Source organism: Lissotriton vulgaris, chromosome 1_1 (genome assembly GCF_964263255.1).
Source record: "Lissotriton vulgaris chromosome 1_1, aLisVul1.2, whole genome shotgun sequence".
Taxonomy (NCBI): Eukaryota; Metazoa; Chordata; class Amphibia; order Caudata; family Salamandridae; genus Lissotriton; species Lissotriton vulgaris.
The window spans coordinates 100,322,781-100,394,869 of record NC_141685.1 but is presented as its reverse complement, the minus strand read 5'-3'; the positions used below and the strand labels follow the sequence as shown (position 1 = coordinate 100,394,869).

Genomic DNA, 72,089 nt, shown 5'->3' with positions numbered 1-72,089 from the left:
AACGCTGAGTAATGAATGCTATGTGCAATGATTGATGATTGGTATGAGCGATGATTGATGATTGGTATGAGCGCTGAGTGAGGATTGGTCCGAGCGATGAGTGTTGATTGGTCTGAGCGATGAGTGATGATTGGTATGAGTGATTAGTGATGATTGGTATGAGCGCTGAGTGATGAATGGTATGAGTGATGATTGATATGAGTGATGAGTGAGGATTGGTCTGAGCGATGAGTGATGACTGGTATGAGCGATAATTGATGATTGGTATGAGCGCTGAGTGATGAATGGTATGTGTGATGATTGATATGAGCGATGAGTGATGATTGGTCTGAGCGATGAGTGATGATTGAAATGTGGAATGAGTGATGATTGGTCTGAGCGATGAGTGATGATTGGTATGAGCGATGAGTGAGGATTGGTATGAGTGATGATTGGTATAAGTGATGAGTGATGATTGGAATGAGCGATGAGTGATGATTAGTATGAGCGATGATTGGTCTGAGCCATGAGTGATGATTGGAATTGATTTGATTTGATTTGATAAAAATTTATAATGCGCAAAACAATAACCCGCAGGTATCAAGGTGCCTAACAATAACATCTAAAAAATGGAAACATCATCCTTACACATAGGCTTGCAGGAAGAGGCGAGTTTTAAGGGCACTTCGGAATTTCTGTAGGGAGGGTAGGGACCTGAGATCCAGAGGGAGATCATTCCACCATTTAGGGGCCAGGGTGGAGAAAGCCCTGCCACCCCACTTGGCTCTTCGTATGCGGGGGACTGTCAGGAGCAGTTTCCTGGAGGAGCGCAAGTCCCTTCCAGGAGTGTAATGGGAGATGATGGAACCAATTCCTGTGTCGCTGTTCTTTGCAATGGCTCTATAGGTCATGCATAGGACTTTAAACCGTACTCGGTGCTCTACCGGTAGCCAATGCAGCGCTTTCCTGGCCAACGTGGCCGAGGAGCGTCTGGGAACATCCAGAACAAATCTGGCTGCGGCATTCTGGACTACCTGCAAGCGCTTCAGCAGGCTCCTGTTTAGCCCCGCATACAGCGCATTACAGTAGTCCAGTCGTGAGCCGATAAGTGCGACAGCTATTTGCTTTCTGGATTGCTGAGAGAGATATTTCCTGATTCTTCGCAGGGTGTGGATTAAGCCCCAACAGGTGGAGATGGTTCTACTAACCTCAATCAATCAATCAATCAAAGACATTTATAGAGCGTACTACCTACCCGTAGGGTCTCGAGGCGCTTGGGGGGGGGGGGGCACTACTGCTCAAACAGCCAGGTCTTGAGCTTCTTCCTGAAGGAGAGGTGGTCTTGGGTTAGGCGCAGGTCGGCCGGGAGGGAGTTCCAGGTCTTGGCGGCCAGGTAGGAGAAGGACCTTCCTCCTGTGGTGGCTCTGCGGATGCGTGGGACGGCGGCGAGGGCGTGGCTGGCAGATCGGAGGCGGCGTTTGGGAGCGTAGAAGTTGATGCGGTTGTTGAGGTAGCTCGGGCCTTGATCGTGGAGAGCTTTGTGTGTGTGTGCGTGGGTAAGGAGGCGGAAGGTGATTCTCTTGTTGACCGGGAGCCAGTGTAGGTCTCTTAGGTGTCCGGAGATGTGGCTGTGTCGTGGGATGTCGAGGATGAGTCTAGCTGAGGCGTTCTGGATGCGCTGGAGTCTCTTCTGGATCTTGGCGGTGGTTCCGGCGTAGAGTGCGTTGCCGTAGTCCAGTCGGCTGGTGACGAGGGCCTGGCTGACGGTCTTCCTGGTCTCTGTGGGGATCCACCAGAAGATCTTCCGCAGCATACGCAGGATGTTGAAGCACGACGAGGAGACAGCGTTGACTTGCCTGGTCATGGAGAGGGAGGAGTCCAGGATGAAACCCAGGTTGCGTGCGTGGTCCGTTGGTTTGGGTGCGGTGCCCAGGGCCGGGGGCCACCAGGAGTCGTCCCAGGCGGAGGGCGAGGAGCCCAGGATGAGGACCTCCGTCTTATCTGAGTTCAGTTTCAGGCGGCTCGTCGTCATCCACTCGGCTACCTCTTTCATCCCTTCGTGCAGGTTGGCTCTGGCGGCGGCTGGGTCGTTGGTCAGGGAGAGGATCAGCTGGGTGTCGTCGGCGTAGGAGATTATGTTGAGGTTGTGTTGGCGTGCGATGGCCGCGAGGGGGCTCATGTAGACGTTGAAGAGAGTAGGGCTCAGCGAGGATCCTTGAGGGACGCCACAGATGACTTCGGTGGCCTCTGACTTGTACGGTGGTAGGCGGACTCTTTGTGTTCTTCCGTCGAGGAAGGAGACGATCCATTCCAGTGCCTTCTCCTGGATTCCGACGTTGCTGAGGCGCTGCACTAGGGTGCGGTGGCAGACCGTGTCGAAAGCCGCGGAGAGGTCTAGGAGGATGAGGGCCGCTGTTTCTCCGTTGTCCATCAGGGCTCGGATGTCGTCAGTGGCGGCGATGAGGGCGGTCTCGGTGCTGTGGTTGGCACGGAATCCGGACTGCGATGGGTCGAGGGATCCATTCGTCTCGAGGAAGGCGGCCAGCTGTTTGTTGACGGTCTTTTCGATGACTTTTGCTGGAAACGGGAGAAGAGAGATGGGGCGGTAATTCTTGAGTTCGGTGGGGTCTGCTGTAGGTTTCTTGAGTAGAGCGCTGAGTTCGGCGTGCTTCCAGCTCTCGGGGAAGGTGGCGGTGTCGAATGAGGTGTTGATGATGTCCCGCAGGTGGGGTGCGATGACAGCGTCGGCTTTGTTGAAGACGTGGTGAGGGCAGGGGTCGGTCGGAGATCCGGAGTGGACGGAGTTCATCATGTGGACGGTGTCTTCGGTGTTGACCGGGGTCCAGGCGCGGAGGGTGGTGGTGGGTGGCGTTGCTGCGGTCGTGGCGTGCGTTGGTTGGGTGCTGAAGCTGTTGTGTATGTCCGCGATCTTGTTGTGGAAGTAGGAGGCGAGGGAGTTGCAGAGGTCTTGCGATGGGGTGATGTCGTTGTTTCCGGCGTTGGGGTTGGAGAGCTCTTTCACGATGTTGAAGAGTTCCTTGCAGTTGTGTGCGTTGTCGTCCAGTCGGTTCTTGAAAGCCGTTTTCTTGGCGGTGCGGATCAGTTGGTGGTGTTTCCGGGTGGCGAGCTTGAGGGTGGTCCTGTTGTCCGGCGTGGGTTCCTTTCTCCAGACTTTCTCGAGGGCTCGGCAGTTCTTCTTGGAGCTCTTGAGTTCGTCGGTGAACCATGGGGCTCTCTTATTGCCGGGTCTGCTGGGCGGGATCCTCAGAGGGGCGAGTTCGTCTGCGCATTTGCTGATCCACTTCGAGAGGTTGTCGGCGGCCTGGCTGGGGTTCGCTGAGCTGGCCGGAGGGTGCTGGCTCAGGGAAGCGGCAAGCTGGTCTGCTGTGATCTTGTTCCAGCTTCTTCGGGCAACCTGTTGCTGGTGGTGGTGGATCGTCGTTCTTCTGAAGGTGAAGTTGATGCATCTGTGGTCCGTCCAGTGGAGTTCTGTGGCGTGGCTGAAGGTGATGTCTTTGCTGGATAAGAAGATGGCGTCGAGTGTGTGTCCGGCGAGGTGGGTGGGGGTGGACACCAGCTGCTTGAGTCCAAGGTTGGCGAGGTTGTCGAGTAGGGTGCTGGTGTTGTAGTCGTTGTTGTTCTCCAGGTGGAAGTTGAAGTCCCCCAGGAGGATGTAGTCCGCAGAGGGGAGGGCGTGCGGGCTGACGAAGTCGGCGATGTCCTCGCTGAATTGAGTGCGTGGTCCCGGAGGTCGGTAGATCAGGGTGCCTCTGAGGGTGTTCTTCGGGTCGGTGTGGATCTGGAAATGCAGGTGTTCGGCGGAGGGTGGGGTGTTGTCGGTGCTGGTCGTGATGCGGATGGTGTTCTTGTGGATGATGGCGATGCCTCCTCCCACCTGGTTGGCGTTGTGGTCCCTCCGGGTGATCTTGTAGCCTTCTGGGATGGCGATGGCGATGTCGGGCGCTGAGGAGGCGTTTATCCAGGTCTCCGTGATGAAGGCAACGTCAGGGGCTGTGGCGTCTAGGAGGTTCCAGAGTTCGATGGCGTGTCTGTGGACGGAGCGGGTGTTGAGCAGGATGCACTTGAGGTGGTTGCTGCTGGTGTTCGGCTTGGCGGGTGCTGGTGTCGGGCAGGTCCGGATGCAGGTGAATTTGCAGGTGTTGCAGCTGAAGGGTCCGTGGACGCGTCGTGGGGTGGCTCTGCAGCATCCCGGCAGTCGTCCGGTGTTGAGTGCGGTGAGGGTGGCGGCTGTGTAGGTCAGGCGGGTCGCTTGGGGTCCTCGTGGGCCAGGGGTCCTGGCACTGGGCGCAGTCCAGGCGCGGACGGGCGTAGACGGGCTTACCTTTGGTAACGCTGCGCGTTCGCACGGTCGCCATATAAGGCCAAGTGCACGGGTGGGCGGAGCAGCTGGGGGGCGGGAGCGGGGAGGGTACAGAAGGGAAAAAAGGGGCAGGGTTAGCGGCGGTGGCGGGAAGCGGGGAGGGAGAGCGGAGGGCGGCGAGACAGCGGGCAAACAGGAAGGAAACCACAAAAACGGGCACAAAAACAAAAAATACAGGCACAAAGTAAGGATAAAACAAAACAATAAAATAACAGTCAGGAGAAACCGGCAGGCGCTCACGGACCACGCCGCTTGAAGGAGGGGGCGTGGTCAGCGGCAGCGAGGCAGGCAGCGAGCGAGGCAGTCGAGGCAAGGGGGCACACGCAGCAGCTGGTGGCCGTGCGGCGCGGGGGTGTCCTACAAGTAGGTCACCTGTCTGCCCATATCCAGGGCAGGGTCTATCATCACCCCAAGATTCTTAGCAGATGTCGTGGGGGAAGGGCACACTCCTAACGAGTCAGGCCACCAGCTGGCTGACCAGATGTTCTCTTTCCATCCAAACACCATTACCTCAGTCTTCTCCCCATTCAGTTTGAGTGAGTTCTGGATCATCCACAGACCAACCGCCTCCATGCAAGATCTAAAGTTGGAGGCAGTTGGTACATCTGAATGGGAAAGAGAGACGAGGATTTGCATAAGAAACTACCTCCATCCCGAAAGTTCTAATTAGTCTGGCTAGTGGGGTCACGTAGATGTTAAATAGGGTCGGACTAAGAGCCGACCCTTGCGGGACCCCACAAAGCAACGGTTGGGATGGAGATAGGAACTCCCCCAGCTTGACTCTTTGTTCCCTTCCGTCAAGGAAAGAGGTCAGTAGATCTAGAGCTACGTCCTTCACCCCCACTTCCCTCAGACGAGATGTGAGTACTGAGGGGGAGAGGGTATCAAAGGCCGCAGTTAGATCTAACAGGACCAGGAGGGTGGTCTGGCCCCCATCCACTTTCGTGCGGATCTTATCAAGCACAATAGTGAGGGCCGACTCAGTGCTGTGTTCCCTCCTGAATCCGTGCTGGGAAAAGTCCAGACAGCCCGAGTCTTCCACAAAGGCAGCGAGATGCTTGTTTAGATGTGCCTCAAGCATCTTCGCAGGGGCTGGGAGCAGTGAGATCGGACGGAAGTTTTTTAGGACCTCCGGATCAAGGGAGGCCTTCTTTAGCAGGGGTTTCACTACTGCACTCTTCCACTCCGAGGGGAAGACACCGTCTCTCATAGCTAGATTCATGATTTCTAGCAGAGGCGGTAGGAAGGTTTCCCTACACTGCTTAATGATTTTCAGTGGGCAAATATCTAGGGGGGAGCCAGATTTGGTCTTATTAAGCAAGATCTCCAGATCTTGTAAAACCAGCGGGGGAAAGGAGTCCAGGGTGCTCAATAGGGAGATATCTGTGGTGGTCATGTTCATCTCAACCCGAGCAGGGGGCCCACTGATATATGCTCTTTGTTCCTCAAGAGTCAGGTAGATATCCTGTATTTTGGTGTGAAAGAAGGAAGCAATTTTATCACATAGATCTTGCGAGGATACAACAGGGTCAGGTGTTTGTAGGTTGACTAAGGAGTCAACGATTCTGAAAAGCTCCTTCGGCGAGGAGAGCGAGGTTGTCATGGCCACAAAGTGATCTTGTTTGGCCTGCACAATCTCAGCCTTGTATTTCCTGACCAGGAGTTTGTGAGCTTCCTTGTTCTTGAGGTTCCAGCCTGAGTTCCAGAGCCTCTCCATCCTCCTCACTTCTTGCCTGAGGAGTCTGAGGGGTTCAGAAAACCATGGGGCAGATGGTCTTTTTCTGGCTCGGCGGCGGGTCTGTACTGGGGCCAGTTCATTGAGGGCCTCAGTAATAACCTGTTCAAAATGACCAACCGCGGTCTGAACACTGTCCATGCCAGTAGTAGAAAGGCTGACAGCCCATGGCGCAAAGGAGTCATTGCTGATATTTCTAAAATTTCTGGCAGTTTCCACTGAGTGTTTCCCTATTTTACTTCTATCCATCCTATGGCATTCCAAAAGAAAAGGGACCGCAAGGTGATCGGACCAAGACAGATACACCGGATCCTTGATGGTCAAACGATGGTCGTTAGAGAAAATACCATCTAGTGTGTGGCCCGCATGATGGGTAACCCCGCTAACTCGCTGCATGAGTCCACAGGACGCCAAGGCCTCAGTAAGACATGAAGTATCAGATAAATCATGCCGTTCTAAATGGTAATTAAAATCACCTAGAATGGAAAAATTTTCTCGACCAAAGTAGGGTTCCAAGGACTGGAGGAAGTTGTGCGTGAAGTCGGTCCTCGGGCCAGGAGGTCGATACAGCAGAATTCCATTGAAAAAAGGGCATTGCACTTCCTTTATGGTGAAATAGAAAGCTTGAAAGCTATCCGGTAAGTCGGGTATAGGTACTGTGTGGCATTGCAGGTGGTCTTTATAGAGGATCGCTATACCCGCGACGAGCGACGAGTGATGAATGGTATGAGTGATGATTGATATGAGCGATGAGTGATGATTGGTCTGAGCGATGAGTGATGATTGGAATGTGGAATGAGTGTTGATTAGTCTGAGCGATGAGTGATGATTGGAATGAGCGATGAGTGATGATTGGTATGAGCGATGAGTGATGATTGGTATGAGTGATGATTGGTATGAGTGATGAGTGATGATTGGAATGAGCGATGAGTGATGATTGGTCTGAGCGATTAGTGATGATTGTTCTGAACGATGAGTGATGATTGGTATGAGTGATGAGTGAGGATTGGTCTGAGTGATGAGTGATGATTGATATGAGCAATGATTGATGATTGGTCTGAGCGATGAGTGATGATTGCTATGAGCGATGAGTGAGGATTGGCCTGAGTGATGAGTGATGATTGGTATGAGTGATGAGTGGTCTGAGTGATTTTTTTTAACGGTATTTTATTGATTTTCAACCCATACATAACCCCCATACAAGGTTCATCATCAGCAGGGGCACTTTACTTGATACATTATATATAGAGCCAACTTCCACTGTGGAGCTTTGCAGTCGTTTCAGAGTCAGTATCACAATAAGCTTCCCAGCCTTAACTCCTTTTACCAGTATCAACACCATTGCAAGTATCCAGAATACCCAACAATATGAAGGGAGCTCAACTTGGTGCTCCCGCAGTCATTTGCCTCTCCCCCCCACAACCACTTCTACCGGTGTGCTCCAAGTATTCAAAACCAGGATTTTCAATCATCAGCATCATGCCAGGGTATGCCAGTGTCCTATTGCATGTGTGGTGTTTCCCAATTCCTGCCAAGCTCGACCTTGCTTCCTTTCCCCAACAGCCACCCCAAGCTTATCTATATTCGGTGTGCTCTGACATTTTCCTGCGTAGCCTCCACAGAGTCAGAGTCCGAGTCCAGTTCTGGCAATGTCAACAGTGCCACCAGGGCCTCCCATGCCTATGCAGTTTCCATCGCCTTTTTGTTGTTCGCTCTTCTGGCCTGTTGGATCCTGACCATAATCTCACTGGCCGCCCAGCTCATGAATTCTACTTTCCATCGCTCCACACTAGGGCCCTGCTTGGATTTCCACTTTCTCGTTAGTTTCCGTTTGGCCAGCAGCAACCCCTGATCTATGAATTTGCATGTTACCTTAGTTCGCACTGTATGAGGAAACCAGTGCAGTATGCATGCCCCCAGGGTGGGTTCCATCTGCCTATCCGTCAACCCGCAGAGGACCTCAACCACCTCTTCCCAGTAGGTTCCAAGCTGCGGACTCCTCCACATCATATGCTGGAAGTCTGCTGCAACATGGCAAATCCACATTAAAGTATTTATTTATCTGCTCTGTATGCCCTTTATATGATATAGAAATGGATAAGCTGGAATCTAGCATTCCGCGTACTCTTCCACGCCCTTTCCACCAGTTTAGCCCAAGTCGATTCAGGTATATCTTTACCCAGGTCCACCTCTGAGTCAGCGGCTGAAGTCCCTCCTCTACCATTCGCCTCCACAGGCACGTTACTGCCTTTATCGTCCCTGCAGTCATTATTACATATTGGCATGTCAGGGATGTTTGTAGTTCCAGCAGCCCTTCCCCCCAGTATTTCTGAATCGCTGACCCCAGGGAGGCATGCTGCAGGAAGTCACCCCTGGGCAAGCAGTATCTGTCTTGCAGTGTCTGATAAGGCAAGAGAGCTCCCTCCTTGTACAGGTCCCCGACCATCTGCAACCCCAGTCCTTCCCACTCTGCCAGTGCCGACCAGTGTCCTCCGTGCAGGAAGGCCGTGCACATTGCAAGAGGTATCTCCGGTACATACAGGCAAATACCACCAACCCTACGCCTGCTTCTATTCCAGCTTACCCTCATCGCTTTCTCCTCATAGGTCAATGAATCGACCCACAACTGCTGACCCAAGATCACAAAGGATAAAACATGTCTTGGAAACTATTGGTCCTCTGGGCCGTCTGGCCCCCTGAACTCTCGAGCAACCTCCTGCGTGAGCCACTGTAGCTGGGCCGCCAGATTGTACAGTTCGAAGTCTGGGACTGCCAATCCCCCCTCTGCTCTAGGCCTCATCATCGTGGTCAAAGCCACCCACCTCCTGCCGCTCTCCCATAGAAATCCCACTATCATAGTTCTAATCGTCTTGAACATCAAGCCTGGGATCCAAATCGGCAGCGTCCGGAAATAATATAATAGTCGGGGTAGAGCCACCATTTTCAGAAGCGCTACTCTTCCTGCCACTGAGAGTGGCAGAGTACTCCAGAACGCCATGCTCCCTTTGATCCCTCTCACTGCCCTATTCACATTACCCTCCAAAAGGTCCGCCTGCTCGTGATAAATGTTAGTTCCCAGATACGGCAGACAGCTGGGTTCCCATCTTATTCTGTTCAGTCTATCAGGAGCTCCCACAGCTCGCCGCACCGGGAACAGGTTAGTCTTCTCCCAGTTCACGCACAGCTCCGATGCTGCCCCAAACACATGTAACAGTGCTATTGCCCCCGTTAAGTCCTCACTAGGGGCTGCCAGAAATATCAACAGGTCATCTGCGTAGAGCGATATAATGCATGTCTCCCCGCATCTACAGCCCGGTATAATGCCTCCCGATTTAGCTTGCACCGCCAGGGGCTCAACCACCAATGCGAACAGCAGCGGAGAAAGCGAACAACCCTGCTGCGTCCCCGTCCCACTGAACATGGCGCCAATACCGTCCTCCACGTTCGCATCTGGGGCGTCGCTGAGTTATATAGTATTTAAGTCCATCTCACGAACTCAGCTCCCAGTCCCATCTTGCGCATAACCTAGAAGAGTAACTACCATTCCAGACTAACAAATTCTTTCTCTATCTCTACCGAGCGAATCAAGGCCGAGAGCGCCAAATCTTGGCAGTTCTCCAGAATTCGCAATAAGCGACTCACATTAATAGCCTTATTGCGCCATTGGAGAGGGTTGCAGGGAGTAAGGAGAGTATCGATGACGGTGGTGGACATGGCACGAAGAGCAGGCCGGGTGTTGCAGATGGTCGGACTGGAGCTTTGCGTTAGTGGTCTTCCAGATCGATTGATGCTTGCTGTGCAAGGAGATAGGCGGCAGGGGCTCACGCTGAAGCTCCGTGCGAGCAGTGGGATTCCAGTGCGAATAGGCTCATTTGCAGTCATGAAGAGTTCAAAAGCTTGTTTTAGGAGCCCACTGAACCACATCAAGGATCTAGGGTCTGAGAATCATCATTTGGGAGCAAGGAACGCGCTGAAGACTGGTCCAGGATTTGCTTTGGAGCTTGTTTTGTCCCTGAGGCTCAGATCAGGAGGCCAAAAGACTAGCCCACTGAGTCACTCGGGGGTCCTGGGTTTATTTATTTATTTGTTTAGTTTGTATAGCGCAAACAGCTACCCAACAAAGGGTTTCCCGGCGCTTGTGATTCAGTGAAGGGAGTTTGGACAGCTGACTTAGATGTTGAACAGCCAGGTTTTTATGGCTTTTCTGAATCTGGTGTAGTTAACCTCTGAGCGCAGAACTTGTGGCATGGAGTTCCACAGGGAGGGGCCAAGGTAGGCAAAGGATCTGCCTCCCATGCGTGATAGTCTTATTTTAGGAACAGCAAATTTATTCGCTGTTGCAGATCTCAGCGTCCTGGATGGGTGGTAACGTTGCACCAGATTTAGCAGATATTTAGGAGCTTTGTTTGCTGAGATTTTATGCATGAAGCATAATGATTTGAATTTGATTCTGCTCTCAATTTTTAACCAGTGTAATTCTCGTATGAGTTTGGTGGTGGGTGCATGGATAGGAATTTTACCTAACAGTCTTGCAGCAGCATTCTGCACAGTTTGTAGTTTGCGGACTGTGGCTTTGTTGGCCCCTAAGTATAGTACATTGGCATAGTCCAATCTAGATGTTATAAGGGCGTTGATGACAGTTCTTTTAGTGTGAACTGGTAGCATCCAGCATAATTTCTTTAGCCACTTCAAGATGACAAAGCAGGTGGCTGATGTTTTGATGGCCTGCTGGTGCATACTAAGAGTGTCATCAACCACAAAGCCAAGGTTACGGGCCTGGTTAGTTGGAGTAGGAGGAGAGCCCATTTCTGGGGGCCAGTGTTGGGGTCCCCAGAGTTCTTTATTTTTTCCTAGGATTATGAGTTCGTTTTTTCACCGTTTAATTTTAAGAAATTATTTTTCATCCATCCAGCAATTTTTGTAAGCCCTGTTCTCAAGATAGAAGGATCATTATTGTCTGTTGGTGGAAGGGAAAAGAGAAGCTGAGAATCATCAGCATATGAGAACATTATCAACCCAGAGTCCTTGGCTATTTGTGCAAGAGGGCTCATATATAAATTAAAAAGTAGTGGGCTTAAGTTAGAGTTGCAGACCTAGATATTCTTCCCCAGACAAGAGTGCAGCAGGTCAGTAAAGCAGGGCGCAGTTACTTATAGAGCATCAGTCCAGCATAGTGGCACTCCTTGTAGCAGCACAGTAGTCCTTCTTCCTGGCAGGGTCCCCAGGTCCAGAAGTGTACTGAAGTGGTGGCGTCCAATGTCCTTCTTTCATACACAGTTGTGCCTTTGAAGTGGAAGAAACTTCTAGAGGCATAACTTTGAAGTGTACAGATGCCCTACCTTCCCTGCCCTTGTTCCGGACTAACTACCATCTCACATAAACCCAAGCAATCTGCCTCCAGGATTGTTAAGGCCGGCCATAGGTGTGACTTATAGGTGTATATGTGTCCAGATATAAGGTTAGACAGAGGTATACTATATCTAAGCAAGGGGTGATTACACAACCTTGCCCCAGCTGAGTGATCATCCAGTTGTGTCAGTTTGGATGGCCAGCCAGGGGTGGCAAAAGATATGCTGCAGCCCCTGGCAGGCCTTTGATGCACCTATGCCCTGGGTATCTATAGTACTCTGTACAGGAGCTGAGGTTCCGTGACAATTTGAACCCGTGTTTTCAAGTTTGTCGGAAATACATAATATTAGTATCAGCGAACCGCAAATGATCCATTTAGCATATCCTGGTGTTTTCGCTACGATACGAGCAAGAGCACTCCTGTTATGAACACATTTCTGATCTACCCACGGCATCCATCTTAGATCATGTCCGCCATTTTGTGTTTCTTGCCCTCACATATGCAATAACCTCTGATCACTTTATTTCGATTAAGGACACGTAGCCTTAGCCGGAGATTCACCTCTTTTCATGACACGTGTGCCTTAAACCAGATCACGCTGTAGCTGCATGAATCGACAAAGGCTGCCTCCTCTGCCCGAGGCCAGCCCACCTGAACTGGTTCTCGTGTCCATTGTTCCGATCATGATTAGGCGGCCGAAGCCGGTAGCCTTGCCCATTTACAACCCACAAACATCTCTTATCCCGCTTTTCTATCTCCTGCACCTGGCTCTGCTCCTTTCCTCCTGGGCCTTTATTAGGGGGAGGTAACGAACTTTACGATGAGGCGGTCCGGCTCTTGAATGCAATATTGACAAGGGATTGTGATGGACTAGTGGGAACCCCTCTTCGTGATGTTTGGCATCAGATATTATCGACAGTTCCTGTGTAACGCCAAATATTTATTGTTTAAGACACAAAGGTTTAGGAATGTACTAGCATGTGAAATATTTGCCTGAAGCACAATTTTTAGTATATAAGGAGCAACCCTCAATGTACAAATCGAACAGGCTCCTAGTCTCTGCCCGTGTGTAGATTCTGTGACTTCTGTGTCCCTGCAGTAATAAACCTTTGGTCTTTGACGCCACCATCGAGAAGCCCGTGTTTCTGTTCATTTGCGCACCAAGGCAGGTGGAACTCCGGGGTCTTTGGGTGTTGTTCCCTGACACCTCTGGACGGAACCAAAAAGTCCAGAACTCCCATTGGCGCCCCACGTGGGGCGTCGTCATTCGGTACCGGTCCAAAAGCCTGAAGAGTTCGAGGAGCTTCGTGTGAAGATTCCTGAGGGAGGCGCCCCACTTCATCGATCCCGGCATATCGCAAAAGTGGCCCTGAAGTTCTCTTCCACGAGGGTTCCCGTTCAGGACGGCTGCAGTGGGCCGTTGCCTTGACCGTCGCCCTGTCTTGGACCCGAGGTGCAGCCCTTAGTACAGCGAAACGTGACGGGTTTCTCCTTGGTGACGTCTTCAGTGCCTCAGTTAAGTATTTAGTGATAGCTAGCTGGTTACTTTGTGAGGGTTGTTAAAATCCTTGATCGGTTCTTGGTTTGGTTTGGTTTCGTAAGATTATCACTAGTTGTTCTGGTTTCGATAATCTATTTGGTTCAGTTTGGGTATCGATACATTAGTTTGGTTTTGGTAGGCCTAAGTTCTTGGTTCAAGTGCACATATTTGTTTCGTGTTTTGTTTGTTTTGTGTTCCAGACTGAAAATGGTAAGTCGGAAAATGTTGTCTTGTTTTGGTTGCAACCATGACTCACGATTGGAGGATTCTTGTCTGGTTCCTCCGATTGGGACTCCCCTTTATGACCTATATTGCAAATTTGGAGTGGGTCCTATATCTTATAACGAGGTATGGGCCCGTTACTGTAAGAAGGATGGTGTCCTTAGTTGGCCACTACATGGTAGTTTTGAACCCGAGATCCTTGATAATTTAGAAGCGAAATTGTTTAGTAAGAAAGCCCGGCCGGCAATGTTTGATTCTTTCCGTTATTGGCGAAAAGAATCCAAACAGAGAGAAATGAAAAGGTTGAAGAAAGAACAAAAAGAGCAAGAAGAGCTAACTCTAGAGCAAGCAACTAAACAATTGCAAGATAATGAGTGCGAAAAGGCCATAGATGTGGCCATTAGAGAGCATAATTTAGCGATTGACAAGTGCTACCCTGCCTTGCCATCGAAAACAGCTAAGATACTGGAGGATCCCGAAAACGATCCACTGTTGTCTTATCTGTTACGGTCACCTCCACCGTATGCACAAGGTGCTACGGCCCAACTTGTACCGAATGTCCAATTGCCGGTTGCTGGACAACCTGGTGTTCTTGTTCCTCAGAATCTAGTTCCTGTACCTCCTGTGGTTAATGTGAATATTCCTACGGCTCCTCCTCTTCCTGGGTTGCCGACTTCTATACCTGTATCTGTCTCGCTTACACCTACTACATCACAAACTATTTTCATCGATACTCCTACTGCTTCGCAATCTGTTCCTACCTCTACTGTGTTCTCTACGTCTGCAAGTGTATTAACTCCACTTTCTGTACGTCGAAAAATAACTGATTCTGTTGCTAATATACTGTCTCCTTTATATAAATCTTTAATTAAGACTCCTACTTCTGATTCAGTTCAGAGACGTAGTCAGCTACCAAGTACTGAAGAACGGGGAGTTTTAGATTCCACGGCTCTCAGATGGATTACGAAAGTTAGAAGATATAGTACGAGAGATGTACTAGACACGTTTATGCAGTGGAAGGAACCAACGCAACGATACGTCTTTGATGAGATGTGCTCGTTGTTACGTGAGGAAATAGAGGAAGATGATGTTGAATCAGACTTGGAGGATTTAATTAAAATTCAGAAAGAGTTTGCTGCAGGAATGATAGTGGGTGACAATATCGAAGAAGCGATGGAACTTATTTTGAGTTTTAGGAATGATCCATCTCTTCGTTCGCCGAGAGATTTAGAGAAAGGTAAAATGAAGCCAAGTCGCCAATATCCTATGAGGGAGGTTCCTCCAATCTGGCGCGAAGCAATACAACGTGATGATAATGCAGGTATTGCAGCTGCTCCAGCACAGTTCCAACGAGTGTGGATACACATTCCATGGAAGCGAGCTGAAGTGCTAGCGGTGAAACAGGCCTTGCCAGATCCGCGTAAAAATCCAGCCGGATATTACAAGGAATTAACACAGACAGTTGAGGCTTGTATAATGAACTTAGCGGACATCGACATGTTATTTGGCAATGTAGTTCCACAACCAGTGTGGGCTAAAATTCGTAGAGAGGATCATCAAGCAGCCTTAGGTGGTGATTGGGCAGCTATCACTGCAGCGGATGGTCAGCAAACGGGTGGTGCAAAACCCGAACCACTAATTGCTAATCTTCCAGGTAGAATAATTGACTTAATGAAGACTCTGATGCCCGCATTGCGTGTTAATTGGGACAAGTTATCAGCATGCAAGCAGAAGAAAGATGAAAGTGTCTCCGACTTCTTCACAAGGTTCGAAGAGACTTTTGTAGATCATAGTGGTCAGGATATGAGCACTGAAGGAGGACAGAGATTGTTTGTCGATTAATTTGTGCATAATTTGTTACCTGAATTATGCAATAAATTAAAGGATTCAGAAAGCGCGTGGGCTGTTTCCACAACTGCGCAAATACTTGCGACTGCACAATACTACGAAAATAGGGATAAAGAGGAAAAGGAAAAATCAGAGAAGAAAACGAAAGATTTAAAGACTAAAGTTCTTTTACAGCAGGCGTATCCGCCTCGCACGAATCAGACTAATATGCAACAGAATTCGTATCAGAGGACAGATTATAGTTCAACCAGACCTCAATACCAGTGGAACCAGTGTGCGTACTGTAAGAAAGAGGGTCACTACAAGAATGAATGTCCGATCTTAGCGCAAAATAATGCAGCAGCAGCTCAGAGAGGTCGTGGTGGTTTTGCGCAGAATTCTAGAGGTCGAGGGCGAGGTGCTATGCCTCCGCAAACGAATGATCGTCCCTCCAATCATTTTGATCAACGAAACGTACAGTCAGCTCAACAGAATAGATCTCAGCAATATCTTGTTGAAGATTATTGTGAAGTGGATGAGGGATTTCAGCAAAATGGGTACTAGGACAGCCATGGACAGAGAGAGGGAGTAGTATCAGTTCCAGTGGATCAGAGTGGGCCTTATGTCGCAGTAGCAACATCAGGTGTAGTCGAACCGTTTCTGTTGGATACTGGTGCCGCAAAAAGTTCTATCATTCATGCGAAACTCCCTGGCGCACCTTTGTCTGGCTCAACAAATGTTTCTGTAGGTTTTTCAGGCGCCCCTGTTTACAACCCGATATCTGGTCCTTTGTCTATTTCTGTTGGACCGTGTCAATTAAAAGCACCCCTGATTTTGACGACAGGTTGTAATGAAAATCTGCTTGGTTTAGATTTGTTAAAACGACTATATGCGACATTGTACTGTTCTCCGGAAGGGGTACAGCTTACTCTGGGTAAAAGAATGAGTTCTCCGATGTACTTGTCAATGGACGCACTCCCGCCAGAGCTGCGCTCACTCCCTGATTCTCTTTGGGCGACTGGTCCTAATGATGTAGGCCTTTTAGAAATACCACCGTATGTAGTAACTTTGAAACCAAATGTAAAATTTCCAAGAATTCCCCAATATAAAATATCGAGTGAGGGAGAACGTGCACTTTTATTGATTGTGCAAGATTTGATTAAGAAAGGTGTGGTTGAAGAAACTCGAGGAAATGTTTGTAATAGTCCTGTGTTACCGATTCTGAAACGAACTGATCCTACGAAACCTCCAGTATATAGGTTTGTCATAGACCTTAGAGAAGTTAATAAAATTGTAGTCCCGCAGTTTCCTGTGGTTCCAGACATTACTGCCTTGTTAACATTGATTCCTGCTACAGCAACTTGGTTCTCAGTCATCGACTTGAAGAATGCCTTTTTCAGCATTCCGATAGCCGAAGAAAGCAGGGATATTTTTGGCTTCTGTCTAGGAGGTCGAAGTTTCAGATTTAAACGCGCTCCACAGGGCTACTGTGAAAGTCCATCTATTTATAGTCAAGCATTAAAAAGCCAGCTAGATTCTTTTGTCCTTCCTCCAGGTTCTGCCCTAGTACAGTACGTAGACGATCTTCTAGTGGCTGCCGATGACAAGGAAACTTGCAAAGCAGCTACGGTTTCGTTATTGCATCATTTGTCTGATTTGAATCACAAGGTGTCACCTTCCAAGATGCAATACTGCTGCCAAGAAGTGACCTACCTAGGTCATCTCTTGTCAAAGGAGGGAAGGAAGTTGACCCCAGAAAGAATAAAAGCAATTACGCAAATGAGTGTTCCACGCACACAGAGGGAAGTACGTGCCTTTTTAGGTATTACCTCCTACTGTAGGCAGTGGATTCCAAATTTTTCTCTTTTAGCGAAACCATTGGTAGCTTTGACTGGGAAAAATGTTCCGAGTCCGGTGCCATGGTCTGATGAATGTCAAGAGAGTTTTACTGAATTACGAAAAGCCTTGTGTTCAGCTCCTGTATTGGGTACACCTGATTACAGTAAGCCATTCACGCTCTACGTTCATGAGAGAGAAGGTTGCGCGTTGAGTGTCCTGACACAGAAGTTTGGTGATAAACAACGCCCTTGTGCGTATTTCTCATCAACATTAGATCCGGTAGCTAGAGCGTTGCCTAGTTGTTTGAGAGCTACAGCGGCAGCTGCGGCTTCCATTCGGCAATCTGCTGGTTTGGTGATGAACAACATGCTAGTGGTCATGGTTCCTCATGCAGTGGATACACTCATGAACCGAACGAAGACACAACACCTTACTAGTGCGAGATTATCTGGTTACGAGCTGACATTACTAGCGAGTCATATTCAGATCAAAAGGTGTAATGTATTGAATCCAGCAACGCTGTTGCCGACTGATCAAGAGTCGAGTGATTCTGAGCCACATGACTGCTGTTTTAAAACGGAGGAAGAGACAAAAGGACGCATCGATTTGAAAGATACTCCGTTACCCGATCCGGATGGTACGCTGTATGTGGATGGGTCATGTTTTAAATTGGAGAATGGTGATGTGACTGCTGCTTATGCGGTAACGACCTTGAAGACGATTGTGGAGACTGCAAGAGTGAGTCAGAATTCTGCCCAAGCTGCAGAATTAATAGCTCTAACGAGAGCATGTGCTTTAGCTGAGGGAAAGAGAGTGAATGTGTTCACAGATAGTCAGTACGCATTTGGCGTGGCCCATAGTTTTGGCCGGTTGTGGAGAGAAAGAGGTTTCATTACGTCCCATGGGACTAAGATTCAACATGGTCAGCTAGTTAACGACTTGTTGGAATCTCTAACCTTGCCGACTGAAGTTGCAATTGTAAAGTGCAGTGCTCATAAAGCAATCACGGATGATGTTGGACGTGGGAATGCTTTTGCTGATGAAATTGCTAAACAGACAGCTAGAGACATGATGAGTAGAATGTATGTTGCAACGTCTGCAAGATGGATCGCTGAGTCTGGGATGTGTGAGGATACAATGGAAAGTGTGAAAGAGATTCAGAGAGAAGCAACTGAGGAAGAGAAACGTGTATGGAGAGAGAGTACGGGCAAGTTGGACTCGAATGGATGTTGGATTGATTTGACAGAACAGCAGCGTTGGATGTTGCCCGATGCGTATGTGCTTGCAGTAGTGACAATGGCGCACGGAGTAGCGCATATAAGTTCTAAAGGGATATGTAAGATGTTGGCTCCAGTCTGGAAGAATGATGGGATCAGTAAGTGTGCAGAGAGAGTGGTGAAAAATTGTATGGTGTGCTTGATGCATAATCCTGGCAAGGGAACTCCAACTCCAGCTGGTCATTTCGCTCCTCCTTCCTGCCCCTTTGAAGTGATTCAGTTAGACTTCATTCACATGGAACGCTGTAATAATTTGAAATATGTCTTGGTGGTGGTGTGTGCTTTTTCCAGGTGGATAGAAGCATACCCACTGAAGGACAATACTGCCTTATCAACTGCCAAAATTCTTCTCAAAGAATATTTCCCTAGATTTGGAATGCCACGGATTGTATGGTCAGATAACGGAAGTGAGTTTATAGGGAAAGTTATGCAGAGTGTATGTGCAGGCCTAGGTTTGAAACAAAAATTTCACAGTGCAAACCATCCCCAGTCAGCTGGTCTAGTGGAGGGTTATAATGGCACCCTCAAGCTGAAGATAGCTAAGATACAGGCATCCACAGGTTTGGCTTGGCCAGACGCACTTCCTTTGGCTCTGTTATCCACAAGAGCGACTGTACATTCTCGAGTGGGGCTTAGCCCTTACGAGATTGTATTTGGTCGTCCTGCCAATATTTGGGGGGTGCCAAGGCCAAGGGAGTTCAGACAGCTGGAATATCCTATGTTGATAGACTACCTTTACGACTTGACTGCTAAATTGAGTCTTATTCATCAACAGGTTTTCGATGCACTGCCAAAGCCTCCGGAGAGTCCAGGGCATCAACTGAAACCCGGCGACCAAGTGGTGGTCAGAAATTTTGCGAGGACGAAGAATCTTCAGCCCCGCTACGTCGGCCCCTTCCAGGTCCTACTGACAACAAGGACAGCAGTTCGTGTGGCTGGACGCAAACACTGGGTACACGCGTCACATGTAAAGCGTGTACCCTTACCGCTACCTTACGACAACTGGGTGAAAAAGGGAATTGGTGCCTCCGAAACTGACAGCACACCGAAGTTCATCCCTTTCAGCGATGCCGAATTGATTACTGACACTCCAAAATCTGACTCTCCTCCTGAAAAGACTCTTTTGAACACTGAACATTTGTCTCCAGCATCAGAAGACACTTTGCTATCTGCGAACTTAAACACTACAACAGCTGCTAATGATACACTATTTTCCGATCAGACAATACCTGCGAAACAGAGATACAACCTGAGAAAACGAAACATGGACAAATAAAGCAGGCAACTGCATATTGTGATTTTGATATATTGAACATTTGATATTGAACATTTGCCTTCAGCCAGGAAGTTTGCTATTGTTTGTTTTTTTAATTGCCTTGCCGTCTGGGTAGCCGTAGGGTCGTGGCTGTGTGCCTAGTTTGAATTTGCAGGGGTCTGACACAAGGTCGATCTTTCTGTTGGTTCTGGGAACTCCCAGGGCTGACAGAGGCATTTTCATCTACGTACACATCATCAGTGGTCGCGAGCGGATTGTAGAAGATGGAGCTTCCTGCGCTGCAACGAGAAAATGTGATTTATGTTCGCAGAAACAGACTTTATAGAATTCTTCGTAGCAAATGCTTTTTGATGCAATGTGCCGTTACATTTTTGATTATCTTAGCAACATTGGTGGGTGGAATTGTCTTTAGTATAAATTTGATTTTTGTGCCAGTTACTACAGTACCTCCCCTTGATCCTGCCATTTCTACTGTTTCTTCTATACACTCTTTTCACTCGTTTCCTGAACATGAGCAAGCCCGACGTACAGAGTTCATTAATAACACTTTTGTACAGCTCTTGCACCAACACCAACTGGTAGTTAACACTACAGACTGCTGGGTGTGTGGCTTGATACCCCACACTATGGATAAAGGTATTCCCTATCTGGTTTTGCCTTTCAGCTACAATGGATCATTTCAGGCCCTTCAAACAATCTTTGCTTATGCCCTTGAAACCTATCCTCCACGTCCACCACGTTCCATTAGATATAACTCTGCCAACAAAGCTTTAGTCCAGGGAATTATTGACATGATCAAGGATGTCAATAATACTCCATCATACCCTAGAGACGAACTGCGAGTGTATTTAAGTTGGAATACTTCAGAGTATCGCCTTAGTTTAGGAGAAAGCAAGCGTAAAAGCTCAACTCCAATCTGGGTCGTACCTCACCGAGGTCAGGTCTGTTTGCAAGGTAATGGGAGAAATCCGAGAGCTCAGCTAGGGAGGAGTGAGTGCGTTGAGACTTATGTGTTTCCGGCTAACTCTTCCCCTGCCTTCCTTACTGCTAGGGGTACCTATTTCATTTGTCGAGACCGAGCATACACATGGTTACCCGCTGACTTTTCAGGTTCATGCTATATTGCTCGATTGTTGCCTCCAACATACACTGCTTCACCTGATTACCACAGAACCAGAATAGCGAGAGGTGTCTTCAGTAAGGAAGATACTGCTGGTCAGGAAGCTGGAGACTTCTTCAAAGGCTTCCTTCCGTTCTGGGGGCCTATGGCCAATAGTAGAAACATACGTCAGCTAACACGGGTAGTTGAATCTACTATTACTGAAACTGCTGGTGCCCTTAGCAATCTAACAGCTGAGCTTCAGGCGGATAGACTCATGACGTTGCAGAACCGTATGGTTCTAGATGTTATACTTGCAGATCGAGGTGGGGTATGCAGAATGATCCAATCGAGCTGCTGTGTCTTTATTCCTAATAATGCTCCAACAGTCTATGAGGCGATCTCTAAGCTACACAAGATTTCCGACTCTATACATGTAGACAAGGGAAACTGGTCCTTTATGGAGTGGTTTTGGACTCTGATCTCAGCGTGGGGATGGAAGGTTCTAATGGTCATCGGTGTCATCTTAGTATTCCTGTTCTCATGCTGCCTGATTATCCAGTGTGGTCCTGCTCTGTGTAGTCTTTGCGCTGCAACTTGTCTAAGAAAACCACCTGCGTTTGGAGAAAAGGCACGAGAAAGGATGATGATACAACAACATGTCACTGACCTGATGAGTATAGAACTAGACTCTGATATAGACTGAGTAATTGCCTATGTAAGGGCAAAAGGAGGGTCTGAGGTTCCGTGACAATTTGAACCCGTGTTTTCAAGTTTGTCGGAAATACATAATATTAGTATCAGCGAACCGCAAATGATCCATTTAGCATATCCTGGTGTTTTCGCTACGATACGAGCAAGAGCACTCCTGTTATGAACACATTTCTGATCTACCCACGGCATCCATCTTAGATCATGTCCGCCATTTTGTGTTTCTTGCCCTCACATATGCAATAACCTCTGATCACTTTATTTCGATTAAGGACACGTAGCCTTAGCCGGAGATTCACCTCTTTTCATGACACGTGTGCCTTAAACCAGATCACGCTGTAGCTGCATGAATCGACAAAGGCTGCCTCCTCTGCCCGAGGCCAGCCCACCTGAACTGGTTCTCGTGTCCATTGTTCCGATCATGATTAGGCGGCCGAAGCCGGTAGCCTTGCCCATTTACAACCCACAAACATCTCTTATCCCGCTTTTCTATCTCCTGCACCTGGCTCTGCTCCTTTCCTCCTGGGCCTTTATTAGGGGGAGGTAACGAACTTTACGATGAGGCGGTCCGGCTCTTGAATGCAATATTGACAAGGGATTGTGATGGACTAGTGGGAACCCCTCTTCGTGATGTTTGGCATCAGATATTATCGACAGTTCCTGTGTAACGCCAAATATTTATTGTTTAAGACACAAAGGTTTAGGAATGTACTAGCATGTGAAATATTTGCCTGAAGCACAATTTTTAGTATATAAGGAGCAACCCTCAATGTACAAATCGAACAGGCTCCTAGTCTCTGCCCGTGTGTAGATTCTGTGACTTCTGTGTCCCTGCAGTAATAAACCTTTGGTCTTTGACGCCACCATCGAGAAGCCCGTGTTTCTGTTCATTTGCGCACCAAGGCAGGTGGAACTCCGGGGTCTTTGGGTGTTGTTCCCTGACACCTCTGGACGGAACCAAAAAGTCCAGAACTCCAGAGCTCATAAGGTGACCTAATCCCAATTGGTGATGTACCTAAAGTACATGGTTGTGAATTAAGAGAGAGAACAGCAGGGCTGTGGGTCTGATTAGCAGGCCCACAGCCACATTAAGTCGAAAACCAGTGAAGCAAAAAGCAAAAAAAAAAATGGGGTGACCATAGGATAGCAGACCCTACTCTCCTACACATCATCCCTGAGCAAATTATGTTTTTGATTGACACTGTCCAACAGATGTCTTGTCTTGGGTTAGCCAAGATAAAAGCTTGAACAATCCGTCTATACCTACTCCTACACCTGTTAGTGATAACACTTCAGAGGGGGGAGTCGACGTACATACTATTTTGCAACACAACAGAATAGATCCAGATTGGAATAAATGGTTGATCTGGCCCACAGACACAAACAACTGTCAAGATATATTCCTGAATAAAACAAAGGGGTTCACATTCATTAGGCCAGAACCAAGATATGTTCAAAGACAGCATCCAGGAATAGTAACAACATACAGTGTAGGGAAACTTTGCCTTGATTGGATACATAGATCTATACTTAAGGATGTAAAGCAACACTTATCTTTACTTAAAGATGGCGTTGATCTTAGGGAATTGTTGCTAGGACCAAGAACGTCACGTCATAAACATTTTATATATGCCGGTATCTTTGCTGCTTATAATGAAGCATGGAAAATTACGCAAGCAGAGACTGCAGAACGAATATGAGAAATTAATCGTATTAATTTTGAAAAATCTCTCTCTGTGGTTGACAATGGGTTAACGACTCTGTGGTCCAGGATATATTCTTTATGTAGCATAGTGTCTTCTGCCATAGACATCATGGAACAGGACTTGGTCATATTGCAACATGGTCAGTCGCATTTACGTTCTATCATGCTATTAGGCTGGACGTTGCTAAATCATCATTCAGGCTATGTGCCGTGACGTTTAATCAATACTACGTCACTGTTTTCAGAATTCAATCTCACTGATAAACAGATCAAATTGGCACAAAGGGGAGCAGACAATACGGTGCTGAGCATTGAAAAACTGGAAAGATTGTCATTTACTGTCGCTGAAAAGCCAGTTATGGAATGGATTATACATGGAACAATCACCCTGCCTATTACAATTTTCTATTTTCAAAATTGCCTACAACATATACCAGCAGGCACATATAAAAGGTTGGGTAAAGAATACATCAAGACATCCTGGGAATTGCCGTACACATACAGATGTTGGAGTGGGGGTAGTGAAGTGCTTCTTAGCGGGGAAAATTGTGAAAATGTACCAAGCGGTTCTCTCCTATGTCTAAACTTACACGGGGCCTGCAATAGTTCCTTTAAAAACTTATCCTGCCACCTGCAAGGTTCACCAGCCGCTTTGATTGATCCAATTTTTAGACAACTCTCGAATGGGAGTTACCTTACGTTGAATGATCGCAGCTGCTGTGGCATGTTGCCAGGATTACCATATCTAGTAACTGTGTCAGCCAGGGTCACTTGCTGTATGCAAGTATTGTTTCCTAAAACCAAGACAGCCGGGAGTCGCCACTTGGCCTTCACTGAACATCTCTTCTATACAAATTGATACAATAAAGTGATACAATAAAAATGCTGCAGTTGTAAATACATATCAACTACCATTTGTTGTGTTTGAAACATTTTATTGAATAATAAAACCTAATAAACATAAGCTGATTATTAAAGCAAAACAAAACATCAGTTGCCATACACATAAGAGACAAAAGTAGTACATAAAAATCAACATACTGTAACACAGTAAAGTTATGTAGAGCACAATTCCTAATTTCGGGCAATCCTTAAAGTTCAACAATAGAAACGTTCATAAAGAACAGGAAAGAAAACAAAGAAGGTAGGAAACAGTGATTTCATTAATGTAATGCTTCCTACATATAGAAAAACAAATACTAATTATTTTGCTTAGGCAATAAAGTCCTCACATTAAAATACTAAGAGAAATATATTGAACAATGAACATTTCATATGTAATTAGAATTCAATTTGAATATTGTATCCTTCTAAGCATTATTTGACTCATGATTACAACCTGAATGCTTTCTGGAAAGGAACCACCTCATGGGGTTCAAAATCACATCTTTTCCAACAATAGGATTCAAATGATAAACTTGAATTTCAATTCAATTCATTGATTTAGGCCATTTTGGAGATCAACAGTTTGAAATATATACAGCATCCATACACGTTTGTAAAATTGTCTCCTAAACTTGAATTCCATCCACTTTTTGATTAAACACTTCCCATTCCAGCAAGCATCACACAACCACTTGTTGTTATCTTCCCAATTAGTGATAATGTTTCGGCTGGCAACAACAATAAATATATTTAGAATTTTACCTCCGAAAGCAAAAACATGCCATTTCTGAATCATGGTGCACAATAAAATGTAGGAACACAAGGGCATATTTTGGTGTAGCATTCATTAACATTGGATGAGGCTTGAAACTAGAATTCCTGATTTTTTGGACATTTAAATGTCATATTTTTGAAAGAGTTCTAACAGACCCAGCACGAGCTCACCAAAAAATAGAAGATGACTGAATTGTACTTAGAGAAAATGTGCTGATAAGTAATCTACAGTGGTCAGGCAATGCTTGTGGATCTAATCTATTCAGATTTTAACTCCATAGTTTGTTCAATAAATTGACTGAGCATAATACTTGAAGGTCCATCTCTCAGATCAGTTCTAGTACAGTTTTAGTTGCGATAACACTAATAGAGATCATTGATAAATAGATTTTAAAAGCCATGGGTGGAATTGATCCTTGGTCTAAATCTAGATTATTGTCTGCAATAGAAACCAGTACAAACATATCAAATCTAAAATCTAAAATCATTGAATATGTTTATTGAATATGTTTATTATAGTGGTTTAGAGTAAACCCAGAAGACACACATTGTTCCTGAAACTCAGAAAATGTATCTAAAGATTATGATTACATCCTATTTTATGTCCAGAGACTGCTTTAGCTAGTTTCCTGTTTAAGTGACATTTGCAATTATATTTAACAAAACATTAACGCTGGATGTCAGAAATTCTGTCTTTAAGTATTGTGTAAGGGTTACGTGTGATGGTTTTTATTTGGTCTGAAGCAACACTAACACTAAATAGGTACATGCACCGGTTATCATCCAACTAACATTATTAGCAAACTTAATTTGGAGGGAATTGAAAAAAATGGCCTCATGTTTTATTGTTAACAAAATCCACTGGTTCAGTAATGCACAGAGTTTGCAAGTGCTAAACCCCTTTTTGAAATGTACTAAGCCCACTTAACAATTCAGAATTTGGAAGGGGAATGTTAATAGTTTCCCTTCTGAATATTTAATACATTGTTAAGGTATGTATTGAGCTTTGAAACCATATGTGGACTGAAAAACAGTAACAGGAGGTAGTAATCCAAGGGGACATTTGTGAATCTGAAAGTAAAATGGGGTGCATTAAAAAATGCCTTTATTTAAAAGCTATCACAGACAAAGTAGTGTGCTGACTCTACAAGCAACCACTTTTTACCAAATGGATTATTAGTACATGAACCTCAGTATTTCCTATATTGCTGAAATTTTTGTAATGTTGTGTAAATATTTGTTCCAGTTAGTTCCCCTTTCAATATTGTCATGAAATGTACCTATTCTTTTTGTCAAACATATTGAAATATCTTTATCACAATTTTTGGGGAATTCTAAAAAGTGTTTTCACTCTCTAACTTGAAGCTTCCTAAGAATAATTCTGACGCACAGTTCCTGGTTTCTCCTAGATCATTTAGCTTTCTCACTAAACAAAGAACAATATTCATTTGAGAGAGGTGGTTATTGTAATCATACACACTGGGGTTAGTTTAGAAAAGACCAATTCCTTAATCTTTAGAAATAATACTTGGAAAAGTTTATGTTCAATAATTTCAGATAATTTACTGATAAAGATATCAGATAAAGATCCCCAAATTTCTAATACCTTGTGGTATCAAAAATCTGCTAGAATTAACAGACTTCTCTTCTAGATAAATCCAGGTATGAGAAGTTATTAAATGCGATTATCAACTTTCAGTTATTTTAACACATTTTGTCAGTGCACAGAGTATTTTCCCTACATAGATCACAACATTTCATGCAATGGTCTGTGCTTGAACGTACAATGAAGGAGTAAAAATGCATTTCTACCACAATCAAGAAACCCTTGGATTTCTGAGGATTACTGTTGCAAATGAAAACCTAGCTAAGATGAAATATCCATTTAAAAGGACAATTTCCCTCACCCACCTTAGTTGGCATGCTTCCTTATTTGGAATCTCCTTGCACCGTGAAACAACCCCCTCACTGAGAGAGAGGAGTTCAGGCATATTTTGTTATAGAGAAAGGTATACTAAATACCACAATAATGAGCTCAGGGTAGTGGGGGCAGCAGAGTGAAAGTTAAAACTTGCTAAAGGGTATGTGGTTTGCATTATTTGTACGCCCCTGGGCCAGGATTAAAAGCAGGACACTGTGGGAGAAATATATATGCACTGTTAGAGTCAATAAGAGGTCAACATGTTTCAGCCTATTAACCCTCCAAAGAGGTGTTTGCGGCATTCATCAGGACGTAATCAAAGGTTCTGTCGCTCAATGTACTCAATCAATAACAAGCATTGTCATAGCCAATAGGTCTCGCCTTTGGGACCTTATAAGTGTTTAGCCATGCATATTCAGTAACAATGTGAAATAATTACTATTAAAAAAAAGAAGACTATAAACTAACTAAGCTAGACGTGACTTTATAACTGGTTAATCAAACATTTCTGGAGGTTTAGTATATATAAACAACTCCTTTTTTCCATGGTGTGTCATATAAAATTGATGCTCTAAATTTTGATAAGAGTACACAATGTCAAAAAATTAAATACTGCTTTTATATCAATTTACCTTTGAAAGCTTGAATTGAAAGACAATTCTAAGTGACATTTGGTTATGAGTAGGCGCTAATGACTATTTCCGGATCAGAATGTAATTAGCATTTTTTGTATAAGATGCGTTAAAAGTATGGGTTGGGAAAAAAGCTATTTTGGCCAAAGGCTCCCCCTCCTATATGCATGCTAGTTGTAATTTGTAAACAGAATCACAATTTGTTATGTGGTACACTGTAATGTTAGATGAATCTGTTTTACCCTTCTGAAAAGCAAGGGATGACGATGAACCGTTTTTTCGTCCCTGGTTTTAAATGGATTCAGTTTGGAACAGACGAGGTGTTGGTTGACTTTACCTCAGAAAATGGTTGTTTCCCGCATGCTGCTTTCATGCGACTTAAATCCCTTCAGTGAAAAGAGGCGGCTGCATGATCAGTACTTGGCTGTTTTGGGTCTCCAGTGGGGCTAGAATAAAAGCTCTTAAGGGCAGGTGCTTAGCTTCCCATTGGTGCAGCAGGTGCAGTGGCACCAGGTCCCAGATGCCTTAAAGGCCCACTGAACCCTGAGAAGTGCTGTTTGTCACAGTTCAAACAGAGGCCTGAGGGGTCCACAGAACAATGATTATTGCTGTTTTCCACAGTCCAAATAAACGACAGAGGTCACATTTCCTTTCTTGCCTTGGGGTCCAGGGCACACTGGCTAGGCCACTGGTTAAGGATGCAGTGGGAAAGAGGTGGCGAGACAGGTGGATTATCTAAACAGCTCGACGATGACTTCATGCCTGGGTATTAAATTATTCATTACAATTAAAGACTGAAGCAGAAATAGATCTCATAATATAGGAAGGCCTATGTACAAATGCAACTCGATTAGCAGCTGCCTTTAACTTCTCACTTATTATCTCTCCTAATTTACAGTTTTATATTAGATGCAGACATAAATCGTGACCTATGAATATGTTTATCTATCTTTAGGTTCAAATGACCCATCTTTTCCATATGCAAATATCAGACAGGTCGGGAACGCCTAATGGCTTTAAACTTGATATAGCCACATTAATCACTGGTCTTGAAAATGCAAATGGCAGCATTAGGCACGCAGAGGTGTATTCTACTTAATCTCATTATGTTCAGGGTACGGGAGAGTGTTTAGGGCATAAAGCACTTTGACGAAAACATTTCTGCCACCACAGAAATTCAATCTTCCTTGTCCTACCCTAGTATACAAGTAGTACCGCATTCTTTGTATACCTGAATTAAATAGGCACACAAAATAGTACCGTATTCAAAGGCCCAGTTCAGAATGACATGGAAGGGGCACTGTCCCAGACTACACAACGGTGCAGTTTTCAGTGGGTGCTATCATCCCACACAGGGGGAGCACACCAGATTATGATGAAAAAAACATGTGATGCCCCAAAGTAGGCGCAGTTGTAAACCACCAGTCTACTTACATAGTAAAGCGTCTGGCAGCTATTAAGTGAGGTGGCACGTTTTCCCTGTAGGTGGTTGGGGTCTGTCACCATCCTGTCAGGTGGGGGTATACATAAATGCGCCTCCTGACTGCTTGTTTGCCTCTTCGCCCGTGTCAATAATACAGTGGAGTCCTTGGAGGAGTAGTCAATTTGTATTCATGAAAGACACTTGTGTTTCTCGGATATATAATCCCCAGATGATGCCTGAACGGTTCCCCAATGGGCTATTTGTACATCATATTAAATTGTATGGTCTTATGAGGACTGTTAATAATAAAAAAAGATTTAGTGGAGTGTTTATTGCCCTCTTTGTCACTCTACTTCTAAGCACCTAATACAGCTTGTACAGTGCTTACTATCATCTGCTCACTTACATTATGCCTAATAGAAATAGTGCACAATTTAGGCGTTTGTGTCTGCCTACAACGTGGACCTGATACGAATAGCAGTACCTACAAGGTGGATATTACAATTAAACAAGAGTCTAAGATACTCCAGCACAACTGACTTTGCATCAACATTACGGGGCATCAGTCTTGATGGCAAGCCAACTTAAAACTTATCAGTATTGTATACATTATTATCAGAGACTATACTTGCCTCTTGGGTAAAACTTTACAACAGAATTTTAATAATTTTTGTACAGTTGTGTGTATGCAATAAAACAACCTACCCACCATAATTGATCTGTCTATTCATCTTTTTGGGATCTGGAGTAGCATGCTACTCGCCGAAAAGCACTTCAACACTTCATCAGGGGTAGCAAGTGTAGGAAGGTGGATACCTGACTATGGTTACCCCCAAACTTTTTGCCTGGTGTTTAGCTGGTTTTTGACTCAGTTTGCATGGGATCCTGCTATTCAGGGCCCCAGGCTAATTGCTCTCTCCTGAAAATGGACTCCATGTACCTTAGGTACATTACCAATTGGAACTGGTTCACCTTATTGCCCCCTGTAACATTGTACCCTAGGTACCCAGGGCATAGGTGTTTCCAAGGCCTACCAGCGGCTGCAGCATGTATTGTGCCACCCCTGGCCTCCATATTTGACACAACTGGCTGATCACTCAGCTGGGGTAAGTTGGTGTAATCACCTCTTACTTAGATATAGTATATCTATATCTAACATATATGGACACAGGGTAACCTATAAGTCACTCCTATGGCAGGCCTTAACAATCCTGGAGGCTGAGTGCTTGGTTTCATGTGAGATGGTGCTCTGGCACGAGCTGAGCCTGTCTGCAGCTGTCGGGAACAACTCCCTTAGCTGTTCCGGGATATTGCCATACCATATACTCTTAAGTGCATTATAATCCTCGCGGTTACTTGCTAACTTTGGTTTGGGTTTATCAAAACATGTTGAGTAAGGTGTCATACGAATTGGAATACTACCCCCTCGCCAATTCTGGCGACGGGGGTAGCATTCCACCCTTCTAGAAGGACACGACATGTACATAACCTGAACCCCGGTTAAAGTTAACTCGAGCCTCAGCATCACAAAATGGATGCTGCCACCACAGACACAAGTCTGACCTGCTGCTGGGAGTCCTTCCAGCGAGGGAGGCTTGGAAAAAGAGTTTCCTGCCTAGGGAGGTGCTAGCACCACCCCAGACAGGATTTCGGCCCCTAGGTTTGGAATAAGAGTAGGAGCTGTGTCCCAAGACTTCAGATCATCCAGAACTAGACTTGAAACTAAGAAGAAAACTGGACGTCGACATTCTGCTGCACAGAAGACTGAAGAGCATCTCCCTTGTGGCCAAGGAGTGACCACCCTGTGAATACAGGCACCATCCAGCAACTCGACATCTGCTTTGCCGCCGCCTCCCGCCAGAGCCCGAGCCCAGAGCCCGACAAGATCTGGATTCTCAGACATCTCAGAGCCCAATCCACAGTCCCTGAAAAGAAGAGACCCGTGGAAGCACCAAGAGATGTGGGACCGGCCATCTTGGAAGATCCACGAGGAGCTGACTGTGCAGCACCTGAGGCACCCTCGACGCTGTACTTTGGGGTTTGAGAAGCCCTGCCACCGAGCAGCATCTGCACTGAAGATCAACCCCCCAGCATCTCCACGATCTGTGTGGGGCCCTTTTTCATTTTGCCACTCGACGCGTCATCCCGGTTACTGGCCCGTTGGCTAGTGGCCATCTTGGTGAAAAAATCCGAAATTAACACCACTGGTCTGGTTGCTCCAGACTGGCCCTCACTCCTGTAAAATGGAGCAGCCCCTTTGACCTTGCTGGTCCGAGTGAGAAGCTTGCATCGTTTCCTGCGTGGCTTGCATTAGCCAAGGCCTGTTTGCTCCGATCAAGAAGCCGACACCGCCATCAGCTAGAGCCTTCGTGGGACAGCTCGTGTTCGACTCCTGGACATCCTCGACCTCTTTGTGTCCACGTGGCGCCAGAGACAATCTTCACTTCTTCATCTGTTTGCACCCGACATCGCCTGGTTCCCTCCTGGTTACACAGTAGTCACTGGCTAGTGGCTTTGAACATTGGTCCCTCTGCTTTCAGTTCTTGACCTCTTCAGATCCACCTTTGGATCCACCGGAACTCTTCTCGACGACCCGCCTGCAGCATCTTCATCTACAGGCTCCATAGACCAGCGCGACGAAACCCGACACACTTTGAGACATATGCACCCGCTTTCTGTGGGTGAGGTAACCCTGGCACTCCGGTGCTCCTGTGTAGCAATACACCTCTAGTGTCTTTGTTCCAAGTTGCTAGGTTCTAGGTCATCCGGAAGGTTCCCTTTGCAGTAACTTTGTACTTTTTACGCACCATTGACTTTGCATTGGTGCATGCGTGTGCTTTAAGCGCTGCACCCGAGTCCCGCGGGCCTTTCCCGACTTCATCACTGCTACTCCCGCATAGCTCCAGCGATTCCCAAGGCCCTAGGCCTACTTCCTTTTTGATTAGTGATACTTATACCACTATTTTAGTATATGAGTTGAGTGGCCCCTAGGGCCTATCCACATTGTGCAACATTTGTATATTTAAACAGTGTTTTGTTTTAACGCATTTGCTTCTGTGCTCATAAAGAGTATAGGGGATACTTGTAGTAAATAAATATATATATATATTTTCAATACATATCTGTGTCGTGTCCTTTCATTTGGTATTCAAGGGGATTGTATATGGTAAAACAGCTTGCTTCACATGCCTTTACAGAGTTTAGCCTAAGACTGCTTTGTCCACGCTACCTCTAGGATAGCTGGTCTATAAGGTTGACTTACAACCAATCATCATAAGGGTTGCTTGGCATGGTACAAGGTGATCACTAGAACTAGTGAGCATCATATACCAGGCCAACTTCTCACAGCAAGCGCTATATAAATGCAAAACCTTCCCTCTTCTATCCCCCCACTATCTTTTTTAACCCAACTAACAGACCAACATGTACAACTCTCAAATACATTTTATATTTCCCTACACTAATTCACCAATAATCATTTTTGGATGCTGGAGTAGCGTGCTACTCGCCGAAAAAGCGCTTCAAAGTTCATATGGGGTAGTAAGTGTTATGTAAATCTAAATACATTACAATTACTGTTTACATCGGGCTGCACTAACACGAGGATAGAAGTAGAGTGAGGATCAGAGTTTATCTGCCCAGAACGAAGCATACTACAGAAAGTGTGTGAACAGTCTATATGTTGTGCACCTGGCAGAGAAAAACACAGCAGAGGTGGGAAGAAGGTAGGTAATGTGATGGTCAGACCTATGTGGAAAGATGCAATCACTTTGGGCAGAAAAGAGGACTACTTTGTCCAGATGGACTGCAAGAAAGGGAGATCTGGAAGATAAGCCTGAAGCTCACCCATCCTGCAAGCAGAGGTGATGGCAAGCAAAAAAGCAGTCTTCAAAGGAGGCGAAGAGGACAATTATGTAGGCGCTCAAAGGGAGCAAACATAAGGTAAGTGAGGACAAGATTCAACTCCCACTAGGGCATTACGAAAGGAGAAGGAGGAAAGAGAAGAGTAATGCACTTCAAAAATCTGTTAACAATAGGATCGTTGACCATGCTCAAGGGCTCGGGGTACCAGACTTGGGACTGAACGCATTTGATCTTCTTCAGCAATCTTGGCAGAAGTGGTACAGGAGGCCGCAACTCCACTCGCAACGAAAAGGGTCGCAGAGTGAAAGCCGTCTTGGAAACTCTAACACGCAGAACTGCTGACATTGAGCGTTCTCTTCGGTGGCAAATAGATCTAACCAAGGCTCTCCCCACTACTGAAAGAGACCTAGCATCACCTTCGAGTGAAGATGCCATTTGTGATCCATTATGCACTGGAGGCTGAGTTTGTCCGTCCTGGCATTCAGTGAACCTTTTAGGCGTTGAACCACCAGAGATATGCCCTGATGTTCCAGCCATGTCTAAAGGCGAAGAGCCTCTTGACATAGGGTCCACGACCCCACCCTGCCCTGTTTGTTGCAGTCTCACATGGCGGTGGTGTTGTCCGTGAACACCTGCACCACTCTTCCTTTGACAGAAAGAAGGAATGCCTTCAGTGCAAGACAAATCGCCCGGAGCTCCAGAAGGTTGATGTGGTGCCTGGACTCCGCCAGAGACCAGAGGTCTTTGATCTCCGCCATTCCCATATGGCTGCCCCAACCCAGGAGTGACGCATCCATTACTACTGTGAACTCAGGTTGGGGAAGGGAGAGGGATCTGCCGTTGACCCAATCCTGGTTCTTGAACCACCACTGCAACTAACTTGCAGTCCCCTCCGAAATCTGAAAGTCATCAGAAAGATTCCCTTGGTGCTGCGCCCACTTGAACTTCAGGTCCCACTGCAGAGCACGGATATGCCATCTGGCATGATGCACCAGCAGGATGCAGGAGGCCATGAGGCCCAGCAGCCTCAGGGTCATTCTCACAGAACACCGGGATGGAGGCTGAAGCATCGGTATCATAGCCTGAATATCCTGGACTTGCTGCTAGGGAGGATAGACCCAAAACTGTGCTGTGTCCAGAACCGCTCTGATGAAAAGGAGCTTATAGGAGGGAATCAGGTGCGACGTCAGCACGTTAACTGAGAACCCCAGCAAATGCAGGAAGTCCGTCGTAGTCTGGAGGCGGGAGACGACAGCCTGGGCGAGCTCACCTTCAACAGCCATTCGTCGAGAGAGGGGAAGACTGGAACCCCTGATCTGCGCAGATGAGCTGCGACCACCGCCATCCCTTCCGTGAACACCCGGGGGGGGGCTGGTAAGGCCAAAGGGGAGCGTGGTAAACTGAAAATGCGTGTGGCCTACCGTGAACCGTAGGTAATGCCGGTGGGCAGGCAAGACGGGGATGTGAAATTAAGTGTCCTGCAAGTCCAACGCTACCATCAAATCTCCAGGGTCGAAGGCAGACAAGACATGAGCCAAGGTTAACATCTTGAACTTCTCCTTTCGGAGGAAGCGGTTGATGTCCCTGAGGAAAAAGATAGGATGCAGGCCTTTGTCCTTCTTGGGTACCAAGAAGTAGTGGGAGTAGCAATGCCGACCTACTTCTGGCACAGGGATGCGTTTGATAGCTCCCTTGACAAAGAGATCCATAACTTCCTGGAATTGAAAGGCCAAATGATCCTCCGACATGGGATGAAATCACCACAAACTGCATGACCCTTATGCACTCCGCTGCTTGCGGAACTCCGCGTACACCGCCAGAGTTTTTTTGTCACTTTGCGGAGTTCCTCACTGAGGAACTCCGCATAGGCTTAATCTTATCATGAAAAAATAGATATCAGTCATATGTTAAGAAACAAGGGTGAGTCGAAACCTTTTGGATGGAGTAAAATGTAAGTCATTATTATTGTGATTTTTGGGGCAATTAGTTGATTTTTGCAAGCACTAACACTTCTCTGTGTAAAGTAAAGACCTTGAGAGTTTTGTAACTTTCAGATACTCAAATTGTGGATTCTGTTGCAATTAAAAATATTTCCAGGCCTGAAATTTCTTTGGAGGTTGCACATGGGCAGCCTAAGTTATCATGCAGAGTTTCTTGATGAATTCTATTGCAACCACAATATGTGCTCTCTCATGTAAAGTAAGGTTGTTAGAAGCTTTTCTGCAACTCAAGATACACCTTACTTTTCACCTGGTGTGGATGCATTTCTCATGTTTAGTGAGATCTCCTTTCTGAGTAAAACGTTTCTGGCTTTCCCCTCCTGTATACAGCTTTAGTCCAGTGTGAATTCTCATGTGAAATGACATTGTATTCAAGACTAAACCTTATCTGACATTCAGAATACACATAAATGATGTTCACTCTTCTAGTGAGCACCTTGCACAAGTCCAAACAACCCTTATGGTGATGGTTGTAAACTCAACCTTTGTAGCAGGGATTCCGTACCTATACAGAACTGTGCATAGAGACCCAGAACCTCAGTGAATGAGGGTGTGCCAAAAACTCACCTCAGTATCCAAAATCCCCTACCAGACTAGCAACCAGTGTCTCATTGGTTGTCCCAATGATTAGACAACCCAGAACATGAACTCAGAACACCTCAGGTAAAGTGGAATACATGAACACTCTTTCGTCATACCAACATATCAGTCCAGAACGAGGAGTAAATGAAGAAACGTGCAATGTTGAAATGTTTATTTCTAATGCCGTGTTCTTAAGCGCAGTGTCTTAGATAATACAAGGAAACATTATCAAGAACAAGGTTATCAGCATTGTTACTATTCCATAAAATACAAACGGAGAAAGCATGTCGAAATGCTAATAGTAAAAGGTTACATTAAACGTAAGTTTACCCTCCCTAGCCAGTATATTATATTATATCTAAAGAAGGTCTCTTTTGGGTTTAGAAGGGCAGACCCATACCTCTTGTGCTTAGCAGAAACAGATCACATCATCTCCTGCACCAACACTCAGCATACGAATCTCCATCAAGTGTGTTTTACTTCTCTGTGCAGTGCATTATTAAACCCGCTCAAACCCAAAGTTGGCCACAGCTGCAAATGTGTTATGTCTAGACCGTGCGCTGATCAACTCGAACAACAAGCACTGTGTTGAAAAACCTTGAAGGCCTCGGCACTCACTGTACAGACATAGATTGTAGGAAGGTGGCTACCTGACTATGGTTACCCCAGATTTTTTGCCTTGTGTTTAGCTGGTTTTCGACTTAGTTGGCCTGGTTCCCTGCTAATCAGGGCCCCAGGCTATCTGCTCTCTCTGTAAAATGGATTCCATGTACCCTAGGTGCATAACTAGATTGGCTTGGGTCACCTTATCAGCCCCTGTACAGAGCACTATAGGTGCCCAGGGCATAGGTGCATCCAAGGCCTACCAGGGGCTGCAGCATATCTTTTGCCACCCCTGGGTGGCTATCTAAATTGACACAACTGGCTGATCACTCAGCTGGGGCAAGTGGGTGTAATCACCCCTTGCTTAGATATAGTATACCTATATCTAAACCTATATCTGGACACATATATAGCCTGTAAGCCACTCCTATGGAAGGCCTCATCAATCCTGGAGGCAGAGTGCGTGGTTTTATGTGGGATGGTGCTCTGGCATGAGCTGAGCCTGTCTGCAGCTGTCGGGAACAACTCCCTAAGCTGATCCGGGATAATGCCATACCATATACTCTTAAGCGCATTATAATCCTCGCGGTTATATAGCAACTTTGGTTTGGCTTTATCGAAACATGTCGTGTAAGGTGTCATACGAATTGGAATACTATCCCCTCGCCAGTTCTGGCGACGGGGATAGCATTCCACCCTTCTAGAGGGAGAAGACATGTTACTTTACTGAAACGCGGTTGATTTAAAATGAGCCTCAGATCCACAAAATGGATGCCCCTGCCACAGACACGGGTCTGGCCTCCTGCTGCTGACCGAAACCCGGCAGAGGAGGCCTGGACAAAGAGTTTCCTGTCACAGGGCGGTGTCAAACCACCCCAGACAGGAGATAGTGGATTGGAGTAGGGAGGTTTCAAAGAAACCAGACACTGCCTGGGGAGCACAAGGCTGCCCCTTGCAGGATCCGGCCAAACCGGTTCTGGGGCCTCCCAGCCCCTGTCCCAGCGCGGCCAGGATCAAAGGAGAGGGGTGTAACCACCCCCTTCCTGGGTCCCACCCATAGGAGGGGACCTAGCAGGATGTCCAACCCCCTAGATTCGAATAAGAGGGGGAGCAGTCCCAACGGACCTCAGATCATCCTGAAGAAACATAAGAAACGAAATCTGGACCCTTCGACTTTCTACACGACGTGAGAAGACTGAAGAATCTCCCTTGTGGTCAAGGAGTGACCACCCTGTGCAAACAGGCACCATCCAGCCCTCGACCCTTGCTTTGTTGCAGTTCCCGCCGGAACTCGAGCGACAGAGATCGACGAGATCAAGCTTGCCTGCCTTCTACCTGCCCGATCCACAGTCCCTGCAGAGCTGAGACCCGTGGAGGCGACCGGAAGCGTGGGGCACGCCATCTTGAAAAGGCCACGAGACGCTGACCGTGCAGCCCCCGAGTGACCCTCGAAGCTGTACACCGGGGTTTGAGAAGCCCCAGCCCCGAGCTCCACTTGCACCAAAGCTCACCCCTCCACACTCAACGAGTGCTGCGTGGGGCCCTTCTGCCTGTGTGTGCTCGACGCGTTGGCCCGGTCACTTGCCAGCTGGCTTGTGGCCCCTGTGCCGACGAACTTCGAAATACGACTTGCTTTTCTGGTTGCTCCAGATCTGCACCAGCTCCTGTAAAAAGGAGCACCCACTCTGACCCTCCTGGTTCGAGTGATAAGCAATCTCCCGGTTCTGCGTGGATTGCTTTTGCCAAGTGCTGTTTGCTACAATCTTCAAGCCGACGGTGCTGACGGCGAGAGCCTACGTGGGACAGATCGTGACCTGCTCCTGGACGTCGCAGATGCCCCAGGGCCCACGTGACAGCGGAGAGAAGCCTATCGACAACCGCCTGATTGCGCCCGACATTGCCTGGTTCCGTCCTGGTTCCACCCTGGTCACTGCTGAGTGACCCAGACTCTGTCCCCTCTGCTTTCAGGTACTTTTCTACTTCGATCCACCCTTGGATCGCACCGGACACTTCTGCTTCACAGCGTCTGCAGCTGCAACAGCTCCAAGCACCAAGAACCTGCGTGACAGAACCCGACGCCACTTCGACCCTGTGCACCCACGGCCTGTGGGTGAGGTAACTTTGCAACGCCGGTGTCCTTACACTGGCACACACCTCTAGGGTCTGTGTCTGAAGTTTTGTGTTCCTAGGTTCAGCGGAAGTATCATTTAATTCACTTTAACTAACTTTTACGCACCATTGACTTTACATTGGTGCGCGCCGCACTTTCCGTGCTGCACCCGTATCCTGTGGGCTACTCCCGACTTCTTCATTGCTTGTCCTGACTGCTCCCAGCGAATCTCTAGGCCCTAGGCCTAACCAATATTCGATAAGTGTTACTTATACCATTTTTTTAGTATATGGTCTGAGTGGCCCCCCGCCCTCAGCCATAATTGTGCCAACTTTATATGTTTAGCAGTGCTTTTGATTTAACGCTTGTGCCCCTTTCCTCATAAAGAGTACTGGGGAGTAATTTAGAAATAAATACATATATTTTTACAATATATACTTGTGTGGTGTCCTTTCATTTGATTACAGGATTGTATGTGGTAAAACAGCTCGCTTAACACGACCTCTTAAGTTTAGCCTTTAGGCTGCTTAGTCCATGCTACCACTAGGATAGCTTGTCTAACAGGGTTGACTTACAACCAGACATCTTTGGGGTTTGTTTGGACTGATACCCAGTGGTTCCAGAATTGGAAACACTACATATCAGGCCAACTTCTCACATTGGTGTGCAGCGGTGCGGATTTGAGCTTGCTGTTTGTTTTACCATTGCAATCTTTATCAAATTGAAAGATCACATCAAGTACCTCTAGGTACATATAAATCAAAAGCTTAGCATATTAAGTTCTACTGAACTTAGTAGTTGTAGATAAAAGGGATTAGCACACCCTGACTACAACTCACTAGCAAGGTACAGTAGGAAACCACTTAGTGTAGGTAAGTGCATCACTTACACCTCACTAGCAGTCATGTCTTATACAGGTAGAGCCTCAGGCTCTGCTCCTGTAATAGTTGATCCTATAGGGACAACATCCAGATATGACAACCTTAGCCACAAAGACCTGAGTGCCTTGTGCACAGCCAGGGGGCTAAAAAGGGGCAGAGGCCCTACCATTCCTTCCCTAATAGCTATCCTAGAAAAGGATGACTTAGATAAGGTGAGTCAGGCTCCCTTAGATTCAGGTGAAGGGATACACTCCCCTGAGAATGAGAATCTTCCAGAAGAAGAAGAGGAAGAGGAAGGCTCTGATTTAGAAGAGCCTGAAGATCAGGATCAGAGGGGAAACCAGGTTCAGGTTGCCAGGCTTAACCGGGCCAACTTGGACCTACATGAGAATGGAGAGGGCCAGCACCACTCCAGATCTCATAACCAAATTCTCCCAGGCAACAGGAGGGTGAGATCTCCATCAGGGGACTCTCATCTTTCTAGTGCCTCAAGAGAATCTCAAAGAGGGATGACTTCCTCCCAGAGAAAAGAGCATAGGGCCAGAATGAGGGCTGTCCAACTCCAGATAGAGAGGGAGGAGGTAGCTCTGGCTCAAGCTAAACTTACCTTGGCTCAAGCTAAACTTACCTTGGCTAGGGAACAGAAATTAAGTGGCTTAGATGCCACTGGTGGCAGCAAAATTCCTAAAGACAGGTCCTATGATAGTAGAAACCTGACAAAGATTGTGCCCCCCTATCAGGAAGGGGATGACATCCACAAATGGATGACTGCTCTGGAGAGAGCCTGCATGGTACAGCAGGTTCCTGAGGAACAGTGGGCAGCAATCTTATGGTACTCCTTTTCAGAGAAAGGGAGAGATAGGCTCCTCACTGTCAGACATGAGGATGCCAGCAATTACAAAGTCCTGAAGAGTGTTCTGATAGATGGGTTTGGCTTAACCACTGAACAGTACAGGTTAAAGTTCAGAGATACCCAGAAGACACAGACTCAGGACTGGACTGATTTTGTTGATTGTGCAACTAAGGCTCTGGAGGGTTGGCTAAATGGCAGCAAAGTACATGACTTCACAGGATTGTATAATTTGATTATGAGGGAGCAGATCCTAAGTAATTGTCAGAACCAGCTCTTACACCAGCACCTGGTGGACTCAGATTTGACCTCTCCCCAAGAATTGGGAAAGAGGGCAGATAAGTGGGTCAGAACCAGGATTAGGCCTAAGAATCAGGACAATAACCAGAAGAAGGAGTCTACCAAGCCTCAAGATAAGGGTGGGGATAAAAGTAAAGAAAACACTTCCCCAGGGCCCCAAAACTCCAAGAAGGGGGGTGGGTCCCAAGACACTTCATCAACTGACAAAAAGCCTTATTGTCATGCCTGTAAACAGGTTGGGCATTACAAAACAGACAGCTGTTGTCCCAAGAATGGCAATAAAGAAAACATACCTCCAAAGCTAGCTCCAACACCTCCTGTTACTGTCAGCAGTAATCCCCCAGGAAGTGGGAGCACACCCAGGAATCTGGGTGGGTTTACTTTTGGAGCCCAAGGGGACCCTGGCCTATCCAGGTCCCCATCCCCAAATGATCTTGTTTATGAGACTGGCATGGGGTTTGCCAACTTCTCTGTTTGCCCAAATACCTTGAGCAAATATAAACAAGAACCCATCATCAATGGTTTGAAAGTTGAAGCTTTTAGAGACACAGGGGCTAGCATCACCATGGTGGCTGACTGTATAGTCCCCTCTAAGCAACTTTTACCTGGTGCCACATACCAGGTAACAAACATTGATGGCATCCAAACAAATCATCCCATGGCAGTAGTAAGTCTCAGCTGGGGAGGTGTCATTGGCCCAAAGAGAGTGGCAGTGTCACCAAACTTGCCTGTAGACTGTCTACTGGGTAATGATTTGGAAATCTCAGCCTGGGCTGAGGTTGAACAGGAAATCCATTCTAGAATGGTAAATTCCAATGGAAAGGTTAGTGGGGCTGTACTGGCTATAGCCCCAATTCAAGATGTCCTTCCTGAAAAGGTTGGTAGGGCTGAGCAACTCTCTGCCCCATCTTTACCAGAAGCTCTTCCAAGACAGAATAGCAAAGCTGTTATGATAACAGCAGAAACCCAAACTGAGTCTCCTCCTGAAAAGGTTGGTGGGGCTGTGATGGCCACAACCCAAACTCAAACAGATATGTGTGTTGTGAAGCCTGAAATTATGGATCACTCCACCCAAACTGAGAGCATGGAGGAGGAAGAGAAATCTCCCCCTCACCAGACAGTAGGACAGGATCAGCCTCCTCAGGGAACTGATCTTACCCCTGATGAAGGTACTGCCCCAGAGGTTGTTAGGCCGGGCCTGACAGAGCCTCTGATGGCAGTGGACCCTTCTCAGGTGGGATCCAGTCTGGAGCAGGTAACCTGCCCCTCTCTACCTTGCCTCAGTCAGCCCAGGGCTGCAGAGGACAAGAAGGACAGTGAGACCCAGAGGGCCCCCTGTCAAATAAAGCACCCCCATCAACAGATTAGGGGCACCAAAACTAGTAGGCCTAGTAAGGTGAAAACTTTAAAAACTCCTGAGGGAGCCCCCTTAAAAACAGTTAGGGACCTCCCACAGATGGATTCTGTTGGGCACAGCCAAACCTGGGACCCAAAGGGCCCAAACCTGAACTGTCCCTCCAGCAAGCCAAACAGAGGGACCCAGCCTCCAGCTTTAGGTAGCCAGAGGTTGACCCTGAGAGCTCAGTGCAACTCAGTTGAAGAAAGAAAGGCACACATGGTGGAAGATAATTGGAGGAAGTTGAGCCCAAAAATAGTGGAGCCTCACTTCAGTACTCCATATCCAAACCAGCCTTTAACTTTGCATAAACACACCCAAGGTAGTGATTCCCTATGGTGGAGACCCTCTAATACCCCTAGGGTGAGGGACTGCTTAGTGGACCATGAGACAGGGGGTACCCATGCTAGTGCAGGTACTTCCTTATATGGCCACTCAGGCAATAAAGGCTTACCTGGCCAAGGATAGCCTTATCTCCTTTCGTTTGGGGGGGGTTATGTAGGAAGGTGGCTACCTGACTATGGTTACCCCAGATTTTTTGCCTTGTGTTTAGCTGGTTTTCGACTTAGTTGGCCTGGTTCCCTGCTAATCAGGGCCCCAGGCTATCTGCTCTCTCTGTAAAATGGATTCCATGTACCCTAGGTGCATAACTAGATTGGCTTGGGTCACCTTATCAGCCCCTGTACAGAGCACTATAGGTGCCCAGGGCATAGGTGCATCCAAGGCCTACCAGGGGCTGCAGCATATCTTTTGCCACCCCTGGGTGGCTATCTAAATTGACACAACTGGCTGATCACTCAGCTGGGGCAAGTGGGTGTAATCACCCCTTGCTTAGATATAGTATACCTATATCTAAACCTATATCTGGACACATATATAGCCTGTAAGCCACTCCTATGGAAGGCCTCATCAATCCTGGAGGCAGAGTGCGTGGTTTTATGTGGGATGGTGCTCTGGCATGAGCTGAGCCTGTCTGCAGCTGTCGGGAACAACTCCCTAAGCTGATCCGGGATAATGCCATACCATATACTCTTAAGCGCATTATAATCCTCGCGGTTATATAGCAACTTTGGTTTGGCTTTATCGAAACATGTCGTGTAAGGTGTCATACGAATTGGAATACTATCCCCTCGCCAGTTCTGGCGACGGGGATAGCATTCCACCCTTCTAGAGGGAGAAGACATGTTACTTTACTGAAACGCGGTTGATTTAAAATGAGCCTCAGATCCACAAAATGGATGCCCCTGCCACAGACACGGGTCTGGCCTCCTGCTGCTGACCGAAACCCGGCAGAGGAGGCCTGGACAAAGAGTTTCCTGTCACAGGGCGGTGTCAAACCACCCCAGACAGGAGATAGTGGATTGGAGTAGGGAGGTTTCAAAGAAACCAGACACTGCCTGGGGAGCACAAGGCTGCCCCTTGCAGGATCCGGCCAAACCGGTTCTGGGGCCTCCCAGCCCCTGTCCCAGCGCGGCCAGGATCAAAGGAGAGGGGTGTAACCACCCCCTTCCTGGGTCCCACCCATAGGAGGGGACCTAGCAGGATGTCCAACCCCCTAGATTCGAATAAGAGGGGGAGCAGTCCCAACGGACCTCAGATCATCCTGAAGAAACATAAGAAACGAAATCTGGACCCTTCGACTTTCTACACGACGTGAGAAGACTGAAGAATCTCCCTTGTGGTCAAGGAGTGACCACCCTGTGCAAACAGGCACCATCCAGCCCTCGACCCTTGCTTTGTTGCAGTTCCCGCCGGAACTCGAGCGACAGAGATCGACGAGATCAAGCTTGCCTGCCTTCTACCTGCCCGATCCACAGTCCCTGCAGAGCTGAGACCCGTGGAGGCGACCGGAAGCGTGGGGCACGCCATCTTGAAAAGGCCACGAGACGCTGACCGTGCAGCCCCCGAGTGACCCTCGAAGCTGTACACCGGGGTTTGAGAAGCCCCAGCCCCGAGCTCCACTTGCACCAAAGCTCACCCCTCCACACTCAACGAGTGCTGCGTGGGGCCCTTCTGCCTGTGTGTGCTCGACGCGTTGGCCCGGTCACTTGCCAGCTGGCTTGTGGCCCCTGTGCCGACGAACTTCGAAATACGACTTGCTTTTCTGGTTGCTCCAGATCTGCACCAGCTCCTGTAAAAAGGAGCACCCACTCTGACCCTCCTGGTTCGAGTGATAAGCAATCTCCCGGTTCTGCGTGGATTGCTTTTGCCAAGTGCTGTTTGCTACAATCTTCAAGCCGACGGTGCTGACGGCGAGAGCCTACGTGGGACAGATCGTGACCTGCTCCTGGACGTCGCAGATGCCCCAGGGCCCACGTGACAGCGGAGAGAAGCCTATCGACAACCGCCTGATTGCGCCCGACATTGCCTGGTTCCGTCCTGGTTCCACCCTGGTCACTGCTGAGTGACCCAGACTCTGTCCCCTCTGCTTTCAGGTACTTTTCTACTTCGATCCACCCTTGGATCGCACCGGACACTTCTGCTTCACAGCGTCTGCAGCTGCAACAGCTCCAAGCACCAAGAACCTGCGTGACAGAACCCGACGCCACTTCGACCCTGTGCACCCACGGCCTGTGGGTGAGGTAACTTTGCAACGCCGGTGTCCTTACACTGGCACACACCTCTAGGGTCTGTGTCTGAAGTTTTGTGTTCCTAGGTTCAGCGGAAGTATCATTTAATTCACTTTAACTAACTTTTACGCACCATTGACTTTACATTGGTGCGCGCCGCACTTTCCGTGCTGCACCCGTATCCTGTGGGCTACTCCCGACTTCTTCATTGCTTGTCCTGACTGCTCCCAGCGAATCTCTAGGCCCTAGGCCTAACCAATATTCGATAAGTGTTACTTATACCATTTTTTTAGTATATGGTCTGAGTGGCCCCCCGCCCTCAGCCATAATTGTGCCAACTTTATATGTTTAGCAGTGCTTTTGATTTAACGCTTGTGCCCCTTTCCTCATAAAGAGTACTGGGGAGTAATTTAGAAATAAATACATATATTTTTACAATATATACTTGTGTGGTGTCCTTTCATTTGATTACAGGATTGTATGTGGTAAAACAGCTCGCTTAACACGACCTCTTAAGTTTAGCCTTTAGGCTGCTTAGTCCATGCTACCACTAGGATAGCTTGTCTAACAGGGTTGACTTACAACCAGACATCTTTGGGGTTTGTTTGGACTGATACCCAGTGGTTCCAGAATTGGAAACACTACATATCAGGCCAACTTCTCACATAGATTATCAAGCAAACCTTGTTATTCTCGCGTAAAACAAAATATGCAACTAGGCGAAAAGCTGTAATAACATAATGTGCCTTGTGCAGAGGCAGCAGAAAAGGAAAATGGCTTTTAAACTTGTAAAACGCTCATGCTAACTTAACACAGTGTGAAGGTATAATTACAAACACGTGACACCTTATAGACCAGCTATCCTAGGGTTAGCATGGACAGAGCAGTCTTAGGCTATAACTCTAGAGGGTGTGTAAAGCCAGCTGTTTTACCATACGTAACCCCTTGAATACCAAATGAAAGGACACCACACAGGATATATATAAAATATATATGTATTTATTCACTAACACACTCCTCTGAACTCTTTATGAGGACAGAGGCAAAAGCACATAACAAGTTACTCTTAGAAATACTTTAAATAGCACAATTTACAGTTAGGCCCTAGGGGCGTGTAAAACTATATACTAATTTAAGTGGTATAAGAACCACGACTTGTGAAAGGAGAAGGCCTAGGGCATCGCTGGGGCTACACTATCTGACCCTTAGGTTAGGAGTAGGAGGCCCACAGGCGGCGTGTGCAGAGTCGGAACACTCACGCGGGAGTCAATAGAAAGTCTATGGGAACTTAAAAGGTAAGTAATTATAGTTTTAGGACACTTCCGGTTTAGATAGGAGGAAACTACAAGCAAATCTGGACTCTAGGATAGTCAATCCCTACAGGAGCACCGAAGTGCTCGCTTTACCTCACCCACGGGCTGCGGGTGCATAGGTGTCAAAGTGTGTCGGGTTTCGCCGTTGATTCCAATGGAGCCGTGAAGAAAGATGCTGCAGGCGACCAGGAGGAAGATGTCCGGGTGGATCCAAGGGTGGATCGAAGTTGAAAAAGGACCTAAAAGCAGAGGGGACGAGTCTAGGTCACTAGCCAGTGACCGGGTGGAACCAGGAAGAAACCAGACGTCGTCGAGGAGCAATCAGGTGCTGTTGTGAAGCTGGTCTCTGCAGCCACGCGGACCAGGAGGGGTCGAGGACGGCCAGGCGCTAGCGAGGAGCTGTCCCACGAAGGTTCTCGCAGAAGGAGGGGTCGACTTCAAGATCGGAGCCAACAAGCCTAAGCAAAGGTAACCCACCCAGGATACACAAAAGGCTTCTGGTGCAGGCCAGGAGGGTCTGAGGTACTTCACCTTTTCAGGGAAGCAAGTGCCAGTCTGGAGCAACCAGACCAGCGATGGATTTCTTAAAGCATAGTCGTCTCAGGGCTACTAGCCAACTGGCCAGCAACCGGGACAACGCGTCGAGTAGAACACAAACAGAAGGGCCCCACGCAGAACACGTGGAATGCGGAGGGCTGATCTTCGGTGCAGGTGGTGCTCAGTCTCGGGGAGTCTCAGTCCCCAGTGCACAGCTTCGAGGATGCCTCAGGAGCTGCGCTGGTAGCAAGAAGAAGGACTTTTCAAGATGTCCGGTCCACAAGGTCCAACGCCGTCCACAATGCTCAGCTGTGCTGGAGTCGTGCAGTGGGGTCAGAGGGCTCAGGGAGTTAGGATCTTGTCAGGCACTGCGCTCGGGTTCCGGCGGGAACGGGGGCAAAGCAAGCCTTCAAGTCGCTGGATGGTGCCTGGTTGCCCAGGGTGGTCACTCCTTGGCCACAAGGGAGATTCTTCAGTCTTCAGCTCAGGTGAATGTCGAAGGGTCCAGAGTTTCGTCTTCAGTTCGATTCTAGGATTAATCTAAAGTCTCCTGGGTCAGCTCCTATCTTTATACAACTAAAGTGGTCTGGTTTACCTACTAGGTCCCTCCTATAGGTGGGACCAGGAAGGGGGGTGGTTACACACCCTTTCCTTTCTCCAGTTTCGCGCCAGAGCTGGGGCAGGGTTGCCCCAGCAACCGGTTTGAACTGGGGTATGCATGGAGCACCTAGAGTGCTCCAGGCAGTGTGTTTCTTTTCAACCCTCCCTGTCCTAATACACAAACTCCTGTATGGGGCGGTGCTCGCACCTCTCCAGGCAGTAAACCTATTGTCCAGGCCTCCCTAGCTGGAAGGACTCCCAGCAGCAGGAGGCCAGACTTGTGTCTGGGGCAGCAGCGTTCATTTTGTAACGCTGGGGCTCTGGTTAACTTTAACCGTGATCGTCAGAACTAACATGTCTTCTCCGTCTAGAAGAGTGGAATACTACCCCCGTCTCCAGAATTGGCGAGGGGGTAGTATTCCAAAGCGTATGACACCTTACACGACATGTTTCGATGAAGCCAAACCAAAGTTAGCATTAACCGCGAGGATTATAATGACCTTAAGAGTATATAGTATGGCAATATCATAGAACAGCTATAAGGAAGTAGTTCCGAACGCTGCAGACAGGCTCAGCTCATGCTAGAGCACCATCTCACATATAACCAAGCACTCTGCCTTCAGGATTGTTAAGGCCTGCCATAGGAGTGACTTATAGGTTACTATGTATCTATATGTATGTAGGTATAGGAATACTACACCTAAGCAAGGGGTAATTACACGACCTTGCACCAGCTGAGTGATCAGCCAGTTGTGTCTATTTGGGTGGCCAGCCAGGGGTGGCATAAAACATGCTGCAGCCCCTGGTAGGCCTTGGTTGCACCTATGCCCTGAGTACCTAGGGTACACTATACAGGGACTCATAAGGTGAACCAATATCCAATTGTGTATGTACCTAAGGTACATGGAGTCCATTTTAAGGAGAGAGCCGATAGCCTGGGGCCCTGAATAGCGGGATCCCAGGCCAACTAAGTCGAAAACCAGCTAAACACTAGGCAAAAAGTTGGGGGTAACCATTGTCAGATATCCACCTTCCTACAGTGTGTTTTCTTATGGCGCTTGCAACCATCTCTACCTCTGAATCTTTTCTGACATTTAGAGCACTGATAATTTTATTCACCAGTGTGGATTCTCACATGTTTAGTGAGATGAGATGTTTGGCTGAAACATTTTTGGCATTCGGAGCACTCATAAGGTTTTTCCCCAGTGTGGGTTCTTATGTGCTGTGTGAGACTACTTTTTATACTGAAACATTTCTGGCATTCAGAGCACTGATAAGGTTTTTCCCCAGTGTGGGTTCTTATGTGCTGTGTGAGACTACTTTTTATACTGAAACATTTCTGGCATTCAGAGCACTGATAAGGTTTTTCCCCAGTGTGGGTTTTTATATGCAACGTGAGATGTCTTTTTTCATTGAAACATTTCTGGCATTCAGAGCACTGATAAGGTTTTTCCCCAGTGTGGGTTCTTATGTGCCGAGTGAGACTGCTTTTTTCACTAAAACATTTGTTGCATTCAGTGCACCGATAACGTTTTACCCATGTGTGGGTACTTGTATGTTTAGTGAGTCTCATTTTGTCACTGAAACATCTCTGGCATTCAGAGCACTGATAAGGTTTTTCCCCAGTGTGGAATCTCACATGTACAGTTAGAAGTGATTTACGGTTAAATTGTTTTTGGCATTCAGAGCACTGATAAGGTTTTTCCCCAGTGTGGAATCTCACATGTACAGTTAGAAGTGATTTACGGTTGAAACGTTTTGGGCATTCAGAGCACTGGTAAGGTTTTTCCCCAGCGTGGGTACTTATGTGCTTTGTGAGACTACTTTTTAAACGGAAACATTTCTGGCATTCAGAGCACTGATAAGGTTTTTCCCCAGTGTGGGTTCTTATATGCTGAGTCAGAGTGCTTTGATTACCGAAACATTTCTGGCATTCAGAGCACTGATAAGGTTGCTCCACAGAATGGGTCATTGCATGATGAGAAAGACTTTGTCTGTAACAAAACCTTTTCTGGCATTCAGAGCACTGATAAGGTTTTTCCCCAGTGTGGGTTCTTATATGCACTGTGAGATCGCGTTTTTCATTGAAACATTTCTGGCATTCCGTGCACTGATATGGTTTCTCTCCAGTGTGGGTTATTGTATGCCGAGTGAGACTGTTTTTGTCAATGAAACATTTCTGGCATTCTATGCACTGATGAGGTTTTTCCCCAGTGTGGGTTCTTGTATGCTGAGTCAGAGTGCTTTGATTACCGAAACATTTCTGGCATTCAGAGCACTGATAAAGTTTTTCCTTAGTCTTAGAGTGGTAGCTTGTATGCTGAGTGAGACTGCTTTTGTCTTTGAAATATTTCTGACAATCCGGGCACTGATAAGGTTTGTCCACAGAGTGGGTTATTGCATGTCGAGATAGACTCTGTTTCTTACAAAAACTTTTCTGGCATTCAGAGCACTGATAAGGGTTTTCCCCAGAGTGGATTCTCATATGTTCAGTGAGATGAGATTTTTGGCTGAAACATTTTTGGCATTCGGAGCACTGATAAGGTTTTTCCCCAGTGTGGATTCTTATATGCTCAGTGAGATTGCATTTTTGGCTGAAACATTTGTAACATTCAGAGCACTGATAAGGTTTTTCCCCAGTGTGGGTTCTTATATGCTGAGCGAGACTGCTTTTTTCACTGAAACATTTGTCACATTCAGTGCACCGATAACGTTTTACCCAAGAGTGGGTCCTTGTATGTTTAGTGAGTCTCCATTTGTCAATGAAACATCTCTGGCATTCAGAGCACTGATAAGGTTTTTCCCCAGTGTGGAATCTCACATGTGCCATTAGTAGTGATTTAAGTTTTAAATCTTTTGGGCATTCAGAGCACTGGTAAGGTTTTTCCCTAGAGTGGATTCTCATATGTTCAGTGAGATGAGATTTTTGGTTGAATCTTTTTGGGCATTCAGCGCACTGGTAAGGTTTTTCCACAGAGTGGGTTAATGCATGTCGATATAGACTCAGTTTGAAACTAAACCTTTTCTGACATTCAGAGCACTGAAAAGGTTTTTCCCCAGTGTGGATTCTCATATGCTCAGTGAGATAAGATTTACGCCTGAAACTTTTTTAGCATACTTTACACGGAGAGTGTTTTCCCCCAGTGTGGATTCTCATATGCTCAGTGAGATAAGATTTACGCCTGAAACTTTTTTGGCATACTTTACACGGAGAGTGTTTTCCCCCAGTGTGGATTCTCATATGCTCAGTGAGATAAGATTTACGCCTGAAACTTTTTGGCATACTTTGCACTGAAAGTGGTTTACCCCTGTGTGCATTCTGTCAAATTCTGTGAGATAAGATGTATGGCTGTATCTTTTTGACACAGGTAACTTTTTTCCCCAACTTCGGTTATTTTGCCTCGATTTTAGAGTCGGACTTGTTTAGATAATGTTCAGCACTTATCTCTAAAAGAAATTGTGTGTAAATTTCTCAACACTTGAATTGAGCAAAAAATGTCGGGAAGCAGTCCTGTAACACCTGTTGAAATTTTACTAGCAGATAATAGTCTTTAGGTTATAGCCTCTCCGGCAGCAACTTAATTTGTGACTGAAGTTTTTCTCAAATCGATTTGTATAGGTTCTTAGCAATGCAGTAATAAGGTGTTAGTCTGATATTTAATGATTAAACTGATAAGTACCTTTTTGCTCTGATGTAATGGCAGTAACTGAAGGCGTTAGAACGTGCACAGTACTATTGTGGATCATTAGTCGCAGAACATCAGTCCCTTCTACCCTTTCTATGTTTGGGGTAAGGTTAAGGTTTGTAGTTCTGAAGATGAGGATTTATTTACATTAGCTATAGCGCAACTGTGCTCTTTTAATCCATTTTTATATTTAACAGTTTTACATATCACTACTGCACAACAGATAATGTTGAGGCGATTTACATAGAATTACAGAACAGTACACAATAAAAAGGAAACAATCTGAGATGGTCATTAACACAATAAAGTGGTGAATTTTTAAGGTTTTCGTAGAGTGGTCAAGGTGTTATATCCCAAGGCAGATAGTCTCAAACTTGCATAACTGGTTAAAACGGTTGTTGAACAAAGGCGATTTTCTAATCTCTTAGTTGTTAACGTGTCAGCTTCGGAGTCTTCTTTCAGCGTCTTTTCTTTGATGGTATGCAGAAGAAACCTTTAGTTGTAACTTTTTATGCAGTGTGTGCTTCCTCTCTAGAATTACATGATGCTTTAGATGAACGTTATTCTGTCATGCTTAGGCAATTTGTCTTTCTGATAATATTTCAGATGAGGATGCTGAAGCAGTCTTTCTACATTATTTCTGATGCTGTGTGCACAGATATGGCTTTGCTCTGGGTTAATGAAATGCAAAATTAGAGACTTCACTTACAGGTATAGTACTTTCCTCGCCACACTTAGATTTTTGGAAATTGTTTAAACGTAGAATGCTGGATGTCCTTCAGTTTTTCAAAATAATCCTTCTTCTGGCACTGACATTCAAATCTTGCTTTCTTCGTCCGTAATTTCAATCACCTATAGTATTAAAATTAAATAGTTAATACATGTGCATTTCCAAAAATATAATTTACAAGCCAAATCAATGCAGAATTTTGAAAATGCTGAGCTGTTTTTCAGACAGAGCAGAGTGTAGAATGGTAGAATGAGAGTAATTGGATGTAGGAGTGAGGATGTGTAGAATTTTCAACATTTTATTAAGCTCACAAAGGATACATGTACCCTATAAAGTTGCAACATAGAATCCCAAAGGCATTTCTGAAAGTCATATGGACTGGCACCAAACAAATATTAAAAAATATATACTATTAATTAATTTGTAATGCAGATTTCTGGGAAGGGAATGACTCCTCCACAGACAACAGGCATTTTCCCCTGCCCTGAGTTACCACCTACTTGTATCTGGTTTCCTGACTTTTGAGTTTTGGCCTCTGCCTCAAGCAAATCTATTGTGTGTTGCGAGGACTATGCCTAGACCTATCCCTCAACTATGGTCCAGAGTATGAATCAAGGGCAATGAAATGAAGGCGTACTTTCAAGTGTTTATTTTATTCCACTTGATTATCAGTTGTTAGGTTTTTCTGCACCTGGATTTACTGGGTGCAGAAAACCAGGACACAATCTTTTTCCAGACAGAAAAATTAGACCGAAAAGACTCATAAGACTCTGGGTGCAGCAGAAGCAGCCAAGACTTATCCTGGTTTTTTTCACCAACTGGGGGAAACACACAATTCTTCCCTCTGTTGGTGTTCACATTTGTTGTCGGCCTGTGATTCGGCGTTGAGTGCAGAGCGTATCGATTAGAGCCGAGGGGCCGAGCCGAAGAGGAGTTGACGAGCAAGCGGAGCGGAGCCTGGGACGACTGCCAGGGTTTGTTTTGTGAGCGGTTCCCGCTTCACCCGCGTCCGGTTATACGGGCGCTTTAAGTTCTACAGATCTGCTTTGGGGGCAGGAACGGACGCTGCCAGCACAGCGGTGCTAAGTCGCTTGTGGTGCTGCTCGTGCAGCGGCTGCTGCAAGGCACAGAGGAGCCTTGGCCTGCCACCTGATTTATGTCAAAAATGTGTTCATTAATTTTTTTTTCCACAGTCCACTGGCAAAAATTACACCATCACTTGGTCCCACGCAGGGGATCAGAAAGCCTCAACAGAATTATAACAGGTGGACAAAGTACATTGATTAATATAAACCAGCTCCTCCTCTTATTAGATGAGTCAAATGAAAGATACAGCTTCTAAGTGCCCCGGAGCTGAGACAGAGAGATAAAAAAGAAGAACATCATGCAACTTTGCTAAGCCAGCAGATAGGTCTAAAGAAAACTTAATGGCCTTCTGTAACGGTAATTTCTCCAGGTTGCTCGACCGAGGTGTTGTATGCGGAATAGCCAAAAAGCGTGGACAAACTCATCCTAACATGGGATAAGTAATTATGAATCTAACAAGGAACAAAGATAAAAAACACAAAAAAAATCCACCCCCCACCCCATCCGTGGTGGCGGTGTGTTCATACTAACGAGAGGTAGGTCGACACTGGGATTGTGATCAAAACTGGAAGAGATGGCGGGCTTCGATGGTGGAGGGACACACCGCAGACGGACGGCCCTGGGAGAGGAAGGAGACAAGGGGGCCCCATTTAAATTCGAAATTCTTATCATTATCCCTGAAAATATCAGCCATACGTTCTAGGCTAAGCAGTCTCCAAAGATGAGAGTGCCATAGGGAAATAGCTGGAGCCTCCCTTCTCTTCCTCAGATCTCAGGGAACTGCCGCCTGATTTTACGTATACACAAAGCATTGAGCAGAGCAGAGCTGAGCCGAGGAGTGGAGTGAAGTGCCTACATCTGCCGTCTGTAGTGGGACTGGCTCTGGATCCCGCTCTTGCTCCTGAAGGATTCCCATCATTCTCCCTTGTACTCTTGACAGAGATGAATAGCAACGAACAAGCAATGAACTGTGAGTGGTGAGTGACAAGTGGCAAGAGGTGTGTGGCGTGTGGCGAGTAGTTAAGGTTGATCGGTCCTTAAGTCGCTGAGCCATTGGAGTCTGTAACAAGTCCGTAATACAAAATCTGAGAAATTATGCAAAGGGGAAAGTGACAATAGACTTTGACCCTCTTGAAGCACCCCTCGACCCCTGAATTACTCTGCATGCCTAGACTCCAGCCCTACCTGGAGCCCGGATATTAATGAATCGGTTAATTAATTAATTAATTAATTAAGTAACCAGCAGTACCGGCAGATTCTGTACCGAGGTGTGCTTTGGGGGTGTTTTCCCTTGAAGGTATTTGGTGGTGTTTTGTCCTATCAAAGCACCCTTTGGTCTTGTCACCGGCCCCTTTGATTCTCTGAAAGAAGCAAGACTTCTTCACCTATTATGAGGTCAGGAAAGGAGCGGCCACCTTTCCCTGCTATCAAAAGGAAAAGAAAAATACAACAAACACTAATACTAGATACGTTTAAAATAAAACAGGCAGGTGACATATAGTCCTTTAAATCATCTAAGGTCCATACATTTGCGATACTAGGTAAAGTCGCAGTCAAAGTTTGATTTTATGAAAGATCCAACTGGTGCTATGCTAACAGTGCTAACTAACCCATGTGATCTTCAAATTCCAATTAAACCACTGAGTAGAACAAATATTATATCCCCTAAGCAAGGAGTAAGTGAACCAGGCCTCCCTGAGTCTGAAGCTGAAGTCGAACGAATGTCAAATTCAAATAAGGACCAAGTCAACCATTGGGGTCAAATAACAGACCTAGAGATGTTAACTATTCCACTTACTGGTCGTTCACAATAAGAGGACGCAAAATGCACAAATCTAACAATGGGAGATACTCGGCACTTACTACAAACTAGGCAGCCAATGCCAATAGAAGTGCAAGTAAAAATCAGAAAAGCTAACGGGATAGGGGAACCATCTAATTTGGGCCAAATAAATCAACAAGAGCAAGATGCTCCAAATTAACTAAATGGTGGGGTGAAAATCATAAGGGAAGCCAATACCCCCACTGAAATCGGATCTTACTCTGTCTAAAATAAATTCAGCTAAAAAATAGTACCAGACGAAATGTAATCAAAATAATGCATCTCAAATTAATAAGGACGAATACAACAGCAACCCAGAAACTCTGCAGCGCTGGAGTACTCCGTATCAAAAAGACGTTTTCAATAGTAGTCCACAATTCATTAATTCTTGTGAAGAGGGAGATGATTTTCAAGGACCACAAAAAGAGGAGTATAAGGACCTATCATTCATAAATGGGCAACACCATAGCCCAGGTACTCAGGCACCAGGAAGTGGGAACGCAGGAGCAATTTGGGATTTATTCTTCAAAACCTCGCAATTAACTCTGGAAGCTTTAACATATCAGTCCAACAAAAAGGAGGTCCAAATAGATCTTGAGCGCTATGGCATCCTCTGTTACCAGAATTGAGCAGGAGATAACAACGCAAAATAATCTAATAGTAAGGGCGCAATCTCAGCCAATATCTACGTATGCAGAGTGTAGTTGTGCCCCACTAACTAACAAACTAACTACCATTCCGGATATTTTAAAAACAATAATTGACGATGTAAAAGGGAATTTTCCTAATGTGGGAATTCAACCCATCAAGACCGACTGCCACGCTAAAGATACAATAAAATGTAAAGACAATATTGTTGTTGTTAAAGAAAAAATAGATGATATAACAAAAGATCAAGAAGTGATAAACCTATGCTCGACACAATCAACAATGACAGACGCAGCTCCGGAAGTTCATCTATCAAAAAGAGAAACGAAAAAACAACGGTAGCAAGAAATAAAGCTTTTAAAAGTATAAAAAAAATACAAATGCATCAGATATAGTAAGATTGAACACTGGAAACAACCATGACCAAATATCATATAGTGAAGGTGAGGGTAAACAAATGTCTCCAACAAAACCCTTTAAGTTATGAAAAATAAATGCCTAAACAATCAAGCTGATAGTATAAAAATGATAGAGAATGGGAAAATTCAGTCCTTAGAAATGCTGCAAGTGGAGGAAATTAATAAACAGGTGGAAAATAAGCCATCACAATTGGAAACAAATAGAGCAAAGAGGGAGAGTATCAGAGGGGATGAAACGAATAGAGATTTGTTAAAAACCTGGAAGGATATTAAATTACCACAAGATCTGGGAACCGAAACGGAGCAGTTACATAAACATCGACAATCATGGTCTCAAACTGTTAGTAATCATAATGGAAGGTTAACTGAGCATGCTCAAGGTGAAAATAGCCTGCAACAAATTAAATAAAATAACCCAGATCAAAAAGAAGGAGTGGAGCAGGTAATTATTACGCGGGAATATAAATCTAGGAGTAATAATAATATCTTGATTTGTGGGAACATATTACAATAAATTGTGTAATGCAGTACCCTCATTAAAGAAAATTAAATGTACCGACATAGAATCAATTGAATTCCTCACAATCAAGAATAATAATCGTGAATCGACATTAGTAACTTAGACATCATCTACTGCCGCCAGCCGTATTATGCAAGGACATAATCTCTTTCAGGACTGGGGAATAAAAATAACAACTCCCCTGCAACCTTCCTATCCTAGCCCTTTTGTTTCATCAAAACTACAAAATCATAACCAAATGAGAACCAAGAATAATAAGAAATATTCAATATTAAAAACCCCATAGGTATGACCAACGGGCATCTTTTAAAATCATTAGACGTAAAAATAGAAAACCGATTATATGACACTGTCAAATTAGGTTGGCTATCAGCAGCCCTCCATAATGTCAGGCAGGATTGACATCTACACTCTGAAGTTCCTTTAAGGGGCCCAACAATTATGAATGAAAGGGTCAGATTATGTTTGTGGAATATAAATGGGGTTCCAGCAAAGATTCAGAATAACGAACTAGCTACTCTGTGCTGTTTTCAAATCATTTGTTTACAAGAGACTTGGGCTTTAGTTCCTTTTAGATGGGAAGGTTATAGGGTTATTACTCATTAGCTAAGAGAACAAGTAACTATGGCAGACCTTTTGGGGGTTTGGCTATTTTTATATCAACTGAGCTAAAAATGGAAAGTGAAATGGACGTCCAAAGTCAAAAGGATTATCTAATTGTCAAAATACGATACAAGTAAAAAATTATAATTAAATCTCTTGTAGTAATCAACGTATATAATTACGAAGAACAATGGCGACCAATTTGATAATTATGATATTGCAGCAACTGGACAATGGCACCCAACCTGAGATTATTATTACCGGTGTTTATAACATGAATATGCTATGGTCTTATGATAGAAATGTTTAATACAACGGCAAAATTACTTATGGTCAATTCTAAGTCTTTCATCAACAATGGGCATGAGGGAACAAAAGAATGAAAACATCGGCAAGACTCTTGTAAAAGAATTAGAAAAAACCATAATTAGAATTAGAAACCATAGGTCTAAGAGAGCTAAATGGGCGATTTCCTCAATATTCGCCACCAGCATGGACTTTTCAAGCAGGGGATCATAGGTCTAGAATAGATTATCATCCTGTATAAGCATTGGGGTGACTGGAGTGACAGAACTGCACCTATACTATATTCATGATACTCCTAAATGCCCCTAGAGGGGGAAGACGGTATCAATACCGGACGCACCTGTCTGCAGCACATGATAGTCTGGCATGCCTGCACTATCTTTTCACCCAGACTGTCCATAAAGATGATTTTAGTGCCGCTACACACATAGCAGGGGGAATCTCAGACGATTAGCTGGTGGAGGTGCAACTCGATGGTCCGGTTGTAGACTTCATGCTACCCCCAAGGGTTGATCCGTGATATTTATAAGACAAGACGTTCAAAGCTTGTATGAGAGATGGAACAGACCTCTATTTTAAGGCCTGTCGAATCAGCTTGCGTGCTATGGGATGAATTCAAGGCAGGGAATGTGCTTTCCTGGAGGCACGCTTGGCAAGTGGGGAATCAGTTTCTCTCCCATTACACCATCAACTGAAGCAGCACACATTAAGAGCACTAATGGAAAATAGCGTGCACTTATGCGTTGGCTACCCAGCATTGTCTCTATGATGTTGGTGATAAAGTCAATGAGTTGCTTACATGGCTAGAGAGACAAGACAAAGGACGGAACTGGATCCTTGAGGACACTGACAACAAGGGGACGGAAATACTGGGAGAATCTTCCTGAAAGACCTGACCCTGCCAATGCTAACAAATGAGGACCGAGACGCACTAGACCAAGACCTGACAGAGCAGGTCAAGGTTGAGGGGGTCTCCTTGCTGGAGGTAACATCGAGGAATCCAGACGAGGTCAGCTCATAGTGGACTCTCGCTCTAGACTGATTGGGAGCAATCCTCTAGAAAGGAGCTAATCCTGCCAAAGGATGAGCCTTGAATGCCGGCCTCCTTGACACGGTCCACCAAGATCCCATGGTCGACCATGTCAACAGCGACCGAGACATCCAACAGCACCAGGGCCTGAGGAGTATCCATGACAGCCTTCTCTCACAGGGAGTCCAATACCGCCAGTATTACAGTCTCCGTTGAGTGGGCAGGCCGAAACCCAGGTTAGTGTGAGTCTAGATAGTTGGATTGTTCAATAAAATTGGACAGGCACTTCACCACATGAGCCTCCAGTACCTTTACCAGGTACGGGAGCAAGGAGATTGGGCAGGTATTCAACAGGATCTGGGAGTCTGCCCCTGATTTCTTCAGAAGGGGAACCACAATTGCCTCTTTAAAGGCCTTAGGGACACAACCCTAAAATAGGGACTCATTCAGAAGAGAGAGGGGTGGACCTTCAAACCGTCCTGCCAGATGAAGTCAATGATTGGGATAGCCCAGATCTGTTTCCGTGGCTGGTCTTTGAAATCATACAAGAAACAGTCGTCGTCCTTCGTGACTATAGGAAGTTGTAATCTCTTGGCCGGCCTGTCCATGAGAACATGAAACCCACCTATGTCAGCTGGCGGAGATTCAACAGGAATTGGAGTGGATGGTGACAGAGTATGAATTTGATAATTGTCCTACTCAGTAAGGAGGGATCTATCACCCACTCCCCCGTGTGTGCGTCCTCCGGGTGATGAGACACTGATGCCACCGGAGGGGTCGGCCCGATGATCGATGAAGGCAGAGGAAGAGGCATCTGTGGGACAGATGAGGCCGACTCCGAGGGAGGAAATCGACAGCAGTAGTAATCAAGCATATGTTGCAAATTAGAGATGAGAGACATGGGCATCTGCACAGCTGGATACTCAAGTGGTGGTTGAGTATTAGGCTCAGGGTAATAATCATATCCTTGGTCATCATCAATATCTTGGCATTTGATGAGAAGCTCGGAAGGAGTACGAGCAGTACGGAACAGGTCATCCTCTTCCGAATCCTCCTCATTAGCGTCATAGTTAAAAGCTACACAGGAAGATTTGGTGATGGTTGAGTTGGCAATAGACCCAAAGAAGAGTTCCTACGTTGAAGTAGGGAAACATCCGTCGTTCCTGAAGGCGGCAAAAGTTTTGTTGAAGATTTCAAGAGGACTAGACACATCAAAGCTGAAGGTGGAACCAAGGATGCCGCCACTGACTCAGCGGTCAACGACGAAGAGCGTGGTTGAAGTTCCGTAAGGAAAAGCTTCTGTGCTGTCGACGAGGCAACCGTCGATGAGGCAACCGCCGACAAGCCAACCGCCGACGAAGCAATTGTCGACGAAGCACCCGTCAATGATGAGGCAACCTTCGACATTGTCATGATTTCCTGCCCTCGTCATGCCTTCGCCGTTGTCGCGTGCTGCTGGCAGAGCGGACTACAAATCCCAGGAAGCCTAGTGTGGCGAGATTACGCAACACCTAGAGTACATGTTGCATAACATGAAGGACCGCCTATATAGGCGGAAAGGGAAAGGACGCCGTGTCGGATATTCAGACTCCAAAGCCGACGTATCCTGAAGCAGAGCGCTCCGTGAGCAGAGACTGTTGAAACTATCGAGGATCTTCAAGAGAACGGAGGTAGGAACGCCCCGTGTCTCTGTTACTTGCGGAACAGTGGTCTGCAGCGCGTAAGCGTCCTCTGACTCGGACGAGTCAGCGAGGCTCGGCTCAGGATCCCGAGTTGAGGCTGGTAGGAGCGGCTGCTCCCAGCCCGGTCCAAGGGTCTTCTCGGAGGCCAGGTAAACGGAGGTTGGTGTGAGCCGTAGCTCCCAGCCCCCGTCCTTGTACTAGTCAGGGATTAGTGTTGAGACACACTCCGGGAGGAGTTTGCGGCGTCTCCACGGTCCTAGCATCCAGAGGTAGGTCTGATTGAGCGGCTGCTCTCGACCACCTCTCTCTTTTGGTTCTTGGGTGATAAGCAGCGAGAACCGCCTGATTGAGATACCGGTAGAGCGGCTGCTCCCCGTATCCCCAAGGAAGGAGTGGTAGAGAACCCGGCTGGGTGACTCCCACCTTCCTCACGTCTGCTACCCCAACGTCAGAGATCAAGACCCCTCACAGCTATCGAACGGCATTGTCGGCCGCTTTTAGCACAGTGCCCTCCGTTGGCGTACAACGGGACCGTTGTACTTGCGGAGGACGGTGCATAACACTAGCCCTGTGAATGGGGTAACGAATACAGACCTGGTGAATTCAAAATAACATTCTGTGTATATACTTCCCGCTACCTTGCACATTATCAATAAATCCTTAAACTCACAAGAAGTGGTTTTGTGTTCTGTGGGTGTCTGTCCCCGATCCTGGGAACGTCAGGTCGTTACAGAATATCCGACCTTCTTCCCATAACTATCCCCCGGTCGGGTGACAGACATGGCCACATTGGAGGAGGTATTAGCAGCGTTGGCTACAATACAGATTGAACTAACAGCGTCGAGGCAGGAATCCGCAGACGTAAGGGCACGGCTTGACGCTATGCAGAGAGACCCTTTGACGCCTGGTCCTGCCTCTGCAACCGCTGCCCCTGCGGTTGTTGTTGAGTTGCCTGTCACAGTACCATTGGCTGCACCGGAGAGGTACAGCGTTGACCCCAACACGGTGCAAGTATTCCTCACGCAAATAGCGCTGCATCTATCCTGCAAACCAAGGGCCTTTCCTACAAGCCAAGCCAGGGTGGCTTTTCTCTTGTCTTATTTGGCTGGTGATGCGGCGCAATGGGCGGTTCCCTTGGTGAGCAGGGACGACCCCATATTGTGTGACTGGGGAGCGTTCCGCGAGGAATTCCTTCGAGTCTTCGACCGTAGGGCAGACTCGTACACTGCAGATCGCGAAATGCTAGAACTAAGTGTAGGAAGGTGGATACCTGACTATGGTTGCCCCCAACTTTTTGCCTGGTGTTTTGATGGTTTTCCGACTTAGTTGACCTGGGATCCTGCCAATCAGGACCCCAGGCCTACTGCTCTCTCTCTAAAATGGATTCCATGTACCTTAGGTACATTTCCAATTGGTACTGGGCCACCTTATCAGACCCTGTAACTCAGGGCATAGGTGTACCCAGGGCCTACCAGGGGCTGAAGCATATATTATGCCACCCCTGGATGGCCATCTGAATCTGACACAACTGGCTGCACGACAGCTGGGGCAAGGTGGTGTAATCACCCTTTGCTTTAGATATAGTATACATATATCTAACCCTAAAATGGACACACGGATTCCTATCAGTCACTCCTATGGCAGGCCTTGACAATCCTGAAGGCAGAGTGCATGGAATCGTGTGAGATGGTGCTCTGGCATGAGCTAAGCCTGTTTACAGCTTGCGGAACCAAGTCCTAATAGCTGTTCCATGATAACGCATACTATATACTCTTAAGTGCATTATAATCCTCGCGGTTAAATGCTATCTTTGGTATTGCTTTATCAAAACATGTCGAGTAAGGTGTCATACGAATTGGAATACTAACCCCTCGCCAATTCTGGCGACGGGGTTAGCATTCCACCCTTCTAGAGGGACACGACATGTAGGTAACTGTGAACCCCGGTTAAAGTTAACTGAAGCCTCAGCTCCACAAAATGGATGCTGCCACCACAGACACGAGTCTGACCTCCTGCTGCTGGGAGTCCTTCCAGCGAGGAGAGCTTGGACAAAGAGTTTCCTGTCAGGGGCGGTGCTAGCACCATCCCAGACAGGGTTTTGTGTATCCTGGGTAGGCAGGGCTTTACAGGAAGGTGACTGCAAGTGGCACCCCGGTGCTCACTACGCATCTGCCGGCTAGAACCAGTTCCAGGGGCACACCAGCCCCTGGCCTGGGGAAAGTCCGGCATGGGAGAGGGGTGTAACCGCCCCCCTTCCTGGTCCCACCCCTAGGGCAGGACCTAGTCGCGTACCCACCCCTTTCTTTAGGATAAAGGCAGGAGCGGGGACCCTTCCAAATTAGATCATCTTTGAATCAAGAAACTACTTTCTACGAAAGGAACTCTCGACTTCTTCTCAAGATTTCTCCCTTGTGGCTAAGGAGTAGTCACCCTGCATCCGCAGGCACCATCTAAGAACTCTGCGGTTTGCTGCACGTCCTTCCTCAGGAATCCGACCGACCAGCACGACGAGACCCGGCTTCCCTGGCACCTCTGACCTCTACCTACCTCTACAGCTAAGCTGAGAACCGTAGGTGCGACGAGACCTCGAGGGACCGGCCATCATCAGAACTGCACGACTTCTATCCAGCACGACCGCCGAGGGATCCTCTGGTGAGTGCTTTGGGGTCCGAGAAGCCCCGACCCTGAGCAGCTCCAGCACCGAAGTCCAGCCCCCCAGCATCTCCACGATCTGCGTGGGGCCCTTCTGCTTTTTGCTGCTCACCGCGTTGTCTGGCTACTAGCCCGCTGGCTTGTGGCCTTCCCGACGACGATCAACGACGACAACACCGCTGGTCTGGTTGCTCCAGACTGGCCCTTGCTCCCTTCCAAAAGAGGAGCACCCCGGACCCTCCTGGTCCACTCCAGACGCCATTTTAGGTCCACCGCGTGGGCTTGAATTTGCCAAGACTTGTTGCCCCAATCCTGGGTCCAGCGACGTCGACAGCATCAACCATCGTGGGACAGCGCGCACCTCCATCCTGGTCGCCGACAACGCCTCCTGGTCCGTGAGACTGCAGAGCCCAGCGTCGCCCACTCACCTAGTCGAGGTGACTACCATCCGGTGCCCTCCTGGTGCCATCTGATCACTGGCTAGTGGTCAAGAACTTGGTCCCCTCTGCTTTCAGGTATCATCCATCTTCGATCCAGGCTTGGATCACTCGAACTATCTTCATTGGTCGCCTTCCAGCAACTTCTTTCTTCAGGCTCCTGGTTCGTCAACGAGGATTCCCGACGTCTTTTCAGACCCATGCAGCTGCAGCCCCTGGGCTAGGTAACTTCGGCATTTCGGTGCCCCAGCATAGCCTCACTATCCAGGGGTCCAGATCCACTTTCATTTTCGACCTACCTTATCGGGTTCGCCCGAGAACACTAACTTTGCCTTTACTAGCTCCCATAGACTTTGTCCCGCATCCCGCGTGAGAGTGCACACTCTGCACCCGAGTCCCCTAGGCCTCCTACTAGTAATCTGAAGGTTCAGTAACGTAGTCCTAGCGATTCCAAAGCCTATTAGTCCAGTACTTACCTGCTAGTAATTTCGCATTCCACTTTCATAGTCCATGGTTTTTCGTGCCCCTCGGGCATTTGTGTAAATTGTGCAACTTAAAGTATTTTCGTAAGAGTTTTGTTGTGTGCTTAGTACCCTGTCCTCATAAAGAGTACAGGGCTGTTGTGATCTAAATAAATACACTGTTTATTTTCATAACACTTGTGTGGTGTCCTTTCACTTGGTGTTCAAGGGGTATATGTGATGGTATAACAGCTGGCTTAGCACGCCCTCTAGAGTTTAGCCCGAAGACTGCTCGTATCCACGCTACTAGGATAGCTGGTCTATAAGGTTGACTTACAACCAATCACCATAAGGGTTGTTTGGACTGATACAAAGTGCTCACTAGAATAGTGAACATTATATATCAGGCCAACTTCTCACATTGGTGAGCAGCGGTTGGGATTTGAGCTTGCTGTTGTTTTACCACACGTATCCTAAGAATATCTTGTGAAAGATCACATAAGTACTTCAGGTACATATAACTTAGCTTAGAATACTCTGAGTTCTACTGAACCAGCTGTTGTAGCTCCTCAAGGCTTAGCACACTTTGGATACAACTCTTAGCAAGGGATCAGTAGGCAAACATATAGTGTAGGTAGGTGCATCACTTACACCACACTAGAATAAGCATGTCAGACAAAGGAGGAAACTCTGAGTCTCCCATTGTGTCAGTAGACCCTCCACAGGTCACTTCCAGATATGCTGCTCTTAGCTTCCAGGAGATGAGACAAGTGTGTACCTCCAGGAAGCTAAAACAGGGGTCTAACCCCACAATCCCATTCCTGATTGGTCTCTTAGAGACTTATGATGCCAGGAGGGCTGGTAACCCAGACCCTTCTAATCCAGATGGGAACATGCCCCCCCTAGAGGGAACCTCAGGTGACCCTGGCCTTATCCATCGCTCTGCAGAAGGTGAAGAGGAGGATGAGGATCTAGAGCCATCTGAGGACGAGGCAGACAAAGGTCCAAAAGTAGTTAGCCAGCTAACTAGGGACAACTTAAGCAGGCATGTGAATGGTACTAGGAGACCCCTGGGGCCCCTCTCAGGCCAGCTTAACATTGGGAATGGACGAGTTAGGTCTCTATCCAGAGGCTCTAACAGATCCATTCGAACCAATGGCTCTCAGGGCTCTTCTCAAAGAGGGATGACATCCCCTCAGAGGAGAGTGTATGAAGCCAAAGTAAGGGAAGTCAATCTGAGGATTGAAAGGGAAGAACTTGCCCTGGCCAAAGAGAGACTTGCCTTTGCTAGAGAGAAAAAATTGAGTGGAACAAACCCCACTGGTGGCAGCATTCTCCCAAGAGAAAACAGGAGTTTAGATACTAGGCACCTGAGTAAGATAGTGCCCCCCTTTAAACAAGGGGATGATATCCACAAATGGATGACTGCTTTGGAGAGGGCTTGCACTGTACAGTGTGTCCCCCAGAGTCAGTGGGCAGCTATCTTGTGGCTCTCCTTTGAAGGCAAAGGTAGAGATAAGCTCCTCACTACTAGAGCTGAGGATGCTAACAATTACCAAGTCCTGAAGAATACACTGGTTGATGGGTTTGGTTTAACCACTGAACAGTACAGGTTGCTGTTCAGAGATACCCAGAAAACTCAGTCTCAGGATTGGACTGACTTTGTTGATTGTGCCACTAAGGCTTTTGAAGGCTGGCTACTGGGAAGTAAGGTTACTGATTTTAAAGGATTGTACAATCTAATTATGAGAGAGCAAATCTTAAGTAATTGTCAGAACCAGTTATTACACCAACACCTGGTAGACTCTGATCTGACCTCTCCACAAGAATTGGGTAAGAGGGCAGACAAATGGGTCAGAACCAGGGTCAGGCCTAAGAACCAGGGTGGTGACCAAAAGAAGGAATCAACCAAGCCTCAAGAGAAGGGTGGGAATAAATCTTCTGATCAAACCACAGGGCCCCAAAATTCCTCTGAAAAGGGTGGGTCCCAAACTTCTCCCAAAACCCAAAAGAAACCTTATTGTCATACCTGCAAACAGGTAGGCCATTACAAAACTGACAGCAGTTGTCCCAAGGCCAACAACAATAAGGAGAACATACCCCCAAGTAATACTCCCAGACCTCCTGTTACCACTAGTGGTAATCCCCCAGGTGGTGGGAGTGCCCCCAAGAATGTGGTGGCCATTACTTTGGGAAACCAGGAGGATTATGGCCTAGCCAGATCCCCTAACAACACTCTTGTCTGTGAGACTGGCATGGGGTTTGCCAACTTCACTACTGGTTCCCACATTTTGGGAAAGTATAGACAAGAGCCCTTTATCAATGGTCAGAAAGTTGAGGCATACAGAGACACAGGGGCCAGCATCACCATGGTGATTGACCATCTGGTCCCCTCTGCTCAACTGACCCCTGGTTTTCTTTATCAGGTGACGATGTTCATGGAGTGAAAAGAAGGCATCCCATGGCAGTAGTCGAGCTCAGTTGGGGTAATGTCACAGGGCTCATGAGAGTGGCAGTGACAGATAACCTACCTGTAGATTGCTTACTAGGGAATGACCTGGAACTCTCAGCATGGGCTGAGGTGGAGCAAGAAACTCACTCCAGGATGATAGGCCTACCCAGAAAGGTTGGTGGGGCAGTAATAGCTACAGCCCCAGTCCCAGCACCATTCCTCCCTGAAAAGGTTGGAAGAGCAGTGGTAGCCACTGCCCAGGCTCAGACAGACTTTCCTGAACAGGATAGGAGGGCTGTGACAGTCACAGCCCAAACACAGACTGAGTGCCCTCCTGAAAAGGTTGGCAAGGTTGAAATGGTCTCAGCCTCTACTCAGACAGATAGTGGGGTTGTGAAGCCTGAAACAATGGATCACTCCACCCAAACTGAGAGCATTGAGGAGGAAGAAAAGTCTTCCCCCTCCCAGACACTAGGTGAGAGCCAGCCTCCTCAGGGAACTGACTCTACCCCTGTTGAAGGAACTGCCCTAGAGGTAGTCAGGCCTAGCCTGGCAGAGCCCCTGATGGCAGTGGACCCTTCCCAGGTGGGACCCAGTCTGGAGCAGGTAGCCTGCACCTCTCTACCCTGCCTCAGTCAGCCCAGGGTTGTAGAGGTCAGGAAGGCCAGTGGTGGACCCCAAAGGGCCCCCTGTCCAAAAATCCCCAATCAGCAGATTAGGATCACTGAGGCTAGCAGTCCTAGCCAAGTGAAAATAAAACAAACTCCTGAGGGATCCCCCTTAAACTTGGTTAGGGAACTCCCACAGCTGGACACTGCTGGGCACAGCCAAACCTGGGGCCTAAAAACCCCAAACCTGACCTGTCCCTCCAGTAAGCCAAACAGAGGGACTCAGCCTCCAGCTTTAGGTAGCCAGAGGTTGACCCTGAGAGCTCATAGCAACTCAGTACTGGAAAGAAAGGCACATATGGTGGATAGTGATTGGAGGAAGTTGAGCCCAACAGTAGTGGAGTCTCACTTCAGTACTCCATTCCCACACCAGCCTTTTACTTTGCCAAAGCACACCACAGGTAGTGATTCCCTATGGTGGAGACCCTCAGATACCCTTAGGGTGAGGGGTTGCTTAGTGGACCATGATACAGGGGGTAACCATGCCAGTGCATGTACCACCTCATATGGCCACTCAGGCAATATAGGCTTACCTGGTCAAGGATAGGCTTATCTCCTTTCGTTTGGGGGGGGGGGGGTGTAGGAAGGTGGATACCTGACTATGGTTGCCCCCAACTTTTTGCCTGGTGTTTTGCTGGTTTTCCGACTTAGTTGACCTGGGATCCTGCCAATCAGGACCCCAGGCCTACTGCTCTCTCTCTAAAATGGATTCCATGTACCTTAGGTACATTTCCAATTGGTACTGGGCCACCTTATCAGACCCTGTAACTCAGGGCATAGGTGTACCCAGGGCCTACCAGGGGCTGAAGCATGTATTATGCCACCCCTGGATGGCCATCTAAATCTGACACAACTGGCTGCATGACAGCTGGGGCAAGGTGGTGTAATCACCCTTTGCTTTAGATATAGTATACCTATATCTAACCCTAAAATGGACACACGGATTCCTATCAGTCACTCCTATGGCAGGCCTTGACAATCCTGAAGGCAGAGTGCATGGAATCGTGTGAGATGGTGCGCTGGCATGAGCTAAGCCCGTTTGCAGCTTGCGGAACCAAGTCCTAATAGCTGTTCCATGATAACGCATACCATATACTCTTAAGTGCATTATAATCCTCGCTGTTAAATGCTATCTTTGGTATTGCTTTATCAAAACATGTCGAGTAAGGTGTCATACGAATTGGATTACTAACCCCTCGCCAATTCTGGCGACGGGGTTAGCATTCCACCCTTCTAGAGGGACACGACATGTAGGTAACTGTGAACCCCGGTTAAAGTTAACTGAAGCCTCAGCTCCACAAAATGGATGCTGCCACCACAGACACAAGTCTGACCTCCTGCTGCTGGGAGTCCTTCCAGCGAGGAGAGCTTGGACAAAGGGTTTCCTGTCAGGGGCGGTGCTAGCACCATCCCAGACAGGGTTTTGTGTATCCTGGGTAGGCAGGGCTTTACAGGAAGGTGACTGCAAGTGGCACCCCGGTGCTCACTACGCATCTGCCGGCTAGAACCAGTTCCAGGGGCACACCAGCCCCTGGCCTGGGGAAAGTCCGGCATGGGAGAGGGGTGTAACCGCCCCCCTTCCTGGTCCCACCCCTAGGGCAGGACCTAGTCGCGTACCCACCCCTTTCTTTAGGATAAAGGCAGGAGCGGGGACCCTTCCAAATTAGATCATCTTTGAATCAAGAAACTACTTTCTACGAAAGGAACTCTCGACTTCTTCTCAAGATTTCTCCCTTGTGGCTAAGGAGTAGTCACCCTGCATCCGCAGGCACCATCTAAAAACTCAGCGGTTTGCTGCACGTCCTTCCTCAGGAATCCGACCGACCAGCACGACGAGACCCGGCTTCCCTGGCACCTCTGACCTCTACCTACCTCTACAGCTAAGCTGAGAACCGTAGGTGCGACGAGACCTCGAGGGACCGGCCATCATCAGAACTGCACGACTTCTATCCAGCACGACCGCCGAGGGATCCTCTGGTGAGTGCTTTGGGGTCCAAGAAGCCCCGACCCTGAGCAGCTCCAGCACCGAAGTCCAGCCCCCCAGCATCTCCACGATCTGCGTGGGGCCCTTCTGCTTTTTGCTGCTCACCGCGTTGTCTGGCTACTAGCCCGCTGGCTTGTGGCCTTCCCGACGACGATCAACTACGACAACACCGCTGGTCTGGTTGCTCCAGACTGGCCCTTGCTCCCTTCCAAAAGAGGAGCACCCCGGACCCTCATGGTCCACTCCAGACGCCATTTTAGGTCCACCGCGTGGGCTTGAATTTGCCAAGACTTGTTGCCCCAATCCTGGGTCCAGCGACGTCGACAGCATCAACTATCGTGGGACAGCTCGCACCTCCATCCTGGTCGCCGACAACGCCTCCTGGTCCGTGAGACTGCAGAGCCCAGCGTCGCCCACTCACCTAGTCGAGGTGACTACCATCCGGTGCCCTCCTGGTGCCATCTGATCACTGGCTAGTGGTCAAGAACTTGGTCCCCTCTGCTTTCAGGTGTCATCCATCTTCGATCCAGGCTTGGATCACTCGAACTATCTTCAGTGGTCGCCTGCCAGCAACTTCTTTCTTCAGGCTCCTGGTTCGTCAACGAGGATTCCCGACGTCTTTTCAGACCTATGCAGCTGCAGCCCCTGGGCTAGGTAACTTCGGCATTTCGGTGCCCCAGCATAGCCTCACTATCCAAGGGTCCAGATCCACTTTCGTTTTCGACCTACCTTATCGGTTTCGCCCGAGAACACTAACTTTGCCTTTACTAGCTCCCATAGACTTTGTCCCGCATCCCGCGTGAGAGTGCACACTCTGCACCCGAGTCCCCTAGGCCTCCTACTAGTAATCTGAAGGTTCAGTAACGTAGTCCTAGCGATTCCAAAGCCTATTAGTCCAGTACTTACCTGCTAGTAATTTCGCATTCCACTTTCATAGTCTATGGTTTTTCGTGCCCCTCGGGCATTTGTGTAAATTGTGCAACTTAAAGTATTTTCGTAAGAGTTTTGTTGTGTTCTTAGTACCCTGTCCTCATGAAGAGTACAGGGCTGTTGTGATCTAAATAAATACACTGTTTATTTTCATAACACTTGTGTGGTGTCCTTTCACTTGGTGTTCAAGGGGTATATGTGATGGTATAACAGCTGGCTTAACACGCCCTCTAGAGTTTAGCCCGAAGACTGCTCGTATCCACGCTACTAGGATAGCTGGTCTATAAGGTTGACTTACAACCAATCACCATAAGGGTTGTTTGGACTGATACAAAGTGCTCACTAGAATAGTGAACATTATATATCAGGCCAACTTCTCACACTAAGACAGGGCAATAACGACTTGTTGCAATACCTCAATGCATTTCGCCGGCTGGTGGCTGAAACAAAGTGGCCTGTTGCCAAGCAAACAGCGTTGTTTCACCAAGGACTGTGCGACGAGCTCAAAGACGTTGTGGCTCAAATCGATCCCTAACCCAAGACATGTGAAGGTCTCATCAGTCTGGTTCTGCGTTTGGACCACCGGCTGGGCAAGAGAAAAGGCTACCATAAGAAGAAAGGAAAGGCTTTGCCTTCTTACCTCTCGGTGGGGAGCCCCGAAGCCAGCTCTGCCGCCAAGTCCGAGCCCATGGATATCGGAGCCATAAGAGCCAGTCTTACTACAGCAGAGAAGGAGTCACGCAGGAAACAGGGTCTTTGCCTGTATTGCGGCAAGAAAGGACACTACGTCCGTGAGTGTCCTGCCAAGCCTAAGAGCAGTCGATACCGGACAACCAGGCCCGTGACGGCTGTGGTAGACGTACCGGCGGAAAACTGATGGACTCCAGGAAAACGGAAGGGGCCTCTTGGAGTCACACTTACATCCCTTCCATGTCTAGTTCCAACCAAAGAGGAAGACAACATTTGTTCATCACGGTACACGTCGGGGTCCAGGATCAATGGCTCCCCATGGTGGCCATGGTGGATTTGGGGGCCACAGGCCTCTTCATGGATTACAATGACGCACAGAGACTGGGGATCACTCTCCTTCCCAAAGGAAGACCAGAAGACGTCTATGCGGTGGACGGAAGACATCTGGTGACCGGACCCATCGGACATCATACGGGTGAGATGCCGGTAAGGTTCGGCAGATGGCATGCTGAAACGATCGATTTCAGTATTATCAGAGCACCACAGTACGGAGTCATATTGGGACTGCCATGGCTCCAAAAACACAACCCGTCGGTGGATTGGACCACGCATCAAATCGAAATGTCTTCACCGTATTGCAAACAATGATGCGGTGTGCGTCAGGAAATGCAAGACACCCCACGGACCGAAAGACATACAGTGGCCACTGCAGCCGAGAAAGTAGTTACGCTTCCTAGCGTATATCGCGGATACGAAGACGTTTTTGACGAAGTAAAGGCGGAGGTGCTCCCGCCCCATAGGATTTATGATTGCCAGATCGACCTGGTACCAGGAGCAAGCGTCCCCAGCGGCAGGCTGTATGCCCTCACAGAGCCCGAAAACCTGCATCTGCGTTCGTATCTAGACAAGCTCCTGGAGTTAGGATTCATCAGGCCGTCCAAGTCACCGGCAGCATCGCCCCTCTTTTTTATTCCGAAGGCCAACGGCGAATTGAGGGCGTGCGTGGACTTCAGGGCCTTGAACGCTATTACCATTAAGAACAGGTATCCCTTTCCCCTCATCAGCGTTCTCCTGGAACAGGTACAAAAAGCCAAGGTGTACACCAAGCTGGATCTTAAGGGGGCTTACCACCTAGTGCGCATGAGAGACGGCGACGAGTGGAAAACGGCCTTCAAGACCCAGTTCGGCCTTTTTGAGGACCTCGTCATGCCGTTCGGGCTCTGCAACGCCCCCGCGGCCTTCCAGTTCTTCCTGAATGAAGTGTTCCGGGATGTGTTGGATGTATACGTCGTCGTATACATCGATGATATCCTCATATACTCAGACACGGAAGAGGATCACGTGCGTCACGTCTCATCAGTTCTGCAGAAGCTAAGAAAGAACATGCTATACTGTAAGCTCAGTAAATGCGACTTTCACGTCACATCCGTTGAATTCCTTGGGGTGATGCTGAGTCCAGGAGGACAGGAAATGGCGGAGCGAAAGATCAGAGCCGTGGAGGAATGGCCGGTGCCACGGAACGTGGACGTCCAGAGTTTCATAGGCTTCGCCAATTTCTATAGGCGGTTCATCGAGGTGTTTTCCAGATTGGTCGCCCCAATCACTCAGCTACTAAGGAAATCCCAGAAGTTCGAGTCGAACAGGGATGCGCAGAACGCCTTTGAGGCACTGAAGAAGGCCTTCGGAACTGCCCCGGTGTTGGCCCACCCTGATCCGGAACTTCCCTATGTGGTGGAGGCGGACGCCTCTGACGTGGCTCTGGGTGCCATACTGTCACAACGTAATCCAGGAAAGGGTTTGCTCCACCCAGTGGCATACATGTCACGGAAACTCAACGACGCTGAGCACAATTATCATATTGCGGAGAAAGAACTCCTGGCGATCAAGGATCCGTTCACGGAGTGGAGACTTCTGTTGATGGGGGCTAGACACGTCGTCACTGTGTATACAGACCACCGGAACCTGCAGTTTATGACCGCAACCCGACATCTTTCTCCTAGGCAGTTGCGGTGGATGATCTTTATCTCCGGATTCCACTTCCACATCACCTACAGGCCTGGAACCGAGAACAGGAAAGCCGACGCGCTGTCACGACAATCGGACACCAAGGAGACCGAACCCGTCACAGAACACTCTATCATTCCACCACATGTGGTCGTAGGGGTTATTCAGCCTGATACGTTCCTCAGAGACATCCAGAGGGGGATTCGCACCTTCGCGTGGAGGAGGTGGCTCCTCAGTCACAGAGAGTGGAGGGTGTCTGATGGCATACCCGTGAGGGGCCGCTGTCTGCTGTTACCCACGCCTCGGCTCCAAAGACAGGCCTATGAGTGGTGCCATGTATCCCCGTGTGCGGGTCATCTGGGATTCGCGAAAACGGTGGCGTATGTGGGAAGGCACTTTTGGTGGCCAGCCATGAGAGCGGATGTGCGGAAGTGGGGTGCGGCATGTTCTGTATGTGCTGCCATGAAAGCTGACCACAGACGAACACAAGGGCTTCTCCAACCCCTACCCACGCCCACCAGACCGTGGGAGAACATCTCTCTCGATTTCATAGTGGGACTACCAACGGATCAAGGGAAAACGGCGATTTTGGTGGTGGTGGACTACCTCACCAAAATGGGACACTTCATTGCATGCCACCAAGTCCCATCGGCGGGCGAACTGGCGTCGTTGCTACTGCAGAACATTGTGAGGCTACATGGCCTGCCCAGGGTGATCGTGTCCGACAGGGGTTCGCAGTTCACCACCCAGTTCTGGAAAACCTGGTGTTCGGCGTTGCACGTCAGATAGGCCCTATCTACGAGCTATCACCCCCGACGGTCGGGCAAACGGAACGTCTGAACCAGTCCCTCAAGCAATACCTGCGCTGTTTTGTCGATCAAGGGAAGGAGGAATGGGTGGACTTGCTATGGATTGCGGAGATCGCCTACAATAATGCCACGCATTGTTCCACCAAGACCTCTCCCTTCTACGGCAACTACGGGCATCACCCACGGTTTTTGCCCTTTGTCCATCCGATCAGGGAGAGCAATCCACCAGCAACGGCCAAAAGGGTGGCTCACATCAAGAACACGTTGATAAGATCTCGTGCATTCCTT

The 72,089-nt window shown here is 47.4% G+C and overlaps 1 protein-coding gene across 1 annotated transcript; it reads right to left on the bottom strand.

The window, feature by feature from the left end:
* Positions 1-47,293: 47,293 nt before the first annotated feature.
* Positions 47,294-49,270, bottom strand: LOC147737582 (uncharacterized). The gene has a single exon (XM_086936350.1). The coding sequence runs from the start codon at positions 49,253-49,255 to the stop codon at positions 47,294-47,296; it is 1,962 nt and encodes a 653-aa protein (XP_086792476.1). The 5' UTR covers positions 49,256-49,270.
* Positions 49,271-72,089: the final 22,819 nt, after the last annotated feature.

Bases quoted from the DNA above. Each gene is read 5' to 3' on its own strand.
- LOC147737582 (XM_086936350.1), bottom strand. From the start codon at position 49,255: ATGAGAATCCACACTGGGGAAAAACCTTTTCAGTGCTCTGAATGTCAG.